The sequence below is a fragment of the Artibeus jamaicensis genome, unplaced genomic scaffold (genome assembly GCF_021234435.1).
Source record: "Artibeus jamaicensis isolate MK-2021 breed Jamaican fruit bat unplaced genomic scaffold, CSHL_Jam_final scaffold_1964, whole genome shotgun sequence".
NCBI lineage: Eukaryota > Metazoa > Chordata > Mammalia > Chiroptera > Phyllostomidae > Artibeus > Artibeus jamaicensis.
The window spans coordinates 58746085-58818173 of NW_026522030.1; positions in this window are offsets into that span (position 1 = coordinate 58746085).

The following is a 72089-nucleotide window of genomic DNA, read 5'->3' on the forward strand; positions in this document are numbered from 1 at the left end:
CATATTTGCCAATTATACCTCAAACAAGGATATAATATCCAAAATGTATAAAAAAACTCACATGACACCACTCTAAGAAGACAAGCAACCTAACTGAAAAATGGGCAAAGGACTTGAACAGACAGTTCTCCAAGGAGGACATACAGAAGATCCAGAGACACATGAAAAGATGCTCAATATTGCTAGCTATCAGAGAGGTGCAGATTAAAACCACAATGAGATACCACTTTACATCAGTTAGAGTCGCCATCATAAACAAAGCAATAAACAATAAGTGTTGGAGAGGACCCTAAGTGGACCCTAAGAGGACAATAAGTGTGGAGAAAAGAGGACCCTAGTTCACTGTTGGTGGGATTTCAGACTGGTACAACCACTATGGAAAACAGTATGGAATTTCTTCAGAAAACTAAAAATGGATCTGCCTTTTGACCAAGAAATTCCACTACTAGGATTATATCCTAAGAACCTTGAAACATCAGTCCAAAATATCCTATGCACCCCAATGTTCATAGCAGCACAATTTGCAATAGGCAAGTGTTGGAAACAACCTAGGTGCCCATCAGTAAGTGGATGGATCAAAAAATTATGGTACATTTACACAATGGAATTCTATGCAGCAGAAATAAAGAAGGAGCTCCTAACCTTTGTAACAGCATAGATGGAACTGGAAAGCAGTATGCTGAGTGAAATAAGCCAGGCAGTGAAAGACAAATGCCATATGATCTCACCTTCAACAGGAACCTAAATAACAAAACAAATAAGCAAGCAAAATATAACCAAAGACACTGAAGTAGAGAATAGGCTGATAGTGACCAGAGAGGAGAGGGGAGGGAATTTCAGGGAGAAGGGGGAAGAGTTTGCATAAACAAGTATAAAGGACATATGGACAAAAACTAAGGCGGGTAAAAATGGAGGGAGGTGGGGAACACTGGAGAGATGGGCTGGGATGGGAGTAAAAGACAGAAAACTGTACTTGAACAACAATTAAAATAAATTTTAAAAAAGATATTGCCAGTTACCTATTTTAAAATAAAAAAATAAATAATAAAACAGAAAGGAAATAACTTGACTCTGATGTTTAAATGCTTTGTGCTCATAATAATCAATGACCACTTACTACAATTAATTTCTTTCTAATTATTTCTTTTAACATACTAATTTGGCATTGCCGTGGTGTTTTGCATACAGAGTGGAAATGAGCAGCCATCACAATGACAATAAGCCTCAATTTTAGGATTCTATGTGGAACAATAAAGTTCTATTATGTTGTAGAATGAGTCGCCAATCAACAGGAGATAGTGGGTATTTCCTTGTGACTCCAGCTTGGATTTCATTTCATACAAAATAATACTGAACACACATACATGATGATGACACAGCTCTATTTTTCCAGGTTAACAACTTAATTGAGGGACTGAAAAAATTGTTCCGAGTTGAACCATTACCTGACATTCTAGTTTTAAGTGCCAACAGATAAATTGATTTCTCAACCAAAGAAAAGTGTATAGGAGCTTAAGGACCTCAAAGCTTCAGTTGTTTTGGTTATAACCCCAGCTTTTCTATAAATCACTTCATTGTGTAGCTTAGTGTTAGTTGACTAAGTGATATCATCTACCCTGGCCTTGATTTTAACATGTTTCAAATGACTTTACATTAGATAATTTCTTTGTTTAATTACACCTCTAGTATTCTATAATTCTGTAAAATATGCATTAAAATGTTTGAGGGAACTTTTATGAAATCTCTTTTTTGGGGGAAAGGTATAAGTTTCAGTTTTTATTTTATACTCTAATTCAGTGTTCATACTGATGAAGTAAATTTATTCCCAAGAAAATAGTCCACTAGCCAAGAGCTCCGGTGCGAGAATCCTGGGCATAAGCCTGATGAGGTCATGGCAGCGCATTATTACTTTATAAAATTAATGGATGTACAGACAAATTAGAAAGCCATCTCAGTATTTCAGGTAAAAGTAATAGGAAGCATGAAGTATGTTGGCAGTAGCTATTAGAGCAAGTAGGAAGGGATGAATGTGAAAAAAAGAAAAGAGACTCAATTGAGTTTCTTGTTATATCTTCTCAAGCCACAAGTGTATATTTTGTTTTATATTTTAAAGATTTTATTTATTTATTTTTAGAGAGAAGGGAGGGAGGGAAGGATAAAGAGAGGGAGAGAAACATCCATGTGAGAGAAAAACATTGACTGGTTTCCTCTCACATACCCCCAACTGGGGACCTGGCCTGCAACCCAGGCACGTGCCCTGACCAGGAATCGAACCAGCAACCTTTTCTTTGGCAGGCCTATCCTCAATCCACAGAGCCACACCAACCAGGGCCACAAGTGTATATTGTAATAAAAATTGATATTTAAAGAGAAATAAATTTCTGATTTAATCATTAACATATTTTACGATATGTTGAATAAAACATATATACTATTTAGACCCTGTAGAAAAGTAGCCTAAAGTCAAACATATGTATACTTCATAGTTTAATAGAATACATATACTCTGGGAAGTACATTATACAGCAATATTTTCAAAATACACTTCCCAGCACATCATATACAGCATTTAGTTACTTTCCTTTCATTTAGCCTTTATAATAACTATGTGGTTTTCCCCTATATATAAGGAAACTTCAACTAAGTTTAAGAGGTTCACAAAGTGGGTAAGAGGTTAGAGCTGACTCAAACTGGTAGAGTCTGATTCTGACCACATGCTTCTACCAACACTCCATGTTCTCAATAAATCTGTAGAACACACAACAATTTTATTCATAATGTCTATGAATATGAAGTATGAAAACATATCCTGTCACACAGCTTCCACTAGAATCCTGGAGCAACTTAAAACATATATAACTACGCAAAGGATTTAACCAGCTCTGAGATATAAATGTGCAGAATCAAGGAAGCACTGGAGACACCACAACTGTGGATATGAAGAAATGAAGGATAGATGCATCTTTTTGGTTGAGAGAGATGCCATTTGTTTTGTTTTTATTTTTATTTTTTATTTCCTGCAACATTGAAGAGAGTACTTCTATCTCGATTATTTGACTTGCAGTTTAATATTAAAGTAGCCACAAAGATGTCATCCACATCTTAATCACAGAACTTGTGATATTGTTACTCTACATCACCAGAGCCGCTGTGCAGATGTAAGTAAGGTTTGGGACCCTGACACAGGGACACCAGCCTGCATTTCTGGGTAGGCTCAACCTAACCCCATGAGCTCTGGAAAACAGAGAATCTCTCCTGGCTATAGTAAGAGAGAGATTTCCCTACTGAATGGTCAGAGAGATGCAGTGTAAAAAATGCTTTGAACAAAGCCACTCCTGGCTTTGAAGAGAGGAAGAGGGTCATGGACAAAGGAATTTGTGCATCCTCTAATTTGGAAAAACGCAAGAAAAGGGAGTATATATAAAGTTCTCTGGAAAGAAATACAGCCTACTGACACTTTGATCCTAGTTCAGTGACATTGTGTTGGACTTCTGAGCAATAGAACTGTGAGATAATACATTTATATTACTTAAATTGATAAACTTGTGGTAATTTTATACAGCAGCAATTAAATACTAATATATGCTATGTGTATTTAGGCTTTTAAAATTATTTGTATCAAACGAAGAGGGAAGAAGCATGTTAGAACGGAAATATTTTTGGCTCTTCTAGTTTAGTAAACATGGGGCCCAGAAAACTGATGCATTTTTGACAGCTCTACTTGGAAACAGTAATATAATAATATCATAATTTAATTTCACTGAGGATGATTCTCTTGGCCTCCATAATGAAATGATCATACATAATATACCATGAAGGGTAGTCCTTTTAGTCCTTCTCTGCCTACTTTTCATAGGTGTGTATCTTTGGTTCCATTCACAAAGTTAACTTACCAGCACCCTCCATATCTTATTATACACGTTATTTTTGCATTAGATTATGTCCAATAGACCCTTCTTTTTAGCTAATCATGAAGAAATGCTGACAGCTCCTGAACCAGAGGCAGAAGGAGTAATCCAGGCAAGCTGTCCTACTATATTTCCTAATATAAATTATACTGATCAAGTAGCTCAAATGAAAGAATTCTCCAACACAGGAGCTATCAACCACTTAGATATTTAACATGACTACATTTTAAGTGGATAAATTGATGGAATAAAGCAAATTAAAGGGAAGAGAATTCATATTCATCAGAATGATTTATAATAAGTTTTAGTTGATTAGTAAAACCATTCAGTAAGCCTCAGAGAAAACATGATATTTGGGAAGAAAGTAATTATAAGCAGTAATTTATTCTAAAAATGGGGACATTTTGAAGATTAAAATGGGTACTATTCACAATATTTTTGCTAGCATATAAAACAGATTAGGATATATAGTTGTACTAGTAATGTGAAATTCCCAATTTATAAACAAGAGTTATATAATATAATAATCTATTCACTCATAAAGATGGGAAATATGTTAGACTTTAATAGTTTAAAATTTTAAAACAAAACATCCCATGTACTTGTGACACCCCCCCAAACTGGTTTCAACAAATCCTTGTTGAGGATGAGGACTGAGGTTTGAGTCAGGAGGCTTCAGTTTCACTAACATGCTATGTCTTCTGTCTGCAAAGACCAGGTTAAAATTTCTTCATATGACAAAAGAGATATTTACTGAAATTCAAGTTTACTTTGAGTTTCAATATAAATTTATGTAGAAATCAATATCAGGATAGCTCTCGTAGTTCTTATAATGACCACTTATACTGTGGTTTTGTATGTTCCCTTGTCTTGGACCATTCTGAAACTTTGTTGGCATGACATTCATAGTTCTAACAGCTAGAGGTGGCACTACTGGACTTTCATGGGTGGCACTAGGGATGCTGGATAACGTCAATGCTCGAGAGAACTAAATGATAAATTGTATTCCTTCTCTCACATCTTTGGAATATTTCTATGAAATTAATGTACATGAAACACCTGTTTTTTGAGCTGAGAAACAAACTTCATTCTATATATAAGTGCAAACCATTTTGCAGAGTTTAATCATTAGTAATTTTTCAGGAATGCTACTTTGGTTAAAATTGGGAAATTTATATTTTATTTTACTCTTTCTTAAAGTTATTTATCATTTTAGAAAAGTATGTCACTTTCTACAGAGCTGCTCATGATACTACAACCTACCTAAGTTAGTCTGCACCTGTAGCTGTCCCATTCCCAGGGATTCTATACATACATGTAAACATCCTGATAATCTAGTTATGCCTAAGCACTTATATTGAAATATACAATATTTTAAAATGTATTTCTTTAGATCACAATTGCATTGCTTTTTAAAAAAAGCTATGTGTGTAGATAGATTGGGTTATTTATGAATTTCATTTAGGGGGAGTAACAGTGAGTTAAAATATTTTTATATAAGTGAGAATTAAATGTGATAGGGTAGAGAAGCATGGCCATAAAGAATAGAAAAAGGTCATAGTATTTTAGTGGTGAGGAAAAAATTGGAATTCAGGCTATGTAGTGGATAGAGCACTAGACAAAGATTTGAAGACTTGAGCTCTAATATCACTTCTGACATAAGTCAGATTACTTCTGCAAACTGTAGTTTTCTCATGTACAAGTGTTGAAAGCTGGGATAATTTGTAATGCAGGAATAGACTTTTTTCTACATTGCTCTTGATCTAAGATAAGGAGATAGAAACTACAGGGAAATGGAACATTAATTAGGATATGAAAGAGTGTCAAATAATTTGGACTATGAAAAAATGGGATTGATACATATTTAGGGTAAAGCAAGCTATGCTTAGTTATTTATTTGCTATGGCTGGTATGATTGGAGGATTACAGTTTCGGTAAAAGTTACTCAACCAGAGATGCACATCAAAATCACCAATGGAACTTTTACTGATGAGGGACCACTGGTGTAGTGGCATATAGATATTTTTAGAATTCTGTGTACAATTAAAACAAAGGAGTGAAATTATCTTAAGTATTGTTTTTTAGTTATAAAATTCTTTACTACCACTGTATAGAGTATTATCTGTAAACTTGGAAACCTTGTTTTAGAGAAAGACTGGAAATAAATAATTAAGTAGTATTTAACTCATGTATCTTATGCAACTGCCAGACCTAGTTTTTTATTCCCTTGGGATTCTCTAATCATCTCACAAGATGTCCTGATATTTAAATTCCCCTTAAAAATTATATGTCATATACTGCTTTTAAAAAAGGCCTATATACTGAATCTTAGAAGATTTAGAATGTTTTTTCTAGTCTGGGTTAAAAGAAATCGCTAATGTTTCCAAGAATCCAAAAGAATTACTGAATATTATAAAGTTTCATTATTCAACCTTGCTCTTCAGTTCTACCATTTATTTCATAAACTGTTTTTCTGATAACTGTAGTCATTCTTGACCTGTGTGGCTTGTAATGAAGCCACTTACTATAATTTCATGACACTGAGTCTCTGAGGCTATTCTTAGTCTTTATTAGGCATATCCCTCCCTTGTTTTAGATATTTACAATAGTAAACTGAAGCTACCCAAGGATTACTAGTTGTGGGTCAAGCAGCACCAGATTAACAATATTAGTAACTGTTTGTGTAATTAGTCACTGTTTGTGAACACTGTTTCTGTTTATTCCCCATTTCAGAGTTTCATGTTCTCTCAAATAATTTGTGGGATTGCTAAGGCCTGATCCAGATTCAACAAAGTTGTCTGAGCCACTGCCTACCCAAAGCTGCTTCTCCCTCAGCCTTTAATTCCTGTTGCTCAGTTTGGCTCATAGTACCTCGTGCCTTCTTCACACAGGAAATGGATTTGGAGTTGTCAGGAGGAGGCATTCTTTAGTCTCCTATGGCAATTTGGCTTCTTTGAACTATATTCTTTCTATCAGACATTGCTGTGATATCAGAGTCCAGCTGTGGATGTGACTGCATCAAAGTGTGTAGGGGGTTCAGCAGTACTACCTAACATCACTCAGCAGACCTGCCTGACCCAGGACCACCATATCCCAGCCACATGACTCATCATGGTGAAGTGGGGAAAAATGAGTTAAGGGTTAGAACAACTGAATTTTAGACCAGACTTTGTGGCTGTGTAACCTAAATAAATTTTTGTATTTACGTGAACTTACTTTCTTCGCCTACAAAATTTGGGCTTTTCCAGGTCTGTTAAGTGCTTTTCCAGGTCTAAGAGTACATACACCATTTCTGATATAAACTCATTGACAGCAGGAAATTTACAGTTCCTTTTCATTGTCCTCATCCCAAGCTAGCACAATGTTTTGTTTATCTTAGGGCCTTGCACAAAAGAATGATCAAAGTTCTGAACTGTGAGTATAGAGACTTCAGTCTGAGTTCCAGTCCTGTTTTTAATGAGTTTTATAACTACAGACAAATTATGTGCTTAATTGGTTTACCTGTAAGACAATGCTCTTAAAGGTACTTTTGGGGGAAAGGGTTAAGTTACTGGCAATATTATTTATATGACAATAGGAGAATACATCTCTTGGACTTTTTTCATTATTTAGCCTGTTAATTTGTCAAAGGATATCTCCAGAGGAGGTTTGCTCAGGTATCAGATCTTCACTATTTATCATCAGTGTGAAATCTTCTTCCCCTGAGTACAGGAAGGGCAATTTTAAATTCTGTGTGTGAATTATGTTTACTTAGCAAGGCTTTACTTTTGCTTTTTGTTTTTTGTGGTTGTTTTCCCCATGTCTGTCTATGATCCACTCAGGGGTCTCACATTAAGCTTATGATGCCTGGCATGATTGATTACGCTTCCAGTGGCTGGACACTTTGCTGGGAGCCGTGGTTATGTCTTGGAAAATCACACTAATCGAATCTGAAGACACTAATATGCATTCTCAAGTAAGAGCCTGGCTCTTGGGGGTTCCATCTAGGTCAGGCCTTATAAATTAAGTGATGATATTTTTCCTTAAGTTGGTAAATAAAATTAATCAGTGGCCTTACATTGCCTTCACAGGCAATGTTGCTCAATCAACCTGAGTCAAGTAGCATTTTTATCCACTTTAAATCTAATGTTTTGTGGTAGTTGTCAATTCATTTATTGAAGGCAAAAGACAAGAACACAGAGGAATTTAAGAGCAATTTCTGAGATCACTAAAAAGTAGAGAAAAATTATATTTAAATGTATGTCTCAGAAACTGTTGGAGAACATATATTTACTATAATTTCTTTTGTACAGAAAGTAAAATTTTCCAAGAGCATCAGCTAAAATGCAGTTTTAAAATGGCAAGATTATATTGTATTTTCATTTTTTTGTTTATTCATCCACTTATGCAAAAATATTTATCACTTACTCTGTGCTAGGCACAGGTACTACATGGTACAGTAGGAAGTTCAAGGGCATTGGATGCAGGACAACCCGTATCTGCATATCTGAATTCTGTTTTATCACTTATTAGGTAGGTGATAACACATAAGAAAAGCAGCCTCTGAAAACCTCAGGCTATTTGTTTTTAGCAATAGGGTTTGTAAAAAACAAAGCAACTATTGAGGATCAGTCCACAGGAAGGTTCACAATATTAGGGTAAGAAGAACTGGCCAGGTAGCTTAGTTGGTTAGAGCATCATACCAATATGCCAAAGGTTGTGGGTTCGATCCTGGGTCAAGGCACATACAAGAATCAACCAAAGAATGCATAAATAAGTGGAACAACAAATTGATGTTTCTTTTTTCTCCCTACCTCTCTCTTTCTAAATAATTCAATAAAAACTTAAAAAAATGTTAGGATAAAGAATTGATGTCCTCATGTAGGCCTCCTTCATGGTACTATTAGGATGATTTGAGAACTGTGAAAATGAAACATATGACATCTGTACTATATGGACACTCTGAACTATGTTAGTCTCCTTTCGCTAATGAGAGATGAGACTGAAAAATGTAGATTGTTCTCAGACCACAGAGGACTTTGAAAGCTATGGGATTATGTCTATGTTATTAATTTCTGTATAATAGCCTAGAGCCTTGCTAAGCACTTATGGGTATTTAATAATTTGCAATGAGTGATGATGAATAAACAGGCAATAGAAAAGCATTGAAGTTCTAGAAAATTTGTTGAAGTTACTATAGACAAAAAGATCTTACCTTAGATGAGATGTTGGTCTAAGTGATCTTTATTGGAAAAAAAGACGTTGCAGAGAGTAGGAGCAGGCACCACTAAAATGTGAAATATGGTTTATCGAGAATGAAGACATAAGCAAAGAGTCAGCAGGACTCCCAAGCTTTGATGCTATGGAGAGGAGCACTTGACTAGAGTGCATGTGGTGGTAAATGCTTCAGCAGAGATCCTATTCCCATCCTGATGAACACTTCTGTAGAGAAGCTGGGGCAGGGAGCAGAGAGCACCTGATCCACCTTGCAGTAAAAAGAGCTTTCTGGTCAGGAAAAGTTGAGCTGTGAGCTTCAGGAATTCACACAACACATTTCTAGGTTAATTTGCATGCTATCACTAGTATTCATGGGAGATCCTTCAGAGTTAGAGTGCTTCTAGGCTATGAGAAGAAGAGAGGAAGCCACAGGGATTGTACAATAAATAAGAGCGATTATCTCTCCTCCATGTCATCATTTGTACTTTGGAACTGTTACAACATTCTGGGTGCTACTGCAACCCAGGACTGTTGGTATTAGAGGGAGCCTTAGGTTTCTTTCTCTTTAGTCATTTCATTAATGATTAAGTGAAAGACAACTACTGTGAAGAACTGCTATTTCTGCAGAATTTCTTGATATAATCTAAGTTTTGATTCAGTTTAGGAAGAAGTTTTTAGGAGGTCACAAAGTTAGTATGTATGAAGCAAAGTGGATGTTGGAAAGAAATCCTCAATAAGAATGGTAATAATATATATATATTTGATGTCTATGTTAAGATAGTAGTAAAGAACAAACTGATATTGGCTACCTTGAGGATCAATTTGCCTAGGTCTGGGGTACTTACAACTATTAGAAGTATATAGTAGTGACTTGGGAGAAAGAGGGTTAATATTATTCACAAGCTTTCTGGTTTTGTCTCTTAGGTTTAGCTTTCTTGAATTAGGCTATTCTCTCATTAGCAACTGCACTGAATTAGGCCAAAGAAAACATAAAACATGGATTAGATGCTAATGGGGTCCCCCTGCAAGTTGGATTTTCCCTTAGTTTGAGAGCTACTCCGCCAGTGGAAGCCCAAGTAAATTAATGATATTTCTGCATTTCTACATAATAGATTCAGGATAATCTTGGACATAATGAGTTTCTCTTGGCTAACTAAAGCTAAGCAAAACCAAAATTTCTACTGTCAGACATGTTTCCTCTTCATTATAAATACTTCTATGGAAAGTTAATTTGTGTGGGTTTAATTTATTTACATATATTTACATTTGCCTTGTTTAAATGTTCCTTTCAAGTGTTGTTTGCAACTGTTTGAACATTTTAAGTCTTTTGGAAAATGAAAATATTTTTTTGCCAAATAAGAATAAATTTAGAAACCCTGAAGTTTGGGTTGTATTTGACTAGCCTCTAAACATGGGAAAATATTTTATGTCATCACCAGTCTGTAGCCAACAAATAAAAACAGAGCCACAAAGTGAGCGATCAGTCCCTTCTCTCATATCTGCACCTGCCATTCTCTCCCCATAACAAGCCTCTATGAAATCGGTAGACTCAGGGTAAACACACCACTACCACCACACAAAAATTTGCAAGAAAAATGCAAAATGGGCATAGATTTCAATTTCACATTTGTGAAAATCCAGTCATTGTCAAACACTTATTAAATACCTACTTTGTACAAGTAATGATATTTGGTTTGAAGCACCCCAAATTTGTATGAATCATGGTCATTGTCCTAAAAAACTTATCAACTAAAACTTCAAAGAATTACTTATTATGATTTTGGTAGAAATCCATCACCCTTAAATCTTCCTGTGTTATTTTTTATCCTATCATAAACTGGTTGTCATTTACTGAACCCTAAGTTATCACTTGGCTACTTGCATATGCATCATTTCATTCGAAGTCATATGGTCACCATTTATGTAGATATTATTATACCCATTTAACAGACAGAAGAAAGAGCCTTTACAAATTAACTTTCTAGGGCTTGTGTGACTTGACAACTTATCTTATTATCATGGTCTTCTTTCAAGTAATTGAATTAATTAACATACCATTAGGAGTGAGGCCCAGATGAGGATTGTAAAGGATAATTTTTCATATTTTATATAGAAAATAGAGATCATTCATAAAAAAATGATAGAACAGTCCCAGTGAAACATACAAAAGATGATTCCTCAGTTATAGAACAGAAGCAGTGGCTCCAGGAAACAAAACAAGGAAACAGACAAAAGACAGACAAAGTTTAACTGATTTGTCGGCAATATCTCGATAAACAGTCTAATGCCACTGAATGATTTCAGATTACATCCAAAGAGATGTTAGCTGACTGAATTAATCTTTTTTATTTTTACTACTTGATAATGGCCAGTTAAGAAATTCAGGTTATTTAAATAACTTTGCTTTTACCCAATCCTTCATATAAACCACATATCTCATTGGCTCACTGAAGAGTGAACATAATATGGAAAAAATCAATCCTGTTAAATTCATTATCTACCTATTCTCCAGAAACTGGATTTAGTAGAAAAGCTGATTGTTTTCACCCACATTGTTGAATTCTGAATGGAAGATAATTTAGGCTTAAGGAGTTAGAACTCCAAACACAGCATTTGAAATAGGCCCTAGGGAATAAAAAGAAGCTGTCACTTCACACTCGGGTGGACGGCACAGTGTTATATGACATGGCTCTTAAGAGACTCAGATAATTTTGGCTGCTCCAATGGGTTTCAGTCTTTATGGTTTCATCTATTTCCTTCTCAGTAATGATTTTTATTGATGTGAATGCGTGATCTTAAGTCCAAGAAATATCTGTAGTCTGCGGTTATATTAACTTTTTTATATTTCACTGAAGTTTCCCATTATGAGATTACATATCAGCCTAAGCCTATGACTATTCCAAAAAGAATTATTCTAATGTTGTTGAGTTACATACTTGAAAGAGTTTCTATTATAATAAAACAAACACACACCTGTCTGCTTAACACGTATCAGTGGTGCTGGTCATTTTGTCACTTAATTATTTTATTTTATTTTTTAAGAAGGGAATGTTCACAAAAAAATTAGGAAATAAAACTTCAGTAAAAATAAAAAAGTGGACTCTCTTAAGAAATTAACTCCCACCACAAGTGCAGTTCCCTACCTCCCGCAGGGGAAGAAAGGCAACCATACATTGATGTTTCTCTCCCTCTCTCCTTCCCTTCCCCTCTAAAGATAAATAAATAAAATCTTTAAAAATAAAAAAAATTAAAAAAAAAAGAAATTAACTCCTTTCATTAACTTGATCTAACTACTAATGCTATCTATCTATCAGCAGTAATAAAAATATATAATTTTGCCATAATAACAACAAAGCAAATGATTTATGGCAACAAACACTAACATGGAAATGTTCTGTATCAGTCAGAGTAGGTATATTAATACAATGGTAATAATCAATGCCCATACATTAGTGGCTTAAATAACAAAGGTTAATCTTTTGCTCACACTACTTTCCACTACAGGTAAGTAGGAGATTTTGTCATTATAATTATTCAGGAGTCCAGTTTCATAGAGTAGCCACCTCCTTGAAAATTACTGATCTCTATGCCACAGGGGGAAGAAAAGGAGCTCTAGAAGGTCTTACTCAGAGATCAAATTCTTATCAGCAAAATAGTGAAAACTCATCATTCCTCTCACCCTCCCCTTACAAGGGGAAATTAGGAAATTAGGAGTCAAATTATACAAATGATGTGGAAGTGGGGAGAAATTTTGTGAATGTAGAAAATTGTGGATATAGAACTGAAGACCAACATAAATATTTCCTTACTACTCAATATTTAATTCACTTTCCTCCTTGCCCGAGAAATCTACTACTTGCTCTCTAAAAAAGATGACTCAAAAACTCTTGCTCACTTCTTTAAGCTCAAAGTCATTATATCACACATGGTAGTTTCTAAAATAAGTTCTAAGGTGGCTCCTCTAGATCCAAGACCCTATAAAGTAGCAAGAGAAGTTTTATACCATCAAAAAGCTAGTACAAAATTGAGGAATCACAGTAAATTCTTTTACTCATAAAGAAAATAATTGGGACACACACAGCAATTTTACTCCTTTGCTGAATGTATAAAATCTTACTGATTAAAAAATTTAAGAATGCTTTTCCTGGGGATGAAGAACATTGCTGAACTAAGCCCTTAAACTGCTTCCTGGAGCTCTCAAGTTCAGTATTCTCTATGATTCCTGGCTCTGTACTCTGGAGATTCCTTTTTCTAAAAATTATCTTCCTTGGCCATATTTGAAAGATCAGTGGAGAATATGCTCTAGTTGGTGACTGAGCCAGGTTTCTTAGCCTGCTTCCTACCTATAGAACTTGAAGGATTCATGGGTCATTTGAGATTTTAAGCAGTTGATTCTTTGGGTCCAAACTATGGTACTTTTTATTTTTTAAATTTTAAAATAAAAACCCCACTTTTTTCATTTAAAAAAGAATTTATAATGCATAAAACAGGGTGACATTTATTCTTTTTTCTCATTTTCTGGTATGGGGTCTGTCAGGGGCTCTTCCACTGTTGCACTGTTGCTCTCTGAGCCAGTGTTACTATCACCGGTACCTTCCTCTGCCGCCCTCCCACCTCCTCCTGTCCACTCTCCTTGTCTTAGGAGTAGATGCGCCTTCTTCACCATTCTGTTGACTTTCTGCCATTTCTGCAAAGTGCATCTCCTCTGTTTCCACTGGAAAGTTCTCATCTTCTTTCTTTTCTTTTGTCTTACTAGCCACTCATTCTTCCTCAGGAACAATATTGCTCTGACTGTGCTCAGCTTGCTCTGCTGCCTCCTTCTCCCCTTCCTCCTGCCTTTTGGGAGCCTGTTCCTCTGCCTGTGCAACTTCAGCTGCAATTTTTTTCATATCCACTTTCATTTTCAAACCACACAACCACACAGACTATGGTATTTTTTATACCAGAACATCTTACTCATGAATGTATTTACCTTTTGACCTATGCAATATTGGTAAGAAATATGTCAATAATCATGCACATGGTTTTGTTTTCTAAAAATTTTTAATTGTATTTTTTATTACATTTATTTTCCCTTATACTTTCTTACCCCCAATCTCTACATGTAGTAGACCGCTCTGCCTAGTTTTAGGAATTGTATCTCTACTCCTTGTGGCTAAGGGCGAGAGACGACCTTTGGAATGCCAGCCACAGGAGACAAAGCCTGTCTCTGGTAGCAAACACTGCCTCAGTTCCTCTCCCTGCCCCCAAAGCTTGGTCGGAAGCCAATGACGAGTAAGACCCCTCACAGCAGGGGACAACCTAAAACAGACTCAATCACCTGGGAGGCCTTCATAGAAGGACTGGGGGGGGCTGCAACAAAGAGCAATGGACTCTCGCCCCCCAGCTTTGACATAGCCCAAGTCCCCATGTTCTCCGAGAGAAGCTCTTCCTGGCTCTAATTGCCTTAAGCCTGAATACCTGTTGGGGAGAGGTGCAGCTCCTTGCCTTGCTAGAGCGTGTCCTGGGGAAGAATCTGGCACCACAAAAACTTCCTGATAAACCTGTGAAATCTGCTCTGCTAAGAGTGCTTTCATTCACACGATAAAGGTCCGAGAGGAAATGAGTATGTCTCCCAAAGTTTCTGCAACTCTCTTCCTGACAGACACTCACTCAGACTGAAGCCCTCAGATCTCTTTGAAATGTTATCTACTGTTTGATCCTTGCCACCCTGTATTCCTGTGTATTACAACCCAATAAAAGGCTATGGAGAAAGGCACTCGTGGCCTTTTTCTCCTCAGAGAAACTGGCTGCTGCTGGCCTTTGTCTCCCCTGAGAACCTGGCCACAGCCCACCTTCTCCATCCCTAAACAGATCTCATCTTGTCTCGGCCATATTTACTCATTCACACGTGTCTGTGGCACCAGGGGGACTTGTGAGAGGAAGTCGCCTGCACATCTACACTGTTGTTCATGTCCATGAGTCTTTTTTCCTTTTTGCTCAATCCCTCCACCCCTAATCACACACCCACCCTCTTAGCTGTCACCCTGCTCTATCTTTGAGTCTTTTAGTGTGTTCACTTTGTTCATTAGAATCCACATGTGAGTTAAACCATATGATATTTGTCTTTTCCTGACTGGCTTATTTCACATAGCATAATGTTCTCCAGGTCCATCCATAATGTCACAAAAGGTAAAATATTCTTTTTTTAAAATAGCTGAGTAGTATTCCATTGTGTAATTGTCCCATAGTTCATTTATCCACTCATCTACTGATGGACACTTGGGCTGCTTCCATATTTTGGCAACTGTAAATAACACTGTGATGAACATAGGCTGATTATGTTCTTCTGAATTAATGTTATGGGTTCCTTTGGATATATTCCCAGAAGTAAGATTGCTAGGTTAATAGGAAGATCCATTTTTAATTTTTTGAGGTATATCCATACTACTTTCCCCAGTGACTGCACCAGTCTGCATTCCCACGAACACTGCAAAAGATTCCACGTCCTCTCCAGCACTTGTTATTTGTTGATTAGTCGATGATAGCCATTCTGACAAGTGTGAAATCATATCTCATTGTGTTTTCTTTGTGATATTTACTTACTTTTCTTTCTCAACTAAATTGCAGGTATTTTGAATCTATGAAAATTTTGTGGGACAACCACATTTTTAACCTTTTTAACTGAAGGGGCATTTTGTATAATGTTGAGATTGCCTTAGTACCTCCTTAATTCATTCACCATGTTAGTTCATTTGGACATTTATAAAAGATATGTAATGGCCAGGATTTTGGTTGGATCCTTTGCACAGGCTGAGATTTAATTGGCCTTTATCATTCAATATGTTTTGTAAGTTTTCTTTACTGTTTTCTTCAATAGTTGCTTTTCCCAATATTAAAACCCCCCACATTTTAGACCTCTTGTGATTTTTTAAATCCCTCCTCGCAAAATGGTCATTTTTTCTAATGTTTTTGTTAAACATTGCCAATAGCTGCTACCATGTACTACTGATGTTTTATTTTTCATGTAAGGCAACAAATTTATTGAGTATATTACCTACATTTCAAGTCACCAAAGATGACATTTTTATCAAATGCTGTAGTTTTGTATAACACAAAATGCCATCTTTTTACCCTTCAGTATAATGCTGTCCTTTTTATACACTACCCAGTTATAAGTAGTGCCATGAATTTAAAGTTTTATTACAGCAATGCTGTACTTTAGGGGGCAGTTATTTTTATCAATAATGATTAAGGTATTCCATATCAGACTGAATCTCCAATTCTGAATGCTTCAAACAGCAGAGTTCTCTCTCTTTCCCTCTTTCCTTTTCTTGCTCAGACTCCATGTTCATTATGAGCCATCGATTGCACATTCTCATTTAGTGAAGGTGTCACCACCTGGAACACTGTTGGTCTCTAACTGAAAAGGAAAATAAAAGCTGCTCTTGTACTTTCAATTAAGTGCTCAGCCCAGGAAGGGCTTCCACTCATTGGTCAGAAAAAAGAAAAAAACATTTAATTACAGAAACAATTTTACTGTGTACTCTGAAGAATGGAGAAAAGAAATATTTGGAGAACATTTTAATAACATTCTCACTCTCTTCTCTACATCTAATATCCAATTTCTCAGGAAATGTTGTTGGATTCTGATTTTTAAAATGTTCAGAATTTAACTATTTTCACCAACCTCTATCACTTCCATCCTGGTCCTATACTCTTTCAATAGCCTCCTGACCTACTATTTGCAGCATTGTTGTATAATTTCTCTGGACAAGGAAAATCCCTTCAATTTAATTGGATAAACTTTGAGTGTATCTGTTAGCTACTGGGAGAAAGATTGAAGTTAGTAAAAGGGAAGAAGAAAGCAAGGTGCAAAGATGAAGAAAAAAGTTCCTTAACTTCTAAGACTTTATGCTAATAAGTAGAAATTGTATGGCTTGGAAGAAGAAACAGGAACATAAAATGTAAAGAAACATTTGGAGTTGCTTATTCTATGAGCAATGCAAAGTTGATCATGAATTTCAAATTTTAAAGAAATATTTTTATTATTTTGCCCACTTTTCTTATTAAATAGCTGAAAAAGTCAAGGCTCAAAGTGCAGAATTGTCATACAGAAGGTAGGTTTGGCTGTGGAGTGTGCTGATATGATGGTAGCACACTAGCAGGAAAGGGAAAAAGTAAGATCAAGGAGCAAAGAAATGACACAGCTCTTAGCTTTGGTATAGCAAATATCTCAGAGAGGTAGGGAATGAGGGGAAGCTTATTTCAGGCTAAAGACAAGACACAAGGAACTCAAATGTAGTGGGAAAGATATGCCATCAACAGATGCAGTTATCCATTAATCCTTACCGGTAAGTGGGTGCTATTATGTCATAGTTGGTCACTCCATAGGAGTGCTGACTTAAAAAACTAGGGGTGTAGGCATGTAATTTGGTCTGTCTTGTGGTACATATAAGTCATTGCAGGAGCTAGGCAGAAATTTAAAGCTTGTGCTAAATTCAGTATGATTCCACTATCAGCAAGGCCTTTGAGCCTAGTAGTCTCAGTCACACTAGAAACCAAGCTTAGGGTAGAAAGGCAACAAATCTTCTCTGTTTCTGAGAAGAAAGTAATTCAATTAAAGTATACACAGGACCAAGACTGAAGATGAAGCAAAAAATCGAAGTTTGAGAAGGCAGAGTTGACTCAACAATTTGTCCCATATTATACAGAGTTTGTAGAATCCGTTGATTTTTCTGACTGTAATTTATCTTGGGAGTTTTCTATCATGTCACAATTTTTGAAGACATTTCAAAGACACAACCAAAGTAAAGGAGAAGGCAAACCCAAAATGATTAATTTACTTAATTCTTTCATGAAATTTGCTGATATCCCTTAACCTTGAGGGCATCAAGATCCTGTAGGTTTCAGTGTTTTGCTCCAGGCGGACCACATCACACAGATGATGATTTACTGAGGTGAGGCTGGGGCCCAACTCTCTTGTCTGCCCAGCCAGCATGTCCACCTACTGTGCTGTCTCTCCCAGTTTTAATTAAATGTACATATGTTCTTGTTTTGCTCTTGTCCTTTTCCTGTCTGAACTCATCATGCTCATATTTGGTCCTCATTTATTACTCCAAAATGTCCTTAGAATAGGATAGCTTTAAAGGATTTTGTTATGGGTTTTAGACTCAAATACATATGTTTGATTTCAAAACCAGTTGTGCATCTTTCTCTGATAGTGATAATAATACTGGTAAATACTGAAAAGCGCCATAGAAAGGAGGGGACTCCACTACTTAAGGGGCAATGGTTCCAGGGCAACACTTCAGTTTTCTTTTGCTGGATCTTCATTCATGGAGAAGAAAGAGTGGGTGGATTTTTCTCACTTCTAATTGGGAGGAAAAAAAACCACTTAATCTGCCAAATCAACTCCTTCTGCCTTTTTCAAGGTTTGATTTGGCCTCTTCTTTGCATGCAGATTTTTCATCTGTTTATCAGCTCAAAAGAAACTCCATAGTCTGTACTCCTGCAGTGAAGAGGTAGGGGTGAGGGTGTCAAGGAGGAAACTGCAGTTGATCAGTTACTGTGACCTGATGGGTAACATGAATCCAGAGGGAAGGAACAGAAAGACCATATTGCCCTTGGATCCAAGCTGAACTACCTTGACCACCTCCTCCCCCTCACCACAAATCTGCTATATGAATGTATATTTAATGCCTATATATCAAAGAATCTAAAGGACAAAGGCTATCAAAACTCAACAAACACCAATGCAAGCATTTGCTTTTAAGAAAAGAAAAAGTTTATGCAAAGTATATGACATAAAACTTGGTAAAAGATAGTTTCAGTAAATAAAGTAAAGTTAATATAATACAATTAATATAATAATATAGTAAATAATATATTAACAAAAATATAATATAATATATAATTAATATATACTTTCCCATCATTGTCTGTATATAATTTCCCCATTAACATTAGTGTTGTTTGGTACTTGTTAGAAATTGTTAGGAGAAGGCAGAAAGAGTTACATTCAAACCTTAGTTAAAATACCATTTTCGGTGTCAATTCTTATCTAAACATTATCTCTAAAACATTCGCTTTTTCTGCAGTCAGATAAGTAGATCTGGTCATTATTGCCTCAGAGTTAGTGTAAACCAACTGGTAAGCTAAAACTAGCTGGTGAGCAGGGGCAATACTGGCTCAGATATTCTAAGTAAATCCAACTATAATTTTTAAATCTGAAATTTTATTAATTAAAGATGTGCATTAAAAATCAAAGAAACCAACATAGGCTAACTTACAAATGTATAATTTGCCCTGGCTGGTGTGGCTCAGTGGTTGAGCACCAGAGTGCGAAGCAAAGGGTCACTGGTTTAATTCCCAGTCAGGACACATGCCTGGGTTGCAGGCCAGGTCTCCAGTAGAGGCATGCAAGAGGCAACCACACATTGATGTTTCTCTCCCGCTCTTTCTCCTTCCCCCACCTCCCTAAAATTAAATAAATAAAATCTTTAAAAAAAGGTATATTTTTTTCAAGTATTCTTTTAATATCGATCTCATGGAATTCAAAGAAAAGTAGGAGAACCGGGTCTTGGGAAGGGAGGAGCCCTGAGAACAACAGCAGAAGGAATAGATCAACTTTGGTTCCAAGCTCTGCCATGTGAAACACGTCTTCTTTCCCAGTCAGCTTAACAGTGCAAATTCTCTTTTTGAGTCTTATTGTCATAATTCAAATTTATCTGGTATGAATCAGTAGAGTTGTTGTCATTAGCAGCTTAACCCTGTGGCTTAGTATGTTAGGCAGATATCTTAAAAGTTGTTTCCCATAAATCATTGAAAAGAAAGGGATTATTTGAAAATAAGCTTATGTTGCTCAATTTCTCTCGTAGGAAGATCCCAGTGGCAAATTCCTCTTAATGCTTACATTGAAGATAAACCATATTTCTTGCCATTGAGACATTTCTTTTTTGGTAGACAATCGGATCTATACATCATAGCTCTTTTTTGTCATTGTTTCTACAAATCTCAAAAAGAAATTTAATTATTTGAGTTTTTGTAAAGTTAAAAAAAAAGGAAGAAATGGGTTCCCCACACGAGCACCCCGGCCCGCCGAACGCAACCTGGTTTGAAAGCGCACCCACCCCAAACCCACCACTCAGATAAAAGTTTTGACACTTTCCAAGCACTATTGCTTTCTAATCTTTTTTCTTAATTTCTAGTGATAAATGAATTTTTCTATTATCATCATTGTTTAAAGTTTTTCAAATGTGATTTGGCACAGATGTCATTTAAACAAACATAAATGATTAAACATTTTCAGGAATTAATATACCACAGATGTATGGGTATGCTAAATTTATCAGTTATATTTACCTACCATGATCTCTTTTAACATATACAAATTCAGCTAAACAGGAACACCAATACTACCTCAGTAGCAAATTGGTAATAAGAAGCTCATGTACTTATAGGCCCAAATAGCTAGTGCATTTTTTAATGCTTAAGTCTTTACTATAGTTTCTTTCATTTATTTATTTATTTTTGATTCTCTTATTGAGTTGGCTCTTGAATACTGGGTGTTATCCTCCATTCAGTTCTGGCATTGAAATTCAGTGTGTCGGTCAAGACAATGAACAATGTAGTTAAGGCTGGTAAAATTCAACTCTGGTTTTGATATTTGTTAACAATGTTACTTTGGTCAGGTTATCTAAATTTCAGTTTCTATACCTATAAATAGGAAGTGTTAATACCCACCCAATCGGGTTTTCATATAGACTCCAGTGACACTTCATATAGAGCACTTAGCATGGTATGGATCAGGAGATAAGAAAGTGGTAGCCACTGTTATTACTACAGTGGTAGTGTTTCTCACACCTCTACCACAGATTGTTCAAGTTTCAGTTACTGGTATTTGGGTGATTTCTAAGGCTGGTCTTGCCAACATTTTTATTGGTTCATTTAATTTCTCCACCTGTTACTGTGCTGTTCTGTACTGACTTCATTTTGATTTGTTTTGAATTCTTTGCTGTGAGTTCCATGGCACTCTATTTTTTATCTGGTTATATTTTAGAAATATTTATTCTATGTGTTTATATTTATCATGTGTTTATCGTCTCAGATAAATGTAATCTCCAAGACGGGAAGCATCGTGAAGGCTGTGATCTTCTCTGTATCATCTACTGCGTATAGCACAATGCCTGGTGCACAGTGTGGAATCAACAAATATTTATTTCAATTACATTTTTCTGCTATTTTCTCTATTTTGCATGTTGCACAGCCCTGGTCTTACCTTATGTTGCACAGTTTTTAATTTTTTTCCTTGCGTAGCTTTTATAGCTATTCTTCTCTTCCAGCTACTGCTTTCTCTATTCTCTTTGTATACTGTAATTGGATTCCTTTGTTCTGAAATGTTTGGTTAGTATTATGAACAGGGCCACAAGAAATCCTGTCATTTGAGTGAGAAAGGGCTGATTTTCTGCAGTGCCAGGAGGAAGGGAGTCATCCCAAAGAAACAAACAAGCCAAACCACAAAACATTTTTGTTTAGTGCCCACTATTCTGTCACTTTAAAATTTTTTTCCAAGCAGAGGTCCAAGAGGAAGAACATTCAAGTCTACGGTTTTTAGTCAGAACTGGTGTCTCAGCACTTTTGTTTATAACCCTTTATTGCCCAGTGTATGCCTTACAGTGACACATTATCATCTTAACTGCCTTTTAATGGTAATGATGCTATCCTGCAAATGAGAAAAAAAGAATTTGGCCATTAATTCCTAGGAGATTATAGGCCCAATAACTGCCATTATTAGTTCCAGGATGATAACCAGTGGCATCGCTTGGGCTCTCTTATATGTAATCTTTGGAGTTCTATGAATTATCTAAATCCCTAAACCATTATGTGTAAGTTAGACCAAGGCAACTGTGATGTTAAACACAACTGGGTTCAGTCAACAAGTATCTAAATCTAAATTGGGAAATAATTGCTTTTTAGTGACATACTCTTTTTAAAAATAAGTCAGAAAGGGTTTCTAATGTTTAAGAAATGGTGGAAAAATTAATACTACTCTTCTTCCCCTACTAGTTCTTAGCTATTTATACATAAGTAAGATTCTGAAGAAGATTCCACATGCTATCTAATTAGTGACCTTAACATTAAACTTTAGAGACCACACAGTCACTCTCACATACAGTGTGTAGAAATTCTGTCTCTTCTGGTATCAAGCTTAATTTATATGAGGCATCAGTGTGAACTCCAGTGTTCATGATATCAATGAGCCTCTTTGATTATTCTAATTTGATACTTTTTCATTCAACATGGGCTAGACGACATTAGGTCATACATGTATGTGATGAAGCCATTAACTAACTGTTCAGAAGGGAAACCATCTGAAAATCAAAATTCGGATTTTCCGTAGTCACTTCTAGGGTTTCTTGGTCTATGAAACTGCTAGTATGATATACTGGAAACTAGATGGTTTTGAAATTAGATACATCTACTTAGCAATTTGCTAGATCTAAGGTACTAGGCAAGTTAACCTCTTTGAGACCAATGTGTATCTTACTATATTATTGATAGAACTATATAAGATAACATGGAAAAAAACTCAGAGTTTGGAAATTCAGAACAAGAAGGAAAGGTGAAGACAAAAAAGAACAGGTGTGTGAGTTGAGGTTGGGGGTAAGTTCTGCAGAGACATTGGGAGTCGTGATGTATAGAAGAAACAGTAGTATAAAGAAAGTAATTGGAGACAAGAAAAGACATTTTGGCCTTGTTCAGGTGGCTCAGTTGGTTGGAGTGTCATCCTGTACACCAAAAGGTTGTGGGTTAGATCCCAGGTCAGGGCATAAATTTAGGTTGCGAGTTCAGTCCCTAGTCAGGGCATGTTTGGCGTTTCTCTTTTACTTGATCTCTCTCTCATCAATAAATACATCCTTGGGTGAGGGTTAAAAAAATAGAAATTTCAAAGAAGCATTGCTGTGACATTTAATTAGTACTTCATTGTACTAGTAAAATGGAAGTAAATATTTTAAATTGTTTGGAATCTTGTTTTTGCTTTTTTTCCCCCTAAACTTCATTCCTGTAACTAACACATGTCCTCAAGGATGAAATGTTGAGATTAGTATAAACCCATATGACCACAAATACTGGTCTTTCTTCATTTCCTCAAATAGTTATTAGTTTCACAGGATTCCAAAGTAGAAGAAATTTATGTTGTATAGTTTTAATCTCAAGATCACTAAGTAGAGAGCATGCTGAAGCTCCTTTAGAATCTTACTTACATATAAGTGCCTAAGAACTAGCAGTGGGGAAAACATTTGATTTAATAAAAGCCCAGGTTCAAGTTTTACTCTTTCACTTTCTTACTTAAAACCCTAAAAATGAAGACTATTTTCAGGGATCATTTCTGTTGTCCATTACCTAAAAATTGTTATTTAACCTCTTGATTTTTATTGTCTATTCCATAAATTATGGAAAATAATACTCCACTCAGTTGTACAATGACTAAGTGGATTTATACATAAAATGTATTTTATATTACTTGCTAATATAGATGTTGTCAAATTTAATCAGTAAAAAAAAACACCGGAGAAAAAGATTAAGAGCAGCCCTTTCTACTCTTTGTTGTTGTGTGTGGGAGCTGTTACCCTCGAGAGGAAGAATTTGTCAGGGACTCCATCACTTTCTTCCTTGAATTTTTACTCTTTGTTTTATATAACTTTTTTCTTTAGTTTTTGTTCCTAGCACCCTTTTTCCTTTCAGTCACAAGTTGCAAAAGAATGTACCAGAAATAAAAGTAAGAACAAGCTATACTTTGACAATTTTGTTCATATCTAGAGAACAATATGTTTTTTCTTCATTTATCCCAAAGGGCTTTACTTCATCTACTTCATATGTACCTATAATTGTGTTGTACACTCTGTAAAATTAGATGCACAAAGATAGAATATGAGATATTTTTGTAATTCCTTCAGTTTGTAATAGCACAAGCCTTTATGAGAACATAAAGACATTTATTAAAAATAAGTCAAGGAACATGAATAGAGGACTCATGGCCACAGACAATTGGGGGAGATTGACTGTGGGAATAGTGGGGACAGGGCAGGCAGGGGAGAGCAATGAGGAAAATGGCAGGACAACTGTAACTGAACAACAATCTTATAAAAGGATCAGTAATTTTAAGAGAATTTGTCATATTAATTTAAAATAAAACATGACTTTTTGTTCAATTTCCCCACCCCCAAACCTAACCCTTCAACTTCACCACCCTGGCAGGTGTCATCCTGCTCTCTGAGTCTGTCTCTGTTTTGCTTGCTAGTTCATTTTGTTCATTAGATTCTACATATGAGTGAAATCATATGGTACTTGTGTACAGATGATGCGTTGTGAAATTGTGCACCTGAAACCTGTATAGTTTTGTTAATAAGTATCATCCCAATACACTCAATAAAAAGAATATAAAATATACCATACCCCCAAACAAATAAATGAATAAATGAATGAATGAATGAATGAATAAATAAATAAATAAATAAAATATGTCTGAAGATTGCTAAAGATAGGTCTTTTCCAGAGGAAAAGTTCAGTTTTAAGAATCTGCATATATAATTTAATATCCCATTACAATAAAAAAAAAGAATCTGCCAACCCTGTAACTTACTTTGAACTGAGCAGTATAAATCCCAGCTCTATCACTGTCCATCATTTGGCCCATCTTTGGATACATTTCTTATACTTCTTGAGCCTGAAAATCCTGTCAACTGAATTGTATCATAATGCACTCTAGATGTCAATAATTAAGAGAAAGCCCATAATTGCTATGTTTGGACATAGTAGAAAGAGCAAAAAGCAGAAGAGAACCAGAGATGCTAATCTGAAACAGAAGAAGCAGCTAACCAACTAAGATTAATTGTAGGCACGGGCCCAGAGATGAATTTACATATGGCAATCATATGGTATAATCTTTAGAAAAATTCAGATGGGTAGGTAAGGTCTTGAGAACAGTTGGAAGTATCTGAACACTCAATTAAATCATTGCTGCCTCTTTGACAACAAATATGATCCTGAATTTCAAGCCAGCATGATAAATTGGTTTTATAACTTCCTCCAACTTTTCAAGTACTATGATTCTGAAAAAAAAATAGAACAAAACAAAGCATAAAGTATTGATCTGGAGGTCATTTGATCATAAGATAAAATGGATATGGGCAAAATATATCAGTGAGAGTTAAATGGTTGCCAAAAAGTAAAATTAATGGAGATTAGAGTTGCTGAACTGCACTTGCTTATGGAGGAAAAGCTGAAACAGAGATAAATCCCTAGAGTGAATGCTTCCCAATCTGGGGTCCACTTATTTAAATGTAACTTTCATCCCAAAACACCATCACAGAAGCGTCCAGAATAGGTTTAGCCAAGCTGACACATAAAATAACCATCGCAGGCTGGATGGGTGGTATGTCAAAGAATCTCATATGTTTATCGTATATTATATATGCAATACCCACTTCAATATAATTTGTAATACAAAATATAACATATACAATGCACTGATTTTATTTTTGTTTCTATTTACCTACATCCATTTATCTCCATTTATTTTTATCTATCTGTCCATTTATCTATCATCAGCCAACCAATCTGAAATGAAAACAACCCATGTCATATAATTAGCTTGTAAATGTATGTATACATATATGTGTACATAAATACACCACAAAATATATGTGAGATATATGTCTCGTATGTGTGCATATATAATTAAATATTTGATGCATATAATTGTGTCTAAGAAATTATATATAGTATAATTTTTGTATTCATTTTTTTATTTCTTTCACTAATAATTAGTAAAATCTCTAGCCAGGTATTCTAATCGATTTGGATTCTCTTTCTGTGTTGTCTTGGAACTGTGCCATCTCCTAAACCTTTTATTTAAATATATCCCTGCTGTATATTTAAATGATTTTTTCTATGTATCAAGCTTTAAATACCAGTATTATACCATAGTTGGCACTGGACTTGGTCTGTTTTCAGATCTCATCCTTAACCAGTGCTGTCTGAATGCCAGCTTGCATTGTCTGCAAGAGGTGCTTGTGTGCATCTCTCTTCCTAACTCTGGGCTGAGGGACTGTGTTCATTAGTAGCTTGGTATCGGCCTTGGTGGGAGTACTTACACACAGAAACTGGAAAATGCTACAAATCAGAATTCCCCCTCTCCTCCATAGGGATTCAGTTGTTAAACATTTACTAGTACACCACTGATATTAACATGTAAAAGTCTGTAATCTTGGGCAAATAACCATCTATGACCCAGTGTTTTTATGTTGGAAATAAAGTATAATTCTTTCTTTGCTGTGTTTCTTTTTCAGAGAATATATAATAAATATATGATGGTACTTTGTACTAAAGGTGCTCAGTAAATGCTTTCTTTTGTTAATTGCAGAGAATTTTAATTTCTATATTTAGTTATTTAATATTAGCTCTTTAAATACAAAAATGCCATCACTATTTTTGTGCATTTCGTCTCTGTTGCCTTTCTTTGATTTCCTCCTTCCTAGACCTGGGCAATGCTGGAGCTTAGAGATCTCCATGCACATGGGCAACAATGTGGGACTGGACTGTGGGAGTCAGGGGTGGGATGGATGGAGGAGGGCAAAAGGGGGAAAATTGGGGCAACTATAATAGAATAACAATTCAAAAAAGATATCTATGTTTTCCAATAACTTCTTTTCTATATAACCAAAATACAATGATCAAAATTAGGAAGTTAGCATTTATTTACAACTGCAATCTAATCTTCCATTCAAGTTTTACTGTTGTTCTTTATAACAATACAAAAATAAATAAAGAAAACCATTTGTGTTTAGTTGTCTTGATACCTAGTTTCTTTAGATTTGGACACATCTTCAGACTTCCCTTAATTCTTATGATTTTATTAATTTTGAAGATTACAGGGCATTTGCATTGTAGAATATGGCAGAATTTGGATTTATGATGTGTCCTCATGAATTAGACTCAGCACATGTCTTTGGTAAGAACATAGAAATAATGCTATATTATTCTCATCCCATTTTGTGGAACACTTTGTTTTGTGATGTGATGTTTATTTGATAACTAGATTAAGGAGAAGTCTGAAAGGCTTTCCTGCTGTGGATTTACTCTTTTGCCCTTTGTAATTACTAAGTACTTTGAGGTTACATAGATTTGTGGTCCTCATCAAAATTTCAATGTACCTGTTTATGTTTTTTATCACTATAAATTTATGGAATACTATTTCATCCAATGGCTTAAATTTTCTAATTTTTACTTCTACTGATGCTCAAATAGGTCAGCAGGAGGCTCTTCAGTCTAGGTTCTGTATCATTTGGATTTGTTCTGAACATTCTTTGAATACTTCCTTGTTTCTGGCATGAAAAATGCCCTCTCTTAGTCGCTTTATATTTACTTGCTCTCATCCTGGAATCAGTTATTTTTCCAGGTATCCATGGCTTCTCACTGTGTAAAATGGCCCCTAAAAACTAAGATCTGGGAAATAGGTCTGTTTCTTTGGTGGGGGCGGTGGTATTGCTGTTTAGCTTCCAATAGAAGAACTAATTCTAGAGACAGGACTAGAGTCTGGATTTTATAGATGTAGGTATAAATATATTTATTTATCTATACATGTGTCTAAATATCTTTTATCCCTGTATATTTTAAACCATGCGTTAACTCCAATATCTGCAATTTAAATCCAATACCTAGGGTTTATTCTAGTTTTCTCTCTTCTCTGACTGGGAAAATTGTTTCCCATTATCCTCACCATAGTACTTGATACATTCTCATTTCGGCTACATAGTCAAGTCTTCATCCAAACCACCACTGCCACTGCTTTGTCTACTTCACATTGCATCTGGATGCCCTCCTTACCCAGCTTAGACTCTGATATCCTACACCAGATCCCTACTGCACTTCTCCAACTGAACCAGAACTTAGAGTGCAAGCCCTGACAGTTTTTTCTCTTTGGTAATGCAAGCACCCGATTTAAGCTTTGATCGCAGTAGGAATCCATTTCAAGAGAGCTGTCCTGAATAAACACATTGCCAGCTACACTGACTAGGTAATTAGACCTCCTCTCCCATCTGACACTCTTATTTTACAGACCTTGGTTGGCTTTAGTGGCTGACATTTTGGGTTGCCGGGTTTTTTCCTTTTCCTGGGCTTTAAACTCCTACTCTTATGTTTAAATTCACCAACTAAAGAGTGAGCCCTTGAAACTTAGGCTTCCACTTTGAACCCAGATTGAAGAGCAGAACCTTGGGCTTGGGCCTTTTCTCTCCCTCTCTCCCCACAACCTCCCTGTGTGGTCCTGGGTATGCTGTGTGATTTTCAGGTCCCATGAGTAATAATCCTTTATTTTTCAATGCTTTCTGATGGTTTTTACAAAAAGGTATCTTGCAGTCCTAATAAGAATCACAAGGGCTGTCCAGTCACAACATTGGTTATTGGTAGACTGAGAACTTTGTGAAACAACTCTCTTCACCTCATTCAGGCTCTGAATTTTCACCACTGTCCTTTGAGTGGGATACTATCTCGCTCTGCTTGGTCTCTGACACCATCCCAACCCCTTGTATATCCTCCTGCATGGATACCCTCTTTTCTCTTCCTGGTTCTAGGCCACTTTCTTGCACAGAAGCCAGAGCCATCCTTCGTGGGTTCTAGCACGTCATGCCAGTGTGCTGTTACTCCCCTCCTACCATGGGGTTGCCTGCCTCGTTGCTTCCACCAAATGGCTTTTGGAATAAATTGTTTAGGAAGGAGAGGGAAGGAAGAGAAGAGAATCAAAGGGAAGGAGAACAAAGAAGAGGAAGAGATATCATTATTCTTAATAAAGTTTGTAAAAGAATTAATAATGTAAAAATTGATGACAGTTTTTGATTTCTGATATTTGGAGTTTTGTTTTTAGTTGTGTTGTTTTTCATGAAGTTAATTGAGGGAATTGCCACCATGGGTAAAGTTAAGTCAGGCAACAGAAATTAAGGGCTGTTATCCAAATGTTTATTTATATAGGGAGAACTCTAACCCTATGAGCAAAGAGGTTAAACTTAAGAACTTATGAGATAGGTTACTTTCAGAAAACAGTTTTCTCTAGTCACTATCAGTAGTAGTACTCTAATCAGTCAATATTCTGGGAACAAAGCTAGATTTAATACCTTGATCTGTGCAGAGATGGAGCTAGATAAGGTTCTGGTCCCCTTGAAGCTGAGTTTCTGAAGGTCCTGGCTCAGGTAGAATCTTACCTACAGCCTATAGTTGAAACAAGGTCAATTTTTTACCCAGCTGAGATTTTCCTGATAACCATTTCCTGATAAATGGTTTAGAGTCTGGCTGACCACAGCTAATCTAGCAGGAGATTACCTTTGTTTTTTTGCAAGCTGCCAGTTAGAGATTTTTTTCCCCAGAAATTTGGACCTGAGGCACAGATACTCTGCTCATTCTTTTAAAGACACTTGATTGAGCTGGGATTGACATAGTCAATGTTGGCTTATAAAGAAGTAGACCAGAAAAAGCTTATCGGTAGAGAAAAAGAACAGAGCAGAGACATTAAGAGAAAAGTAGGGAAAAATAAATGAGCATGCAGCTCCAGAGTTGCTACTTTTATTTCAGACAATTTTTAGTTTCCAGTTCTCTCCTTCTTCCTGGGCTTCATTGAGATTGTCTTGTAATGTTGTTGGGATAAAAACACCTTTGCTTTTTCCCCTTTGATGTAGCTGGTGTGATGGTATTTCTCTTCTATGCAACCAGGTGACCCTGATTGAGAAAATTCTGTTAGGCAAGGGCAAAAGCTGACCATGCTTAAAGGAAGACCAGATTCACAGTGCTCACACAGCAACATTATCTGCAGCAAGCCCATTTGGCTCTTTTATGCATAGACAATTATTCCAACAGAACTGGAAGAGGGCAAGAGGGCTGTTGCTGGTGTGGGAAGGAGTGATCATTCACCTTTCTTTTATTGTGCTTGAAGCTCTAGCTAATACTTTATTCTTCTAGGGATAATTGTTCTAGTAATAAAGTCTGTCTTTTAAAGTTTATTATTTGGGTAGTTTCACAAATATTCTTTACTTTTTCTTTTATTTACTTACTTTTTCCTCAATTCAAAAGCTTTAATGAAAAAGTCCTATGTAGTTCTTATGAAGCAATGATTTAATAAGATTAACAGCTTCTAGAATTCTTTTGGCTGTACATAACTGTGCATAGAAAAATATAAGACAAAAAAGCAAGGATAAAATAATACATTTTCACATCTGGGTGTATTTTCTATGCTTAACATCCAGAATTGCTACAACATCTTAAGTTGGATCTATTATTACTTATTGAGCATTTTCTCTATTTTATGAACATATTTTTCAGAAACAAATGAAACAGTAATTCCTTGTCAGATTTACCATTTTACTAGCTTCATAGATATTTATAAATTAACTATATGAATTTCAATAATACTGAGAGTGTGATCTTTGTATGGTTACATACATTATTCTGGCTATTTAGCCAATAATGGTAAAGTACCGGACTGTGAGTGAAATAAGATGAGAGAAATAGTAATAGTAGCACAAAAACTCATTATGCTGTGATGCATACAATATTTCATTTTCACTTTAATAAATCATCATTTTGGTGACATAGTGAATTTCCTTTTCAGAAAAATATTAAGCCAGTTTAAAGAATCATTGTCCAATATCATTTAATAGGCAGAGGGGAATGATTTGTTTTGTAATAGTATATATATAAATTGGACACACTGGTTGAAGGGAGACATTTTTCCATAAAACAATTTTTGAAATTATAACCTAGAAAAAAGGCAAAAAATTTAATGTGATTACATTTTAGAAAAATGTTAGACATTTATTCATCCTCATTAACACATATTTACTAAGTGCATGCTGGTTACAGAGCAGTGTTCTACTCTCCAGGGTCATAAAAATGAAAGATATAGTTTCATTGGTTGTTAAATTGTCTGGTTTCTGGAGGATACACAACAATGAATAAGACAATGGGCTGAAGAAACTTATGCTATAGTAGTAGGAGGAAAAGCTCATGTTTATAGCTGGAGTGACAGTTACAACACACATATTCCTACAACCAGAGTAATAGCACATGATTCTCTATGTTAAGTGGCTAGCCAGCACACGGGATGATGAATGCTCTTAGACTTCAAACAGGGGAATGCTCACTTCACTGCTGTGTGGTCATGAAACACATTATCAAGGAAGAGGATTTCTAGCTAGTCCTTAAAGGGATTGTATGCTTAGAGTGGAAAGAAGTAGTGTGCACGTTCCTAAGAGTATTAGTCCCAAAAGAATCCACATTCTTTCTTCTCCAGTATAAAAGCATTAGTTGGATATATTGATATGATTGCATAGACTGGCTACATGAAGCAATCTCTAAAAAAAGGAATAACAGTTTCATGAGGAGCAATGTCTTGGAGTAAATGTGTAAATAACAAATACCACATATGGGAGATGGCATGTTGCCTGGACTGGCTGTGCACATCTTCTCAACATAGGCATTATCACCTTTAAACACGTCCATAATCCTAACATCTGATTTAGAGTTTTCTGTTTTTAGACTCTCTCTTCATACTTCTGATAATTGTATACTGCTGGGTCCAGTAAAACATCTACTTTTGAGCATGTGCTCACTGTGATGTATATACTACGTGTGTTGGGACTATGAAGATGTGTATGGCATACCAGCCTTCACTAACATTTATTTTTTAATTTAATTTAATTTAATTATTGTTCAAGTACAGTTTTCTGTCTTTTATTCCCATCCCAGCCCACCCCCCTGTTCTCCCCACCTCCCTCCCATTTCCACCCCCCCTTAGTTGTTGCCCATGTGTCCTTTATACTAGTTCCTGTAAATCCTTCCCCTTTTTCTCCTGAAATTTCCTCCCCTCTCCCCTCTGGTCACTGTCCCCCTGTTCTCTATTTCAGTGTCTTTGTATTTATTTTGCTTGCTTGTTCATTTTGTTGTTTAACTTCCTGTTAAAGGTGAGATCACATGGTATTTGTCTTTCACTGCCTGGCTTACTTCACTCAGCATAATGCTTTCCAGTTCCATCCAAGCTGTTGCAAAGGGTAGAAGCTCCTTCTTTCTTTCTGCTGCATAGAATTCCATTGTGTATATGTACCATAGTTTTTTGATCCATCTATTTACTGATGGGCACCTAGATTGCTTCCAGCTCTTGGCTATTGTAATTTGTGCTGCTATGAACATTGGGGTGCATAGGTTCTTTGGGATTGGTGTTTTAGGGTTCTTAGGATATAATTCTAGCAGTGGAATTGCTGGGTCAAAAGGCAGATCCATTTTTAGTTTTCTGAGAAAATTCCATACTGTTTTTCATAATGGTTGTACCAGTCTGCAACCCTACCAACAGTGAACTAGGGTCCCCTTTTCCCCACAACCTCTCCAACATTTGTTGTTTGTTGCTTTATGATATGGCCATTCTGACTGGTGTAAAGTGGTGTCTCATTGTGGTTTTAATTTGCATCTCTCTGATAGCTAGCGATATTGAGCATCTTTTCATGTGTCTTTAGATCCTCTCCTTCACTAACATTTAAACTTACTAGATTGTAAGCTCCTTGGGAAAAGAAAGCAAAGATAATTTTACCTGGTATCTCAGCATTTAATGCAGTGCTTGACACATACCAGGGCCTTAAATTTTTTTAATGAATAATGCATTAATAAATCAAGTCTGTGGAAAATCTATGGGTGCCAGAGCAAGAGAATTAGAATTAAATTGCAATACTTAGAAAGTATACAGCTTGGCAAGTAAGTTGAACTCTTTTTTTTAGTTCAGCTTTAATAAAGTATAATTAAAATGTAACATTGGGTATATTTAAGGTGTATAGTATGATTTGATAAATGTAAATATTATGAAATTATTACCGCAGTTAGGCTAGTTAATGCATCTATCACCTTACTTAATTACAATTTAGGTAAACTTTTTGAACATTGTAAAACTTTTATGGGATTGACATAGTAAGTTATATGTGAAAATATACTATCTAATTCAATATTATAGATTAACATATTAATATAATTACTGCAGTGATTTATATATAATTCTTAGAACAGAACATGGAAGTAAACATTCATCATATATATTAAATAAAACACAATTGTATTTTCTTAGCACCATGATGTTTTGAATTTCCTCAGTGCCTTAGCTGAATATCTTAATATGATTACCATAAGACTTTTAAAAAATCTCAGTTCCTGACACAATAATTGGCATCTATTACATGCTCTACTTAATTTTTTAAAATCATAAAGACAACTGATTGGGGGGGCGAGGTGGATAGTTGGAGGTGGAAGAGAGTATGGGAGTATAAATGGAGATTGAAAAAAGAGAAAATTAAAAAATTTAAAAATAAGAAAGACAATTGAAATGATGTAATAAGTCTTTATGAGATATACCATGTGAAGCACTCGAAAATAATATTTTATTTTTTTCAACTTTTCTCAGTAGAGGTGAAGTCAAGTGTATTGCCTGTCTATGAGTTTCCATCTCTGAAAAAGACTTCATTCTCTAGAATAAATTCATATAGTGAAATCAAAGAACTAAAAAGGGTTGCATTAACATAAGAATATGGCAAGTGGGGAAGTCTGATGTTCAGTCAGGTCTACCCTCATGCTATGTTGGCACAGTAACGTGTAATAAGGCTGATGATTTTTGCTGGCTAAAGACACATCTCAAGGAACCAATAGCTGCCATTACAGGCACATGCATTCAAATGCATCCTTGTTTTCTAGAAAGATTCGAAAGTTTTTATATGCCCAGATTTTTAGTAAAAGACTCAAACTTTACGATGTAGAAGTCTTAACTCTCACTCTTTCTACTTTATATCTAGTTTTTTTCAACATAGGTCCTTTAATAGCAACGCATGTTATAGCCTAAATAAACTCATATAATGATACTAAACACTGATTTCATCCAGGTTTGGGATTATATACACTTCTCTCTTTTGGTGAGCTTTTAAACCTTTCCTTTATTTAGTATTTGAAAAATTATCAGAAAAATAAGATAATCACATCTCACTGAAGCCTTCATCAGGTAAGAGTTGGCTAAAAGAAGGTTATGGTTTTGTAATTTAAGAAATTTTAGGAGTTGTGGTAGAATTTGTAACCCTAGAAATTCCCAGGTGCTTCCTTGACTTAGCTCCTCCTTTCTAGGTTCCGCAATATTTATACCTGGAACATAGAAAAGAGAAGTATCGTTTTATTACTACCAGCACAACATGAGCATATAAATAATCCATAGAATTTAAAAATTTTTTTTGTGTGTGTTTTCAACTATTTAAAGGATTGCTGCTAAGACGGCTTTATATTTTATAATATAGAGACTTTGTGCTTTATATTATAGAAGGTAGAAAATTGATTATTTACCTTTGAGAACAGCTTCAGAGATACTATGTGTATTATCAGGGTTAATATATCCATCACTGACATATATATGATATAGAGAGTGTTGATAATTAGGTGTTGGGGGTTTGGAGACAGAAATGTTAGAGAGCCTGGCATAGACTTTGCAGAGTAGTGGCAGTCCTGTGGAACTACTGCGTTGTCCCTATATATTTTCTAATAAAGAGACAGAACTAAGAGGAAAAGAGATCTCATTTAGAAAAGGAAGGGTTGGGACAGGAGAATATCGAAGAACAATAATGCTTTATCCCTTTTATTGCTCCCACCTTTCATGACAAATGATGGACCTGGGCTTATCTTTTATTGAAGTTTGCAGTCATACCTAAGACCAGGTGCCTGGTATGCAATTCCCTGTCTGGAGCTTTCTGACTATTTGGAGATATAAAACCATTTCCAAAAATCAAAGAGCGTAAGAGAAAAAAAATGTGAGAGGGATGGTATAGAGGCAAACATATGAGAAGAAGAAAGAAAACTCTCCTCATTTCTTTCTCCCCCAATCACTACAATGCCTCTGAGGCAAGGATCTCATCAGTTGTGTATAATGCCCATTGGGACCATAAATAACGGATGAGTTTTCTTTGGTGTCCATTTCAGTGAGGACAAAATAGGCATTCTCAGTAGAGGAATGTGGATATGTGGCTACCAATTTGAGTTGGGAACAAAGGACAGTAGCACTGGGTCTCTCGCATGGGTCCCTGAAATTTTGGGAGCTTCATAAGTCTGGGTCTGAAGTATCTGGACATATTGGTTTTCTACCTGCCTCTTCTAATTCTTTAGACAAGAATGCAAGTGGGACTAGATCACAAGCCAGCAGAGAAGGACTCATGTAGTGAATATCACACTTTGCTCTCCTTTTCCTTATCAACAAAAGCAAGTGCAAACGAACAGAAAAGGAAGTAAGGAGAAGGAACAGGGCTTTTCACTTCAACCGATTATCATCTCTGAGGTGATTCAGTGCAGATGTTTCCAAATTTTTCCTGATGGGAGCTCAAAAATGAGTATAAAAATATCAAAATATTGGGATGAACATTACTAATTGCTAATTACAAGATGAGTGTGTTGTGGGGGTATGTATGATCTTTGAAAACAATATTTTGTATTAGAAAAAATTAAACGTGTATATGTTAACACATTGCTGAGTCGATTCTTTGAATTTTAACTGTGATGTTATGTGCGGGTCTAAAACTCCAAGATAAAGTGCTCCTTGTTAACCCAGGCCAACACCAAGTACTTGCGCTGCAAGACTAAAAGGCTTTCACTCTCTGTCTCAGCCCAAATCTAGATTTTACTATTGTCTGATCTCCAGGGAAGACAGCAAAAGAGGAGAATGCCCTTGTGAAGAAGAAAAATCGATTCTGCTGTTATTTGCTGGTGTTTCATTCACTAGAAAACAGATCTGTTTCTTAGGATCTGATTCCTTCTTCTTCTTAAAGAGGAGTTAAAATGGGGATTTGGAGAAGGATATGGATCTCTTCTTTAAAGGCCTAAAAAGATATATTGTTATGTAAAAGTTAACTGTGGTTATGTCTGAATTACCAGGTTACAGATAAGTGGTTTTCTTTTAAATGGCCAAAGTATGTATTTTAGGCTTTGCTCTCCATCCTGTTTCTATCACAACTGAGCGAACCTCTCATCATAGCATAAAAACAGACATAGACAATGGTAAAGGAATAGGCATGGTTACATTCTAATAAAACTTATAAAAAGTCAGCAGGACAAATGTCCCACAGGCTATAATTTCACAATCCTTATTTTAAATAATTTTCCACATTTTCCCAAGTTTCTACAATAAGCATGTATTAATTCTATGAATGCACACACAATAAATTATACAATAAAGAAATTCTAAATTGAGTTCCTTTGATTTGTATTTATTTTCTCATTTCAGTACCACAAAGTGTTCCTTTCTACCCTTTCCACAGGAAACCATCAATGATTTGAATCATCCTTAAGCAACAGTCTCGGTAAATTGTTTGCCGTGGTCATTTGTTGTGGTTCTTTGGATAAGGAAGAGACACCTTTCTTTTCAGGATTTCTTCTGATAGGTTTTATTTTCTCTCAGCATTACTCAAAAGGAACATGTGAGCAGCAGTTGAAAGAATATCCCAATTATATTGTGCTTACAGCATCTGCAGAGTTGGTCCTAGAGGCTTGGGCAGGAGAAACCACAGCTGTGAAGCTTTGCTCCTGCTCCTGGCACAGATGCCAAAGCAGATGGAAGGGCAGGGATCATCTGCAGAAATACTCCAGATCGCCAGCGCGAGCGGAGAGTGAAAGGCATAGCGGACATTGCTGAAATGGCTAGACTGATGGGCTCTACACTCCTAGGAGCAACAAAAGGCGACAAATTCTCCCCACTCTGTGCTTCAGACAGAAGCATGATGGATGTTGTGCATGTCACTGTCTTCAATCCCTTTACAGTTCGTGATCTCCTATTCTGACAGGCACTCATTCGGTGCCCTGCCTGGAAATTGTTCTGATGTTGTTTGTGTTTCAAAGGCTCAGGCAAACATTTCTATTAAGATCACATGCCAAAATAGCAAGCTATATGAAAAAGCAAGAAGGAAGGAGTAAATTTAGTGTTGCTAATCTGCCAAGGAAAATATTAAATACACTCTCTCTGCAGAATAACACTTTGAATGTTGCTGTGCTAAATTTACTGCAGGACTGTAAGTGTTAAAACATCAGCTGTGTAAATGGGCTGTGGGGTGGTAAGATGTTGACAGGATGATTATGCTTGAGGGGCCACTATTATCTGCGTCCTTTGGACAGTAGTTTGGATGAGCTTCAGAGACACTAATTAATTCTGCCCTACAGTGAGGGGTTGGTAACCAGCAGCCTGGTGAGAGGCTGACCTAAAGTGCTTTTTCTCAGGTCAGAGGACCAGGAAAACACTTCAGAGTATGTCTAAGTTGATCCTCTAGAGAAAAGCTCTTTAATCTAACTTAAGGTTACAAAGTCTTTGGCCTTATGCAAAATATTTCATCATGTGCAATTTTCAGAGGTTCTTATCATTGGAATGAAATAATAAGATGAATCAAACAGCTCAAAAGACTGGTTGAATCTTATCCTTTTAAAAATGCTGATTATAGTTGAGGAATATAAATTCTCAGGTTCTTCTAATCATCAAATCTCTTTCTTGTAGACAATTTAGATTCACCTATTGTATTTATTAAAGCTTCAATCATAAGACTCAGATTTTCCCCTCTGAATTTCCTGAACAGGTATAGCCTGATTCCTGAGGCAAACAGTGAAAAAAATAAGTTTCTGTGAGGAATAGTGTCTTTCACAAGCCAAACTGACCACACAACACTTAAGAAAAGGAAGCAGTATAGTTTTTCACTGGGTGAGTATTTTTGATGGAAATTTTTATTTTAGATTTCCTTTTTTTGTTTCAGGTATAATTTAATTAACATGTAAGTACTTTTCTTATAATACTATTAAAGACTGGTAATATTTTGAGGGCATTTACAAAGTGCTGTTCAGGAATTTTGCAAAGTACTCTGTGTAAACTATTTGATTTATTGTTTCCCTTGACTCCCAGGATAAATATGAGAATAAGGTGATGAGACTAATATAAATTTTTTATATAATTGAGATAAAGTATTATAGTATGTTTTGCAGTGTTCTGGCAAAAAATCTAAGTTGGACACAGTTGTAATACAATTATAGCAATACTCTTCTTTGTTATAATGGTAGGGTTTTATGAATGATTGGTGATCCCATCTTTTCATCTTACCTGTTTATGTCTTTGAGGCAGTGAAATAACAGGTGGAGAGAGGGGAAGGAAGAGGAAATGGGGGGAGAGAGTAAAGAAGAGGACAAGTAGGAAAGAATGACTGAGTTTCAATCTAGTGACCTAGAAAGACTTTCAGAGAAATGAGTAATGCATATATGATAAAACATCATAATTTATAGATAATGATTGACAAAAATAGGACAAAAGGTTTTATATCTTTAAATTGTGCTATAAATAAACCAGTATGAATGAATTGCCATTATAAAGTCTGTCTGGAAGGTATCCAGTCACATAACATGAAAAGTAGACACATTTATTGAAGAAGATACAAGATACAAGAAACATTGTACATACACAATGATGACTCAGTCCTCTTCAAAATAGACACCTGGACTTCACACAGTTCTTCCAGTGTCTCTTCCACTGTTTGAAACACTCTGCAGTCCTTTGTTGAAGTTGCCATCAGCGCCCCCAGGTATTTTCTTGAATCTCATTGACAGTCTGAAATCTCTCCCTTTCAAAAGTGATTTTAGTTTTGGGAAAATCCAGAAGTCAAAGGGAGCCAAATCTGGACTGTAGGAGGTGCTGAGTCACCTGGGAGATTTTATGTTTCTCCAAAAAATTCTGCACAAAATGTGATGCATTAGCAGGTGCATTGTTGTGATGAAGCTGCCAATCACCATTTGCCCATAATTGTGACCTTCTGTATCATCTGAATAGTTTTCATGGAAGGAACGTTCAAGCTTAATGCAAAATTTGATGTGGATTTGTTACTCTACTCATTCAGTCATTTTGAATGTGATGGCCAAACAGTACACATGCTCACTCAATGGCATCTACTGCCTACTGACAGGTACAGTGAGGTCCTTGGCTGCCAATTTACATCAATGTTATGTAAACCATTCTTGTTATATTAACAATGGCAGAACTTTTTCCAGACAGATTTCATATGCTGTTGACTAAATTAATAATATCTTGTCCTCAATCATTTGAAAAAGTTGAAACTATTTTATTTCAAGCTTAGTTAAACCCACTGAAATTATGATTTTTACCTATATTTTCTTTTAAAAATATATTTTATTGATTATGCTATTACAGTTATCCCTTTTTTCTCCCCTTTCTACCTTCTGCCCTGCACCCCCACCCTTCACCATCATTCCCCCACCTTAGTTCATGTCCATGGTTCATACACATAAGTTCTTTGGTTTCTCCATTTCCACACTATTCTTAACACCCTCCTGTCTAATTTGTACCTAATGTTTATACTTCTTATTTCCCTATACTTTTTCCCCTACTCTCCCTCTCTTCCTTCCTCACTGATACCCCTCCATGTGAATTCCATTTCTCTGATTCCATTCCTGTTCTAGTTGTTTGCTCAGTTTGTTTTTGTTTTTGTTTTTTTAGGTTTGATTGTTGATTGTTGTGGGTTTGTTGTCATTTTACTCTTCATATTTTTGATCTGCTTCTTTTTATTAGGTAAGTCTCTTTAACATTTCATGTAATTAGGGCTTGGTGATGATGAACTTCTTTAACTTGACCTTATGTGGGAAGCACTTTATCTATCTTCCATTCTAAATGATAGCTTTGCTGGATAGAATAATATTGGATGTAGATTCTTACCTTTCATGATTTGAGTATCTGTTTCCAACCCCTTCTTGCCTGCAAGGTTTCTTTTGAGAAACCAGCTGATAGTCTTATAGGAACTCTTTTGTAGGTAACTGTCTCCTTTTCTCTTGCTGCTTTTAAGATTCTCTCCTTATCCTTAAACTTGGGTGATGTAATTATGATGTGCCTTGGTGTATGCTTCCACGGGTCCAACTTCTTTGGGACTTCAAGCTTCTTGGAATTTCTGGAAGTCTATTTCCTTTGCCAGATTAGGGAAGTTCTGCTTCATCAATTTTTCAAATAAGTTTTCAGTTTCTTGCTCTTTTTTTCTCCTTCTGGCACCCCTATGATTTGGATGTTGAAACATTTATATTGTCCTGGAGTTTCCTAAGCCTCTTGTTATTTTTTTTTTAATTCTTATTTCTTCATTCTGTTCCGATTGAATGTTTATTTCTTCTTTTGGTCCAAATCATTGATTTCAGTCTTGGTTTCCTTCCCATCATTGTTGGTTCCCTGTACATATTCTTTTATTTCACTGTGCATTGTCTTTATTTCTTCTTCTATTTTGTGACCATACTTCACCATTTCTGTGAGCATCCTGATTACCAGTGTTTTGAACTCTGCATCTGATAGGTTGGCTATTACTTCATCAGTTAGTTCTATTTTTGGAGCTTAGATCTCTTCTTTCATTTAGGCCATACTTTTTTGTCTCGGCACTCCTGTTGCCAAGGAGTAAGGGGCAAAGCCTTACATATTCACCAGGGTGGGGCAATCCATATTGCTGTGCTGTGGCATTGCTTGCACAATCAAAAGAAGGACAACAATAAATCTGAAAAGAAAAAAAAAACAGTACCGCCAGAAAATTGAATTGTACGGAAGTCAGACAACCTCATCGACCACCAAGGAATTAAAAAAGAAACCAAGAAGTTTTTCTCCTTGGTTTAACTCTGACAACCAAGGAGTTAAAAAAGAAACATTCATCCAGACTGGCAGGAAGAGCGGAGATGAGTAGTTGGGCATAGAGGACATGTGGCAAGGCATCACCTAGAGGACCAGGGCAGGTGAAGCATCAGCTTGTGGAGTGGGTGGCCCTACATTTGTGTGCAGAGAAACAGGGAGGAACAACTTGGAAGAGAGACAGACTGTGCAGCCCAGGGTTTCAGCATGGGAAAAAGAAGCCCAGAACCTTTGACTGTAAAAACCCATGGGAGTTGCAGCAGGGGGAGAAATTCCTAGACTCACAAAGGAGAGTTTGGTGGAGAGACCCACAGGGTTCTAGAACATATACAAACTCACCTACCTGGGAATCAGCACCAGAGAGGCCCAATTTGCTTGTGGATAGCAGGGGGAAGTGAGTGAAAGCCAGCTGAGAACTAAGCAAGCACCATTGTTCCCTCTCAGGCCCATTCCCCACATACAGCACCACAACAGAGTGATGTGGGCTTTATCCATATTTTCCATAACATAGATAAATATTTTAAAGTAGGTATAGTTTGGTGAGTGAAATTTTAGTGTGATAATTGTCATTGTACTGACTTGATCTCTCTATGAATTTAGCCTGGCCATTTAAGCACATTATAACATAATTATTTTATCTGTAAATTGGGGGAGGAGCTAATATTAACTTCCTTTAATCTCTTTTATAGTGATGTGGTTGAAATAAAATAAAAAACACAAAGCTTCAAAAAATAATTTCAAAATATTATAGAAATTTATGAAGTATAATTTATTGTAAAGTAAAATTTATTGTAAAATTTTGTACCAAAATTTTAAAGACTGGGCAAGTGTTATAATATAAAGTTAAACAAATCAAATCAGATTAAAATTTTAATAATCATGATGCCTGCCTCTTAAGCATTCAGCTGATGTTCTCTTTTCCAGAGAATTCAGCCTCCTTTGGGAATCTAACTCGGTTAGTGATAGAACATATCAACTAGATTAAACCAGTCATTGGGCTTCGCGTCAAGACTTTCCATGGACATTCTGTTATACAGATAAAGTTTCTCCTTCTGGTATGTTGTGGTGTACAGGTACAAAGCTTAGAAATGCTGCTGTATTGTTGCCACCATAGAGGAAATCAACTAGGCAATGAGGCCAACACGCATAGAAAAATGAAACTGAAAGAGCATTACACAGAACTCTGATCAAACACGATCCAAGCTTATCATTCCTCTAGATCTTTAGAATTACATGAAATAATCTGTCTTTGAAATAAGATCTAGCTGAAAGTGAAAATAGAAGACAATGCAGCATTTCTAAGAGCAGACTTTTCAATCTGCAGCCTGAAATCCACATTGATTGAGAGGCTATGAATTTAGTGTTTGGAAACTTGGAAAAGCCAAGTTCTCTCAGTGAAGTTAACACCAACACTAGCAGTTGAAAGGAGATTGGTGATAAAGTAGAATGTAACATTAGGGATCTTAAAAAGTCCTTTTTGAGGTAATTTCTTTTAAATCTTCTTTGGTTGAGATGGTTAATAATCACTCTCATTGTGGAGATTAAGCTGCAATTCATCTGGGGTGAGAGGAACACAAACCTCCTATCTTGTGATTTAAAATGCTTTTAGGTGGACTTCTGCACTGACCATGCTGAAATAATGGGTAGTAGTCTTCTTTATGTAAACAACTGTATAAAACAGAACAAACTGTAAGACACTTGAGTTTAAGGTATTTTACAACAGTCAGTGGAGGGCTATGATTCCTAAGAAAAGGGTAATCCTCATGACTGCCCAAGATTTCACCCTGAGCACAGGGCAGGGGCGTAGAAACTAAGTACTGGTACATTTTGGTGGTTTCACTGAACTGCGAAGTTAGAGATCTGAGTTGGGGCTCTGAAGAAGCTCAATTTGGCGAGGGAAAAGTCCCAGAGAGGTAAAAGATACACAGACAAAGAGCTCCAAAAATATTTATAGCAGTAGTATTAATCCTTTGGAGGAACACTAAGATCACATATACTAGTAAAAGTTTTGCAAAGCATGGTATAGAATTACTAGTGGAAATATTAGCTGAACAGAAATCCCAGGGGTCCCATAATACTGAGAAATGAAAAGAGTTTGACCAGTTAGCAGGAAGAGAGGTTAACATTCAGCTGAGACCCCTGAAATGGCATGTATTATGAATGGGACCACTCTGGCCTTAAAATGTGAGCCACATTAAACCTCCTCAATGAAGTTAAAAACAAACAAACAAACACGTTGATCTTCTGGTAAATTAATTTTTTCTCAAGAGCAAAATTTAGTACTTTTAAAAAGAAAAAATAGCTATGCTCTCTGTATATTAATCACAATGTCCAAAATACAATAAAAATTACTGGATATATGTTAAATGTGACCTAATATTATTCAAACCAATAAACATAAATAAATGAAATAGCATTACAGAAATCTTACTGTTAGCCAAAATGGATTTAAAACAATTATTTCAAATATTTTAAGGATATAAAGGAAATATAGATATTATAAATAAACAGATGGGTAATCTCAGAGAGAAATAAAAGTTATAAACACAGAAGTAAATTAAAATTCTAGAAATGAATGAGAGAAGTTAAAGGGACTAGCCAAAGAACATACATGTGTAACTCATAGACATAGGAAACACTGTGGTGATGGCCAGAGGAAAGAGGGCATAGGGGATGGATGGAGATTGGCAGAGGAGGGGAGAAATGGGGACATCTATGGTAGAGTCATAAAATAAATAAACAAACAAATAAATCTAGAACTGAAAAGTATAATATTTAAATTGAAGCATTAATGGATGAGTTTAATAGCAAATTGAATTCTGCAGAAAGACCAATAAACATGAAGAGAAAGAAATAGAAACTGATTCAAAACAAAGAAACTTATAAAAGCAACACCATAATTTGCAAAATATATATATACACACACACATACATACTTACATTAATCTAACATGTATGCAATTGAAATCTGAGAAATAGAGGAGAAATTGAGGAAGAAAAATTTTGAGAAAATAATGAACAATTTTTTCAACTTTTATAATTAATATTAATTCTTTAAGCAGAAAAGTCAAGGGATACTAAGTAAAAGAAAGAAAGAATCACATAACTAGACACATTGTAGTCAAATTATTGAAAACAAAATATTAAAATAAAATAATGAAAACAACCTTAGAAAAAAGATACATTGTATTCAGGGGAATACTGATAAGTAATTATGCAAGGTACAAGACAATGGGAAGGCTGTCTTCAAAGCACCAACATAAAACAAAGTTTTCACCCCAGACAATGCTTTCCAAAGGGGATGCAAAATGTCAGAAATGGTAACACTGCAAGTCAATATTCCTTATTATTTCTTATTTTAAAAGATAATTGGTTGTCATAAATAAAAAGTATTATGAAATTTATAACATGTAGAAATACATAGTAATATTACATAAGTGGAAATATAAGAGAAAAATATAATTAAAAAAAACGATTCTTCTGCCTTGAGCTCTTTGGGTCTGTGTCTTTTTAATTTTCATTAAAATGAGTAAATTTTGAACATTATTTCTTCAAATACTTTGTTCTCTAATCTCATTTACTATCCTTTTGTTCCTTCAATTATGCAACTATTAGATAGCTTGATAAAATACTTCCCTATGTTCCTGATTGTTTTTTAGTATTTTAATTTTTTCCATGCATTTAATTTAGATAATTTTTCTTTTTTATATTTAAATGTTTTTTCATTCTTTTTTATTGTTGTTCAAGTACAGTTGTCTGCATTTTCCTTTTACCACTTCCCCTGCCCTACCCACCCCCATCTCCCGTCTTCGATCCTACCCTTTGGCTTTGTCCATGGTTCCTTTATACATGTTCTTTGATGATTCTTCTCCTTCTTTCCCTCATTACTTCTTCCCCTTTTCCCCTCTGGTTACTGCCAGTTGTTTTTTTTATTACAGTGTCTCTGGTTATATTTTGCTTGTTTGTTTATTTTGTTGATTAGGTTCCACTTATAGGTGAGATCATATAATATTTGTCTTTCACTGCTTGGCTTATTTCATTTAGCACAAGGCTTTACATCTGATTTCTCTCTTTTCAAGTTGCTGACTTTTAAATCACACCCAGCGTATTTTCTCTTTAGTTATAGTCCTCATCTGTTGGGCCTCTTAGATCTTCAATTTCTTTTTTCATAATGTTCATATTTTTCTTTATTTTCTTGAATATATTAACTTTATTTATAATAGGTGTTTAAATAACTGTGTCTATCAATTTTTTTATTTTTATTTTTATGTAGTTATTTTTCAAGTACATTTTTTGTCTATTTCTCCCATCCCAGGCCCCCCCCCGCCCTGTCTCCCCACCTCCCTCCCATTCCCCCCCCCCCAGTCCTCATCCCTGTGTCTTTCATACTTGTTCCTCAAAATCCCTCCCCATTTTTCCCCTTAAATTATCAATTTTGTCACATATGATATTTCTAAGACTCTATAAATTTATTTTTTCCTGTGATTTTGAGTCATATTACACTTCTTCACATGCTTAGTGATTTTTATTGCATACTAGATAATATAAACTATGCATTATTGGATGTTGGATGTTGAGATATTTCTTTAAATGTTCAGTTTGCTGTGTGTTGTACTTAATTACCATATTTTGTCATATATAATGTGCACCCATGTTTTGGCCCAAACTTTTGGGAAAAAATCTTTGGTTGTAATTTTTTAATTCATTTATTTATTTATATATAGAAACAAAATTGATTATCATATTCCAGGTTATTATTTTCCATATTGATACTATTATTTATTTTTAGAGTTATACTTTTTAACACATAAGCAATAAATTTAAAAGATGTATATAGATACAGAATTAGTATTACCCATGTATAATGTGCATCCTTATTTTTCCCTCAACAATGTGGGCAAAAACTGTGTGTTATATGTGGCAAAATATTATCCATAAAATTAGTTTGATCCTTTTGAATCTCAATTTTAAGAATGTTGGGACAAGTCTGTAGGATCCTTTATTCTAAGGTTAATTTGGGCTCACTTTAATGCCATTTTACTCTGAGGACTCTACCCAAAGTCCCTTCCATTAGCAAGTCTTCCTACTTTAGATGATGTGAACAAAAGGTATTACCAGGCCTTTGTGAGCTTGAAGGATCATCCTGTCTGTTCCTCCTTGTTGGTTCGTTCTCTGGTCCCATGGAGTTTCCTGTCGTGCTGGCACAGATCAGTGCCCAGCCAGTGACTTGGGCTCCTCTCTGTCTCAATCTCAACTTTTCCCTTTGCTCCTACATCTCTTTCAGGATAATAATGGAAAACACAGTAATAAAAGGCACAGTTTGGAAATGAAGAAATAAAAGTATCCTCATTATAAATAAAATGACTTTCCATGTAGAAAATCTTATGGATTCGACAAAATACCCTACTAAAACCAATAGATAAGTTTGACATGTGTATACAGTACAAGTTTCATAAACAAAAACTAATTGTGTTTATATCAGCTGTAAGTAATTAAAATTAAAATTAAATTATACCATTTATAATAACATCAAGAATGTAAAACAGAGATTAATTTAATGAAATACATTTAAATGTATTTCAATATTGCTGAGAGAACTTTAAAAGGACCTAAAGAATTGGGAAGTATGCTACGTTCATAATTCTGAAGAGCCAATGTTGTTATTATAGCAATTTGACTTGTACATTTAATGTAATATCAATCAAAAAGCAGAATCTTTTGTGGAAATTAAAAAAACTTCTAAAATGTGTATGGAGATGCAAAGAAACTTAAATCATTAAAATAATTTCAAAAAAGAACAACTATGAAATACACTTACTGGTTTTAAGGGTTCAAAGCTTCATTAATTGTTTTATTTTCATAAAGAGTCGCATTGATCAATGAGACAAACTAGTGCAGTTTTCTAGATTTTCCTAAATTGATATAAATAGAGGTGACTTTTCTTTTCTTTTTTTTTTAAAATATTTTATTATTTATTTATCTTTAGAGGGGAAGGGGGGGAAGGAGAGAGGGAGAGAAACATCAATGTATGGTTGCCTTTTGTGCGTCCCCTGCTGGGAACTGGCCTGCAGGGAACCGGCCTGCAACCCAGGCATGTGCCCTGACTGGGAATCGAACCGCGATCGTGTGGTTCGCAGGCCCGCGCTCAATCCACTGAGCTACACCAGCCAGGGCTAGAGGTGACTTTTCTTTAAAGTTTTGTCAGTACATTTACTACTTTTGAATTCAATATTTGATGATGTGATGAGTAAACCACCTGAGTAAGTTTGGTATTTAAGTGCTACTTTATTTTGCTGCTAACTGCAATCAAGCAACTTTATATTCAGACAGGTTATGTATCACATCATAAAATTGCTATATTGTGATTTTTCTTGACTTGAAACAAAAATGTACTCTTAATATTACTTTTTGTACATCAATGTACCCTCGCCGAGATAAATGTCCTTTCTACTACTATGAGTTGAAAATCTTTATCCTGTTATTTGTAATAAGATGATAAAGGAGGTGATATTTATTATAAAGATCTTTCTTGTTGAAATCAAAATTTTGGAAATTTTATGTAAGCACACAATTTCTTTTACTCTGAAGTTAAAAAAACATATTTCTTTACACATTTGAAATCTTTGAAATCATACATCTAATCTAGTGAAACTGTAGGTCTGTTTAATATAATATGGCCAGTTGGAGTATCAACTCTTGGTGGACCAGTCTTAGTCTAATGCCACAGGACTTATAGCTGACAATCAATAATTTGTGTATCCCATCATATGAATGTCTTTACATATTAACTCACTTTATTTTAAGAGCTTTTATGAGACTTCATGGAGAGACTATGGTGCAACTTTGGAAGTATAAGGTGTGAGAAACTCTAGTTTACATAACTTTGGGATCATAAAGTGTATACTATATATAATTATTACAAATGTTAACCACTAATTTATATTCTTTTTAAATGTGCCACATAGCAAGTATATATGATATTACAATTTAAAATAAGTGGGGACTTGAGTGTCCATAACCTTTATCATCCAGGATAACTTTGTGTGTTCCTGCATGATATTTGAAATTATTTTAGTGGCATAAACTTATATAGTGTTGAATAAACTAAACTCTATGGTCACTCCGATTATAAATATTATCATATAATATCTTTGAATATCTATTCTAAGAATTTATATATACTTACATATTTTAAGATGACCATATGTGTATGTATGTGTGCGTGTGTAGATATATATGTATATATATATACTTTGTGTATGCAAATACATGTCTGTATAAATATGAGTATATTCTATACAGAATATGCATATATACATGCATACATTAACAGTGGGTTCTTATTATTAGTGTGTGTGTTTGTATGTGTAGTCATCTTAGAAATGTGGGCTTTTGTTTCTCTCTTATACTGAAATAGTGTGGCTTTTGGAATACACTGTGAGCATTTGAGTAAGAGCCATTTTTCCTATATTCCTTCCTCTCACACAGTTCTCTAATATTAGACTTTTAATCTCCTTCTTAAAATTACAGCAGATTTCATGACATTGTCTAGAGTGGTCAGAGATTTGGGTATAGCTGAATCTTTCTTCATAGAATTATTACTTTTCTTATATCACCATTTGACCTAAAGCTCGAGGGCTGTGAATAATTTGGCATTCTGTACCCCATATCTTAGCAATAGTAGAAAATATTTGAACTGGCTCAAAACAAAAAAAAAAAAGAAAAAAAAAGAAAAAGGATCCTGGGAATATTGTAGAATCTGAGGAGGACCTATACATTGGGAACCTAGGAGACTCTGCTCTGTTTCTGTTCCCCGTCTCTTATTTTCACCGCATAACAGCTTTATCCTCCATAAAATTGATTTCTCCATTTTTTATGTATACAGCCAACCTACCATTGTCAAGTTTCTCCTTCACTTATAAATCTATCCAATACTGGCATCTTTTTTTTCTTATACATGTGTAAGAAAATTAGAGTTACACATGTATAAGAAAAAGGATAGGTTTGCCTAAATTCAGGTCCATTCTCTTCTACTGGCTCAATAAATAATGAGCACAATTACATAACAAGGACAAAACTCTCAGAAAAAGGTGTCACTGTGAGCTGGGCGGGAACCCCCAAAGGGATTTTCAGCTTCAGTCCAAACTGAGAAACACTAAACTAATATTTGCATAACTTAAATACAAGCTTTCAAAATATAGCAAGGAATGTCTATACTATAAGTGACAATTTAAAATTATTATAGTGTTCAATATATGTCACTATAATTTTTGTACTATTAAAACTTTTTTCAAATAAACAGTAAAATATAGTCATACATATTAGATTTAGAGACAAAAGGAGCACCAAAGTCAAACAGTCTCTTATTTGAAGGATCCTTTGGCACTAAAAATAGCCATCACTTTTTTCAAGCATGAAAAAGAAATTCAGGACCTTGAAATTTAAATTTCTGTAGCCAAAAAAAAAAAAAAGGAAATAAGTAAATCCACTAGACAGAAGAATGTGTAAGAATACAAAGACCTGAGAAATGCATCATTCCCAACATCAGTTAACTGCATTTTTTTAAGTTTATGTCCTTAATGCCCAACTGACAGAGATTCCATGATTACATTTGATACAGACAACATGGATATTTTCTGGTTACTAAAAAAATTTCTTTGGGGATTGAAAGTATATAAATGTTTTGGGGATGGTAAGATTTTCAAATAAATTAGGACAGGATTTTTATTTTAAAATAGAACACTAATAATGACCTGTGGGATGTGAATGTTTTTACAGTTATGTGGACCCAGTCTGCAAGTGACCCCTGGGAGCACAGCCCGTGTGCCTTAGACACCACAGTTAGTTCCCACTGTGAGCACACAAATTCACTCCTGAGCACTGGCACTGTGTTGTCCCATAGGAAAGTAGAGCATTAAGAAATGTTATCAGTAACCCTGTGAATTTGGGATTTACAGGTACAAATTGAAAACAAAAACCCTAGAGGCTTCTCCTGGGAGCTTTTTACCAGGGAAGCACTGAGTTTCTTCTATTCCACGAGGCACTAATATATTTCAAATTTTTCTATAGAAACCTACCTCTAAGATCAGGTAATAATGTACCTTAAATTAAAGAAACACATAAATAAGAAGGTTAAAGGGCAAAAGATCAAAGTCTCAAAAATGGCCTATGAAGTGGGGGTCACGTACCAACAAGCAGGTCCATCCAGTTGGGTACATCATCACACTATTCATTATAAGTTAATTTACATGGTTACATTTGCATTCTAAAACCATGTAATATTTATCAGAATATAAAGTTTCTTGAATTATTATTTAAGACAAATTAGAGAATGATAAATTATTTTTAAGGTGTAGAACATAATGGCATGTATAGATTGTTTTAAAAAAACTTAAGCTGAGCCCTGGCTGGTGTAGCTCAGTGGATTGAACGCTGGTGGGGGAACCCAAGGATTGCGGTTCTATTCCCAGTCAGGGCACGTGCCTGTGTTGCAGGCCAGTTCCCAGCAGGGGATGCACAAGAGGCAACCATACATTGAGGCAACCATACATTTCTCTCCCTCTCTCCTTCTCTTCTCTAAATAAATAAAATCTTTTAAAAAATTAAAAAAACTTAAACCGAGATGTGTATTTTTATTTTTTATTTTATTTATTTATTTTTTAAATTTTATTTAGTTATTTTTCAAGTACAGTTTTTTGTCTATTTCTCCCATCCCAGCCCCCCCTGCCCCGTCTCCCCACCTCCCTCCCATTCTCCCCCCCCAAACCTCGTCCCTGTGTCTTTCATACTTGTTCCTCAAAATCCCTACCCGTTTTTCCCCTTAACTTCCCTTCCCTTTGCCCTCTGGTCACTGTCCCCTGTCCTCTATTTCAGTGTCTTTGTTTTTATTCTGTTTGCTTGTTTGTTTTATTGTTTAGCTTCCTGTTAAAGGTGAGATCATATGGTATTTGTCTTTCAATGCCTGGCCTATTTCACTCAGCATAATGCTTTCCAGTTCCATCCATGTTGTTGCAAAGGGTAGTAGCTCCTTCTTTCTCTCTGCTGCATAGAATTCCATTGTGTATATGTACCACAATTTTTTGATCCATTCATTTACTGATGGGCACCTAGGTTGCTTCCAACTCTTGGCTATTGTAAATTGTGCTGCTATGAACATTGTGGTGCATAGGTTCTTTGAAATTGATGTTTTAGGATTCTTGGGATATAATCCTAACAGTGGAATTGCTGGGTCATAAGGCAGGTCCATTTTTAGTTTTCTGAGAAAATTCCATACTGTTTTCCATAATGGTTGTACCAGTCTGCAATCCCACCAACAGTGAACTAAGGACCCCTTTTCCCCACAACCTCTCCAACATTTGTTGTTTGTTGTTTTGTTTATGATAGCCATACTGACTGGTGTAAAGTGGCATCTCATTGTGGTTTTAATTTGCATCTCTCTGACAGCTAACCATATTGAGCATCTCTTCATGTGTCTCTGGATATTCTGTATGTCGTCTTTGGAGAAGTGTCTGTTCAAGTCCTTTTCCCATTTTTTAATTGGGTTAGATGTCTTCCTAGAGTGGAGTCATGTAAGTTCTTTGTATATTTTGGAGATTAAACCTTTGTCTGAGGTATCATTGGCAAATATGTTTTCCCATACAGTTGCTTGTCTTTTTAATTTAATACTGTTTTCTTTAGAGACGTGTATTTTTAAAAAACACTTTTTAATTTTGCAAATATCACATGCTTAAGGAAAAATTGTAACTACAGTGCAAATTGCTTTTTCTCCCTGAACCATTTGAGAGTACATTGCCAACTAGATGTTTTTCAGCACTCCTGACTGTTCTATAAACAAGGAATTCCCTACATAAGCCCAACACAGAAGTAAAACTGTGATGATCAGAACTGATGTATTACCACCAACTAAACACCAGGCCACATTCGAATCTTGCCAATTGTCCAAATTGTGGGGTTTTTTTTTACAGCAAAATATCTCAGTCTAAAATCTTGTACTACATGAATTTGTCATGTCATTTTAGTGCCCTTCATTCTAGAAGAGTTCCCCAGTCTTCTTGATTTTACAACCTTGACACTTTTGGACTTGACTGGTATTTCCTCATGATTAGATGCAGAATATGCAACTTTTGTAGGAATATTAAAGAAGAGATGCTGCATTCTCATGCATCTACCAGGTAGTACAAAGCATTAATAAATATCTGGTGGGAAACAATTATGACACTATAAAGATATACTCCTTTTCTTCAGACTTTCAATTAAGTGATTTATTTATTATATTTATTTACTTTATGATGTTCTATTTTAGTAAATAGGTTACAATCTGTTGCTATTGTTATCTACAATTGATTCTCATATTTCATGTTAGTTCTGTATTTTATCAAGTCATCATGATTACTGAATTGCAAATATGCGAGCATTATTACTCCTAGAGGAAATACACAGTTAAGTTCCCGTGAGAATCTGGTTACATTACTTTTTTATTTTTAATTAAAGGAAATCAGTAGCCAAAATGCTGCCTCCCCCGAACTGCCTTCAAAGATTTTTTATTAAATTTGTGGGGGTGATATTGGTTGATAAGATCATAAAGGTTTTCAGCGTAGATTTCTATGATATATCGTCTGCATGTTGCATTGTGTGCCAGCCGTGCAAAGTCAAACCACCTTCTGTCACCATGTACTTGAATTTGGCCCCTTTACCTTTTGCAACTTCCCCACACCCTTCCCTCTGGTAACCACCATACTGGTTACCTCTGCTTACCTGTGTCTATGAGTTTCAATTGTATGCTCCACATATGAGTGAAATCATATGATTCTTAGCTTTCTCTGACTGACTTATTTCACTTAGCATAATAGTGTCAAGGTCTGTCCATGTTGTTGCAAGTTGTTGTATTTCATCTTTTCTTTTTTTTTTTTAGATTTTAGTTTTTATTTTCACAGAGAGGAAAAGAGAAGGAGAAACAGAGGGAGGGAAACATCAATGTGTGGTTGCCTCTTGTGTGCCCTCAACCAGGAACCTGGCCCGCAACCCAGGCTGTGCCCTGACTGGAAATCGAACCAGCGACCCTTTGGTTCACAGGCCCGCACTCAATCCACTGAGCTACATCATCCAGGGTTCATTCTTTCTTATAACTAATATTCTATAGTATAGATGTATCACATCTCCTTTATTCAATCCTTTTTCAAAGAACACTTTGGTTGTCTCCATGTATGAGCCACTGTGAATAATGCTGCAGTGAACATAAGGGTGCATATAATCTTTGCAAATAAATGTTTTTGACTTTTTTGGTAGACACCTAAAAGAGGGATTGATGGGTCACATAGTAACTCTATTCTTGTATTTTGGTGAACTGCTACACTGTTTTACATACAGACTGTACCAGTTTACATCTGGTTACAACATTTTAATCAACTGATCAATAAAATAATTGTGCTCTTTGTTTAAAAAGGCCTTATTTAATATAGCTTGCTGATTCATTAACATTGAAATAATGTCCAGCAATACTATAATTCTTGCTTGATCTAAACTTATCAAATTCACTATTTTCTTTTTTTTTTTTCTTTTTTTTTTTCACTATTTTCTTCTTAAGACATTTTGCAGCCTTCTTGTGCGTAGGAACACTAGGCAGTGCTGTGGGCTTGAGGACCATTTTAAACAATTATTCATCGAGAAAAAAGGCAGAAAATGTGAAAATATATGGCACTAAATAGACTGAAAATTACACTTTTTTTACAACAAGGCCGCGTTATCATGTTTGACCTCAGCTGGAAACCTGTGTTGGAGAACTCAAATTTTGTGCTATTCTTTGTATACCTGTGACTGACTGTGAAAGGATGATTTGGGATGATAAACGTTGATTTGGGGTTACAGATATATTTTAGTGAGTAGGCAGATTCCTGAGTACAAAGTCTATAATAAAGAAGACTGAATATATGAGATCTGTCCAGAAAAACTCCAGCCACTGTTAATATAATGAGAACAATTTGCAAGACATTGATGCAACCTGGCAGCCAAGGAGAGTCACTGGAATGTACATGACTGAACAATGGCGGCTTCATTGTGCTAGTCAGTGGGGGCACTAGATGCCATCAAGTGAGCATGTGAACTGTGTGGCCATTGTATTCAAAATGACTAAGTGAGCAGAGCAACATATCTGCATAAAAATTTGCATTAAGCTTGAACATTCCTCCGGGGGAACTATTTGGATGATTAAGAAGGGTTTTGAGGATGATGTAATGAGTGCAGCACATTAAAAGTATGGCACAAATGCTTCAAAGATGGTCAATAATTTGTTGAAAGTGATCCATGTCTGGAAGCCCTGCAACAAGCAGAACACCTGAGAATGTTGAACATTTACAGGATGCAATCAATTAAGATCTGCAACTCACAGTGCAAGAACTAGAAGCTGATCTAGGGATTCCAAAAACGAATGTGTCTGAGATTTTGACATAGGATCTTGGTATAAAACATGTGGAAAAATTTGTTCTGCACCTTCTGCTACCTGAGCAGAAGGAACATAGTGCTGCAGTTGCTAATGACTTGTGAAACTGCTGTCAATGAACCAGGTTTCCTTAAAAAGGTCATAACTGGAGATCAGTGGTGGGTCTATGGCTATGATCTTGAAATGAAGGCCCAGTCATCCCAATGGAAGTTGCCTGGTTCTCCATGCTTGGAGAAAGTATGGCAAAGTTGCAGCCAAATCAAGACCATGCTAACTGATTTTTTTTTTATTGGGAAGATGTTGTATGCCCCTCCAGGTTAAATAATTAATGAGGAGTATTACCTCAATTTTCTTCATCAGTTGAGAGATGCAATTCAACAAAAACAGCCACAGCTATGGGCATCTAGTGACTGGAGCTTCATCAAGACAATGCACCTGCTTATGTATCACATCCTGTGCAGAGATTTTTGGTGAAACACCAAATGACCCAGGTGACTTGGCCCCACTATAGCCCAGATTTGGCACCCTGTGACTTCTGGCTTTTCCTAAAATTAAAATCACTTTTGAAAGGGAAGAGATTTCAGATAATCAATGAGATTCAGGAAACTACAATGGAGAGGGTGATGATGATTTCAACAAAGTATTTTGCAGGGTTTTGAACAGTGGAAGAGATGCTGGGAGAACTGTGTGAGGTCCCAAGGTGACAACTTTGAAGGGGACTGAGGCATCATTGTCTTATGTACAATGTTTTTGTATCTCGAACCTTTTTCAAGAAGTGCCTCTATTTTCCACAGTACATGAATGAATACTTTCTATACAGACTTTGTAGTATTTTGGTACCTAAAAAAAATTAGTAGTAGCAACCCACTGAAGCTAGCTTCAAAGTCCTTTTGACATGCCCTTATCATTCTCTGAGCATTTTGACTTCTGGCAGAAGAAGATATTATATATATGTATACATACAGCCCTAAAATTTGTATTTATTCAAGGGCAATGATTTCTTTTAGTGGAAAATGGTGTTAGAAAACCAAGCCCTGGGAGCTAATTGTGCTCATTGTCAATGCTTATTGTTATTCCCAGGCCTTCTCATAAATTCTAGGGAGGGTTTAGATAGATACTGTTTAAGTATCATGTAGGTAATATTGTTGTGCTCAAGGAGATGAAGTGTAAGAATATTGAAGTTATATAGGGTGATGGTGGGAGTTAGAACAGAAAGTATGAGGGCCAGATGCCATGTCCTTAATAAATATGAGCAAGTATGAAGAAAATTGACAGATGGCTAGCATTTAAGAGCAGTAAGTTAATAACTGTGATTTTATGAACACCTTTAGAAATAGGGTAGATTGGTTAGAATTTGACTTGATATGAAACTCAGAAGGCTGAAATTACAAGGTTTTGATGATTGTTATTAGAAAAGTGAATAAAATTAAGTTATTTCAGCTTCGGGTAAAATTTTAGAGGTAAGTATTCTAGGGTAAGTAGGGTTATCCATGTATCAGACTTCAAAGATCTTATTGCTCCTCCACTCCCAAGTTCACTTCATGTCCAAAGATTCTGATCCATCCCCACTTCCTAGTTATCAAGAAGGAAGAAGGCAAAGGAGCATACTCCTTCCGTTAAAAAATTTTGTGTCAAATAGACTTTTGTTTACATTCCATAAGCCAGAATTGCTTCACATTGAAATTTAGTCTCTTTTGCGGGTAAGCACATGCCAAAATAAAACATCCAGATATCTATTTCTGTAGAAGGAAAAATGGATAGTGAGAGATCAGCAGCATCTATCACGGATGCAAGATGGAGGAAGAGAAATAGCTTAAAAGATAATGGGGACTTAGAAGTATATGGAACAACTTCTGGCTCCACATAAGGCAAAATAAATATTACTCTCCCATTAGTAATTATCTTTTCCTTCATTTCTTTTGTGTTATGCTTTGGTAGTTCTGTTTTACAGTTTTTTAAAAAGATTTTATTTATTTATCTTTAGAGGGAAAGGGAAGGAGAGAGGGAGAGAAACATCAATGTATGGTTGCCTTTCGTGTGTCCCCTGCTGGGAATTGGCCTGCAGGGAACTGGCCTGCAACCCAGGAATGTGCCCTGACCAGGAATCAAACCGCGATTGTCTGGTTCACAGGCCCGTGCTCAATCCACTGAGCTACACCAGCCAGGGCTTGTTTTACAGTTTTGTTTGCATCTGTTATTTGTGTTCTTTATTAATGTTTCATCTGTATCTATCTATCTCTTTTATTGAAAATGAACTTTTAGGCAGAGAACACAACTTCGGTGGTTGCTATTTTTAGGAAATCAGTATCAGAGAGTAGCAGTTAAGTCAGATCCTGAAGAGACAACGTTCTATGTTCAAATCCTGGTTCTGCCACTTGGAATCTATATTACTTGGGCAAGTTAGTTCATATCTTTAAAGTTCATATCTTTCTTATCTGTGATAATGCATGTAAGGTTCTTAATATGTTGCCTGGAATATAATTTAATAAATTTATATTAGCTATTGTTTCTGGTATCCACTACTAAAATACACACAGTAAATACCTTTTTAATATTTATTTCATTGGATGGAAAACTTTACTGTTGTTTTCAGAGGAAAACAGAACCTGCAAAAGCAAAAATTCTGCTGTCATTTGACTAGAAATTCTAATTAATAATTAACTTCACATCTCAGGAACCCAGAATGTTTATCAACAGATTTCACATCATCTTTACTTCTAAGCTGCTTACTTTTAGGTGTTTGATTATTTACTAGATTCTTTTACTTTTCAGTTATTTCACACTGTGATGAAGCAGTGGGCAGAAATGTAATGCATAATTTCAAGGAATTTAAGATGAGAAAAGGGAACCCCATGTTCACATCATGGACCAGTGGTCAGATAGTTATGTACATGCATGTTCCAATACACGTGGTCATCTCCAAATCTGGTAGATATTCCACTCCAAGTTATCTAGTAGATGTAATCAGTGTCTACTAGATGGAATTCCCAGAGATAACTGCATTCATTTGCAGCTAGTGTTAAGAGAAACATGGAAACAATTTTTTAAAAAATATTCTTTGGGAAATTTGAATTGCACAGAGCAACCTCAAGTGAAGAAAAATGACTTAGGCATCCCATTCATAGCAGGATGGGTCAGATCCAAAAATGGTTGTTTTTACTTATTTCCTTTCCTCACTCATATATCCTACATTAGGAACTTTTTGTTGCTGACTGCCTGCCTATTGACTGGACAGAAAACCAGACAGATCTGAGGGGATTTATAAAGAAATCTGTGTCAAGTGCAAAAACAAGAGTAAACAGTACTAAGAAGTCTGAAAGCATGTAAAATTGATAAACTGAGATAAGAATGCTAGATCCTCAAAATATTAAGTGTAAATAAATTTTAATCTTGGTATGTCAGGAAAGGACTTGAAGTCCTTGCTCATAATGGTAGTTGATTAATTAAATTAATAGAATCCAGGGGGACAGTGACCAGAGGGAAGAGGGGAGGGAATTTCAGGGGAGAAAGGGGAGAGATTTAGAGGAACTAGTGTAAAGGACACATGGACAACACCTAAGGGGGGGTGGGAATGGGAGGGAGGTGGGGAGCACTGGGGGGGTGGGCTGGGATGGGAGTAAAAGACAGAAAACTGTACTTGAAAAATAATTTTTAAAAAACAAGAAAAAATTCATAGAATCCATATTACATATTATTTGAACCTATTTTTATTTTTTTGTAAAAATAAACTACCTGACTTTGTATGTTTTTAGTTTTTTTAAAGATTTTATTTATCTTTTATTTATCTTTTTTTATCTTTTTTTTAAAGATAAATCTTTAAAGGGGAAGGGAAGGAGAGAAATATCAATGTATGGTTGCCTCTCGTGAGTCCCCTGCTGGGAACTGGCCTGCAACCAGGCATGTGCCCTGACTGGGAATCGAACTGAGATCATGTGGTTTGCAGGCCCAAGCTCAATCCACCGAGCTATACCAGCCAGGGCTGTTTTTAGCTTTATTACAATATTTTAAGAACATATTATAGCATGCCAAATTGAAATTTTATTACCGAAATTACTCAGTTATTGTTTCTCACTTAAGTTTCATCCTATAGTTGTTGAGAAAATTAGATGGGATGATTTATGTCAGGCACAATGCAAATCACCTGGCGCATAGTAGAGCTACAGAAAAGTGTTTGATAATTAGTTCCTCTAGGATTTATCCCTGCAACTATTATTACAATTACTACATGTATGTGCTTCATTCAGTTAAGGTGGAGAGAGATTATTTTAAGTACACCTGAAACCTATATAATTTTATTAACAAATGTTCCCTAATAATTCAATTAAAAAGTGATGAAGCTTAACATCACCTGGGATACATATTAATATTAACTCTTTAGTATGATGCACTAAAAAGAACATATCAGCTCTGGTCTGTGTTATCCTTCCCAATAATATATAACCTCAATCTAGTAATGAGAAAACATCAGGAAAAAACTCCTACAAATTAATGGAAGAGTGGTTTTCAAAAGTGTCAAGGTGGTGAAAGACAAGGAAAAGCTTGGACTATCACCGACTGGAAAAGATTAAGAGGACATAGTAACTGAATGCAGTGTGGTATCTGAGGCCATAGAAAAGACACCAGTGGGGAAAATGGCAACATTTGACTATGGTCCATGCAGTAGTTAATAGTGTTGTCTTGCTGTTACCTTCTTGGTTTCAGTAATTTGGCTATGGAAGATGGTAATACTACAAGGAGCTATCTGAAGGGCAAAGGATAATTCTTTATATTATTTTTGCAACTTTTCTGTTAGTCTAAAATTATTTCAAAATAAAAAGATTAAAAAGAAAACATTCTGGCGGTGAAGGCAATGAGGCAAGGATGTTCTAGAAGAGGATCCAGCGACAGATGGGGCTAGGAAGCGTGTCAAAGGAAGCCTGTAGTTATTGCATGGTTGTGTCGGTTTCTTCCTGATTCTCAAGGACTGGTGAAAGGTTAGATGACAGACGATCACAGAACATCCCAAGTCTGAGATGGAAGAGGGCAACAGAGAATTAAAAAAATAAATAAATAAGAACAGAATAGGGAGTGTGGAGCCAAACCTGGGTGGCCTGTCAATTATACTTGACAGTAGACCATTTCTCGCTTCCTGCTCATACATCAACAAACTCTGGAAATATTTTTGTCATATCATGCTATCCTTGAACAATTTTCCATGGAGGCACCATAAGTGAGCCTGTGAGAGGGGCAACCTTTTCTTTTCTTTTCTATTTTTTTGGCTTGACATACAGAGCTTTCCCTTAGTGGGTTTTTCTTAATATGGCTGATTTTCTCAAGAAAAGAATTTTGCTTCCTAATAAGTTATGGAACATCGAGCTTTTTAAAGGTTTTATCAGCATATAGTTGGCCACTAATTTTCTTCTAAAAGCACTAAATAATGAAAGCCCATAAAATGTATATTTCCAGAAATTTATCAAAACTTTTTAAAATTACTAAATTACTTTACTCCTGAGCAGCAGTATTTTGTTTCAGGATACTCATTGCATTTTCCTATTTTGCTTTCTTCCCCATCCAGCATGTCACTAACTTAAATCAAAACTAAGATTGGATTTTTATATTGACATGTAGTAGTATTGACATACTGAAAATGTCAATGGTATTGACATTCTGGTCACTTATAGATTTAGTGACCAGAAGAACATTAATTTCTAATCAAAACATCAAACTGGGAAGATGTTTTTTGTGAATATGGCTTAGCATTGTAAAGCTAATGTTCAAAAGGCTGTCATTACAAAAAATCATATGGCTGATTATAGTCTAAATTTTACAATAAAAAGTGCTAATATCATTCAGTATTTTCAACTTTTTTTCCTAAAAGTTTTATATTTGACTGCTGGCTCTAAATGCATGTGTTGACCTAATAACTTAAACCTAGTGGAAAGAATTATCATATAAAATCCCTAATTTCTACTAATCATAAGTTAATAGAGAATAAGAAGAGCAAAGAGAGGCACCGGTGGTTCATAGGACCTTCAGGTAAAACAAATGAGATTTTATAAGGGTTACAGATACAATCTGTGTGTGAGTATTAAGGGATGAGAGAAGTGTTGATTCAAGTGGCTTATTAGATAGGCATGTTTAGCTCGGCAACATTTCTCATCACTCGGCTTTTTAATCTGCCAAGAAATGGGTACCATTTGCACTTGTGAACTATGTGTAATTATAGTAATTCAAGCTTCGGCTTGTAATGAATCTTCCATCACAGCCTGCTCACTTGGTCTTTTATTTTATGTTCCTCTAAGTGAAGAGAAATTGAACAGAATTCTACTTTGACCCTGGCTTAAGAGTAGAACATATATGTGTATAAAATATTTAGTATGTGCATTTATAAATATTCTTACTTTCATTTCCCCTAGGTTTTATGTTTTTGGTGCTTGAGAGAGTAAGCTGTGCATGTCATCCCAAATAAATGGACAGAGATAGTTTACTTCTTCCAAATTGTTTTCATAATGATTGGTGAAAATGCAAAATGGAAACAGAGCTGTGTTTAACTTTAAACAGCTGGGACTCATCAAGGTAATGGAAAACAGGTTACATATGTCTGCTTATGCTGGACATTCCTTTAGTTTTTTTCCTCTAATCTTACCCACGGCAACTTTGACTTTAGTTTCATCTTTGTATTTGACTTTCAGTTACCCCAATATTGCTAGTTAATACTGGATGAAACTCTAGATCTCAATGTATTCAAACCTCCAATTTTTACAGCTGGTATCAGCAAGTTTCTGATATGTTAAGGAAACTAACCTATCCAGTTATTACAACGATTTATCTCATCTTGACTAGTAATCTGTTCTCCTTTTACTGTCTTCAGTTTAATCCTTCTCTTTCTTAAGGCTGCAGTAATATCTTAATATAGAAAAGATTTTAGGAGTTAATGATATTTTGCCTAGTAGAATAATTTAAATTAAAAAAGAAACTCTACTTAAGGCATCTTAATTCAAAGGAATGAATCTCTACTAGATTTTCAAAAACCAGGATAGACAAATTGGTAAAACTTTTGTGTATAGGAATTTTGTGGGAGCTGGGGGTTCCTCAGAGTCACCCAAATCCTGATATTTCTTCCTAAGAGATGTAGCTTTCCCAGTGTTATACTCCTTGACTCTGTCCTGCTTCTTTTTCATTATCCACCTGGGGAGGCGATGCGACTTACTTTGATAGATAATTTGGAGAGAATGCATTTGATTTTCTCAGATTTTCCCCATCACTTTTGTCTTGGGAAACAGCTGCCTGAAGGGAGGAAGATTTCAGTTGACAAATATATATTCATATCTTGGTCCAGGATTGTAGGGGACCGGTTTGTTTTGGTCTGGCGAGTGTGACTCAGCTGTATGGAAAACCTACAGAAGCAAAGTGGTGGGCAGGAGCCAGACCTTCAAACCGAGTTTTCCTGTGGGAATCAGGCCTAGAAAATGCATACAGACTGTTATGGCTTGCTCTTCCTAAAACTCCATCACCCTGGTCTAAAACAAGAAATGTGTATTGTGTATATTCAAGGTAATTTCCAAAGCCTGTGTGAATTTTCCCAAGGACAGAGCTAATCAGCTCATCGCCATTACCCTCTGTATGTTATTTCCATTTCCTTGATTGTACCTAGAATGTAGACAATAATATTCTATGTAATAGATAATAAATCTTTCTCTGATATAAGACCCGAGGAAAACAATAAACGCCTGTGTAAGCAAGGGTTGAGGTGCTCTCCCCTTGAGAGAGTAGCCATGCAGTTCCCTTTTTCTCCACAGGATTGTTGTCGCCTGTGCATTTATTCTCGTCATCAGCACAACAGGCGGACTCTGCTGGCCGCAGCCTGCCACACAGGATGATGCGGTTCTCACACAAAACTTTCCCCACCAAATTAAATTTGTTTATAATAACACTGATGCCTTCCATTTCAACTACCACTATTTATCAATTTGATAGATGAAGAACAATACCTCATTATGGTTTCTAGTTTCCTTTCTGTTACTCAAAAATATAAATATTTATTAAAATATGTTGCCTGCTTGTTTTCTTATGTGAATTGCTTTGTTATTCACTTTTCCAATTTTACTCTCCAGTCTCTTTTAAAAGTACTTTGAAAAGTGTTTGACGATGATAGGAACGTTTTCTAATTACACAAGGAGAAAGTAACCATTCTGCTTTACGTTAGTGTGTATTTGTGGAACATGTTCTCTCACTGTGAAATATTAAACATGATCGTGTGGGGAAGGGAAGAAAAATAAACGGACACAGAGAAAGGGATAGTTACTTAGCAATGCCTGAGTGAAATGGACAGACACACAGAATTTGACATGAGGTGGCTAGAATACTGGAGATTTATGTGAAGAGAGTAATCCAGCAGTATTGTAGAGCAAAAGTTTTTAACATTGATTCAGTATACTCACCCTCGCCCTTCCACCTAGTGGAAACCCTTATAAAAAGAATCATATGGAAACCCAGTTTATTTTATATATATATGTGTGTGTGTGTGTGTACGTGTGTGTGTGTGTGTATGTATATATATAGTTTTATATATGTACTTTATTATGTATATATTTATATATATAACGAGCACTCATGCTTTTGGAGTATAAGGTGACTCTTGTTCCCATAGCTTCCTCATTTCTCCCCCTTTTGCCTCCTTCACCTAGCAGGTAATGCAGCCAAGAACTTTAGGAGTACAGAGAACTCAGAAACAGCCCAGTGCAGTAGAAGGACATGTTGCTGCATACAAATGAGTTCCTGCAAAGTTAGTTTTATAATCGCTTTGCCCCAAACAATAGCTCTTGTGGACCTTCTGTCCTTGGGCCTGATCATTATTCATATAATATTAGATACACCTATTTTGGAATACCAAAGAAGAGTGATTAGTAATAGTCATTTCATTATATTTTGATAATTGTCAATATAGAAACCTTTCTCATAGATATCATTATATTCTTAGGAAGAAAGAGCTGGTCTTTATAATAATATTATTGGTATTTTATAAAATATTTATTCAAAGTTTAGAAGAGTAACTTTCTAGCTAAAATTCATTCAGCTAACAGTGAATCAAGTTCACTGTTAGTCTTTTTCCTCTTAGTTATAATTATTCTATCCCACCCACCGAAGCCTAAAGAAAAAAATTTGAAGGGGCTATAATTTTATTGAAATATGAAACATTTATATGGACTTCTAGCCTTTCTTAAAGAAACTGAAAAAAAGTCATGAGATCTAATTACTGGCTTCAGAAACTTTGACATTTTATAATAAAAATTTCTGCTTATAAAGATTCCGGCAATTTGGAGAGGTAGATTTTAAAGAAAATGCTACTTTTTACATACTATAACTATTTTTAGCCAGTAGAAAAAAATGTTTAACTGAAAGCACTTAGTGACAATGTTTTGATAGGAGCCGAAACATTTCTAGCTGGCATCATGTATAGAAAAAGAAGTTTGTTGCAAAACACTTGGAGCTGTTTCCAGATGGATGGCTAGTGGATACTTTTGTTCTCTCTCTGTTGGACTAATGAATTAAGGCATTCTAAGTCACTGTAGCTGAGTGGGGTTCGTGCCATAATGGAATGCCAGAGCTATATCTTGAGGAACGGCAGATTCTTATGGACACCATTACAGCATATTTTATAGGAAAACTACCTTTCTTCTGGCATATATACTGTATGCCCTATTCTCTGCATTTTGGCTCACTACAACAACTTCTTTTAGAAACTTCTCAGTTTCAGTAAAGCTGTGTTAGGAACCACCCTGCCTGGTTTCAGAAGCTGCAACCCCCTCATGGCTAAGGCTGAGTGAGTGACCTTGGGAACATAAGCCCCTAAGGGGACAAAGGTTATCTCCCTGGCAGGGGCGCCACCTCCGCTCATTTTACTTCACCCTACCTGGCCCCCAATGCTTGATCAGTTAGCCAATAATGGGTAAGATTCCTCAAGGGAGGGATGACCTAAGACAGGCATGATAATGGGGAGCCCCCAGGGACGGACTTGGGAGGCTATAGCAAAAGGCAGTGAAGGACCCTCGCCCCTGGGCTTTGACACAGCCTGAGCCCTCATTCTGTCTGTGAGAAGTCTCCTAACCTCTTGGCTGCCTTACTTCCCCTGCCTGACTTAGGCCTGAAACAATGACAGAGGGTGGCGCACCCCTGTGCTGGAAAGGGTGGGTGATCAGGCCTAAAAAAGAATATGTGAAAGCTGCTTTGTTTAGAATGCTCTCAATTAAATGATAAGGGTCTGAACAGAAAATGAGTTTGTTTCCCAAAGTTTTGTAGCCCTTTAGCTAACATACCCTGACTCAGATAAGCCCTAGTACTTCTTCACATGTTATCTGTTGTTTGATCTGTACTGCCTGACAATGATTAGTGACCTTTACCTGTATTCCTGTGCATAATGAACCCAATAAAAGCCCATTGAGGAAAAGTGGCCCTTCTCCTTTAAGAGATCAGCTACCTTTCCTCCCCAAGCAGATAGACTTATTCCCAGCTGTGGAGGCCAGGGGAGCCCTGGGGGAGGACCCTCCACAAGGCTGATCATGGAAAATTTTTGGGGCATCATTCTGTCTTTTTTATTGTATTTGTTGGTTTGTTTAAACGCAGTTGGTATGGAATTTTATATTTGTTATATTAGTTTCTATTAGTTTCAGGTATACAACATAGTGATCCAACATCCTTATAATATTATCCCACTAATTCCAGCAGTCATTCATCACCATGTAAGCTTATCACAATATTATTGACTATATTCTCCTTCCCTTTTTCATCCACTCCCCAGCCCCTCTCTTCTGGTAACCATTCTTATGGCTGTCTCTGTTTCTATGACTCTGTTTTTGTTTTGTTCATGTGTCTTGTCTTATTTGTAGGTTCTATGTAAGTAAAATCATACATTTGTCATTCTCTATCTAACTTATTTCACTTAGCATAATATGCTTGAGATTCATCCATGTTGTTACAAATGGCAAAAATTTCAATTTTTGTTGCTGAATAATATTCCACTGACTATCAGAGTGGGGCAAAAGTGGGTGTACAGTTGTTTGTATGGCAAATAATGTAATGATTAATAAATAATAATATAAGAATAAACTGTGTTGTGTACTTACAACTGTAAACCTACTTTTGCTCAACCCTATATATATTTCATATCTTCTTTATCATTCACTTTTCACTGGACACTTAGGTTCCATATTTTGGCTATCATAAATAATCCTGTAATGAGATAGGGGTGCATAGGTCTTTTCAAATTAGTGTTCTCATTTTATTTGGATGGATAAGGGGTCTTTCTTACATCTATTCCTCTTTGTCTTTCCTTCTCTTTCTATCTCCCTTCTTCATTCTTTCAGGCTGCAGAAAGTACATGCTATAGAGCCAGTCAGCCAGATCTGATGTCAAATTTTATTTTGTTCACATATTAAAAAATGTAGCCAGAAAAATTATTTATCTCCAAAACCTCTCTGTGTTTGTGTCCTCATATGGTAAATGGAGGTAGTATACACACCACATGGTTGGAATTGATTTATGTAGAACACATAACACATGGACTAATATGTAGAAGAATCTGACAAACTTTCTTCACTTTTTTTCTGTCAATCATCTCAGTTCCCTATAGTATCTGAGAGAGCTATCAACAGGGAAAAGTTAGGAGTTTCCAGCTTAGTGATTTAATATTTACTAAAACTATATATTTCATAACATTACAGCATTTGAGCAGCATATAGAGCAAGAATTATGGATATGCTGTAATTGATTTACTACTTATTTGCAATCACCAACAGTAATGTTTTTATTGATATAAGTGCCGCACTAAACATCTAAGTATGCACTCAAACTTTGAACCTATCATGAAACCTAAGAACTGTAATAAACACAGACCCTGAATAACAACTGTCACAAACATCTGTGGTCTTTCCTAAGTCAACTGGACAACTACTCAACCATCTGCCTGCTGAGCATCCTGGCACCAAGGAGTAGATAAGACTCGCATACAGTAAGTATGCTATTCGCTCAGTTTTATTGAATGCAGATTCACCCAAAGTAGAACATCAACATACATTAATATCCTACTTACACTCTAACAATGTAAAAGGAATATAATACACACAGCAATCAATGGGAGATAATGAATCCGAGTCCCAGAGTCTCAGCCTGCAGGTCTGGGAGACAGCATGGTGAGCAAAGGAGTTGTCAGTGTCCCACAAGAAAGGATTTCAGGAGCCAGGTGGGCAGCAGGGCAGGTGAAGTCCTCAGTCAAGCCGGGCAGAGCCTCTGGCAGCTGATGCCAAGGGAGAACAGCGTGGCATGGAGCAGCACACTGGTGTTTGGAGCTTGGCTGTCTGGCAGTGGTCTGCCTCAGTTATACCCCTGAAAGTGTTGTACTGCACCCTTCTGGGTCTTTTCGATGAATGTCTTGGCACACCAATGCCAAGTGGGAAATTTGCCCAGGGACCTATGGTAGTACATGGCTGTTCTGCTTGACACCCTGCTGACAAATATGGAATTTTCTGAGGAGTCTATCTATGTGTGGTCCTGCTCTGCAGACGTGGCTACTCTGATCATGTGTGCAGACATCTTCAGTGTGTCTCCTTGCCAGATGTGTTTACTCTGACTTAGGTCATTTTTGTCTTGAACCAAAGTGTCATGGCTGACTGAGCCATTTTATTTGACATAAGTGACTCCACTTTGTTTTATATACTTCATACTATCTTAATTGGGCCAATGACATTTTATTGGTCCTACTCTCCACAATAATGCACTTTGAAATGGAGCAGTGTCTCATTTTAGGAAATATTCTGAAGGAATAAGATTATCCCTCCAAAATTCAGATTTAGAGAGAAGATACTGGGTGTGTCTGTAATATAGATGAATGGGCTTAGAAATCTGCCCACACTGGTTTTTTTTTTGGATTAAAAAGTTCAGAATTAAAAAAATCAGAATACTAACTGCATAATCCAGGTTCATCCTTTTCAAATAGCAGACCCTTAGAAATTAAAGGAGCATGGGAACAAATCATCATTTCACATTGATCAACCCAGAAAAAAAAGCCAGGGTTTTCCTGTTTCTGTCATTTCCGTTGTTAGTAATTCTCTACTTTATCCATTAATGAAAAGCATTCAGAGCTTTTTAAATGCAGATACCTGAGTCCCACCCTTAGAATCTGTAGCTCTGGAATATAGCTCAGCACTGCATTTGTACACTGCACTTTATACAATCCTAATATAAGTAGTTTTCGGGCTTTACTGAAAATTTTTGCCCTACACCCTGCCTTATAAATAAGTTATATGACTGCTATTTGGGGGCTGCTAAGCACTAGAGTCTAGTGAGATAGTTGCAATTTCTTGTGTCAAGAGAAAGAAATCCAATTATGAAATGTAAATTCTTCTTTTTGAGAGAAAAAGAGGCAATGAAATATAAATTTCTCCATGTTGTATGAAAGCTTCTGGGAGCCCATAAAGGGTAAGCTGTGTGCTTGCCGAGCAGCTGGACCATCATCATCTTCTCTGGCTTTTATGGGAGAAGATGAGACACTTTGGGCACTTCCCTGAAAACAGTATCTTGGAGAGTTTCTGCACAGGATGGAAAGTTTTTACTTTTCATGCTTGAAAATCCATAATTAACTATTTAGAATGAGGAGGAGTGTTAAAATATGTAATAAGAGTGAGTGCAATCCTTTCTTGGGATGAGTATCTGATTTCTAATTGTACCTTCCTCCCGTATAGTACCTTTGTGCAGAAAGCAATTGGTTAGGGGTGAAGAAAAGGTTTCTCAATAATTAGAGGGAACTAGTTAGTGTTTGGAAAAAAGAGAGAAAGAGAACGGTTCTAACCAGTACTCAGACTCTAAAACAGTTGTATGACCATGAAGCAGGCCATAGTACGGGGCTGAAGCCCATGATATACTGCTGAAAGGGAAAAGAAAGATGAAGTTAAGTGGGACTTCAGTGTGAGAGCGTTCATTGCCTCGGTATGTGGAAACAGAGTTGAGTGAAGGGAGCTGTTTCCATTTGGAGGACACCTTTCATTTGGTTTTCTGAGAAGATTACGATCCTGGCAACAACTTCAACTACTCTATTCTTTCCCATTTTGCTCTTACATATGATGAACTCATTCGAATAAACTCTTCAAGTAGATTCCTGGTTATGTTTTCTTCCCCATGCCCCAGCTTTTGTAAATTTAATCTCTAACTCAAAAAATTGTAAATCCATATTAGTTGCACCCTATACAAGTAAATAGAAATTTTTCAAGATGGATATTGAACCAGGATCTTTTATACCGCTTTTCTCTGTTTTTCATTATCTTCCTGATTCTTGATTTAAACTGGCTATTTTGGGAAAATGAATGTGCTCTAGGATTAACAGTGATTCCTTTTGTAAACCAAGCCTGTTAAAAAATGCATTTCCAGGAGCCAAGTATAACCTGAACCAGCAAGTCTGAGCTTTCGCTTCCTGCATGGAGTGAATTCTAGACTCCTATATTCAAGGATTGCTTTATTAGCCACAGCAGAAAGGGCCAAAAGTAGAGATTCCTGAAACAATTGTAAATTAATCATTGAATATAGAATACCACTTTCAAATGATTTTCAATTATTAAACAGACTTGGTAAGTACAAAAACAACTCAATTCTAGTGTGTTCTTAGCCATGTAAAGATATTCATGGGTTTAAAATTTAATGTTTTCTTTTCATCAATAGTGAATTTGTTGTTGGCAGAAAATGCATGAGAGTCTAGAGGTAGAGAATTAAATCTTGTGTTCCCAACATAATGGATCTGGCAGAAGTAGTTAGCTATTTAGAGTTTACTAGTGCTTCTGTGCCAGTCTACATTAGACATGATTTGGGTGTGCTACCAGAAGTGAGTATGTATTAAACTTCACAAAATGTACTGAACCATATTGTGTCAGAATCTTGTTTAAGGAAGGAGAGCTAGAAATTTGGCTAAAATTCTTACAATAATGTAAGGATTTAATACCTCAGCACTTTTTCTCAACCATAGTATCTTACCTCTTTGTCCTTTAGGTTAAGGCTCATCTTCTTGCTTAGTGATTCTATTTACATCTTGTAAATGGGTCTAGTCTTTGACATATAGATGATTCCTTTAAGAAACCGTAGGCATGTTCTTCCTGCTGCACTCTTTCCTAAGGGAAGAATCTTCCAGTGTAAATATAGGCACATTCCACACTGAGACTCAAAATGGTGCTATTGTTTGCTTAACATGACATCCTTTGTTAAGAAGGATGTCATCCTTTATGAGAAGACAGAGACTTAAATTCAGATAGTAGGAAAAAGCAGTGAGGTAAAGTTCAGCCAAAGTATGTAACATGGGAGTTATGAGTTTGTAACATGGGAGTAACAAATTTGGCCAGTTGAATTCATATTAGATACTTGAACTTCCCATTGGTTTCGTCTGGAAAGGAAGCCAGAAATATTTGTGGATTATGAGTCAGGCAAACAGGTATAAATTCTGTCCCACCACTTATTAATTCTGATCCTCCTTAAATATCTGACTTGAGAGACACCACTAAACCTCACAAAGCCTTGTTATCATCATTTATAAAATGGGAATAATAATATTAAAGTTTATAAAGATTTGCCATGCATTTATAAAGAGGTTGGCCAAGTGCTTGCCCAATGTTTGTCTTAGTAAAGATTCATCTGTGAAACCTTTCTCCACTACATATTATTGATCTTTCCTATTGGCAATATCACTTTGCTTGTCATTGTATATTTTCCTGCCCACCCAAATGACATTCACAGGACAATTTCTATGATAAGACATCAAACTGAGGATTAATCCCAGCTGAGGATTACTTTTGCTAATACTGTTAGAAAGGGAGAGAGAAAAGGCATTATATATTTGTAAAGTAGAATTTAAAATGGCATAATTGAAAATCTACTTGTTTATCTTTATGAGACAATTGGTGATTCTTTTCTCTTCTTGAGTAATGAATTGCTTTATATTTAATTGCTATTTTGAGAAAGGTATTCCTCCAAATGGACATTAAGGAAAGAGGACAGATTTTAATTAAACCATTTAACACATACTAAATAACCCCACCAGGAAGCATGATGAAGATATGCTTAATTGGTTTAGAAAGATAGCTGTGAGAACCTCTAACTCAAAGTTATACACAGAGATAATTCTACATCTATCTCCTAATCAACAGTAAAGGGAATTAATAAAAATTTAAGAAGACAAGGCAAGTAAATTAAAAAAATAGGTTGACTTTCATCCAATTTGCCTCCCCACCCTCCATCAAACAAAGAAATTCTCCAGGATGTGCACATATGTTCTATTTTGTGGATACGTTTACATAAGAAAAGAGCTACTTTATTCCTAAAACTGACAGCATGTTTCTTCCTAAAACTTTACATCGTGTGTTTGATAGTGTTTATCATTCTCTCATTCTTCTATATAATCTTCTCATTAACCCCTTTCTAAATGTCAGGGGCAACATGTGGGCCCATAGAGATAGAGTGACAAGCCTAGTGTGTATACCCACTAAGCATCTAGTTGTCATCATCAGCCAATGTGAAGGACAGAAGATCAAGTGGACTAGTCAGAGAATGGGGCAGCCTTAAGAACAATGGCAGGATACACAATGAGAAACATAGGAAAATGAGTAGGTGAAATCAGCTAGGTCCTGAGCTCTGAAAACCAAAAAGCCTCAAAAGATCAAGTAAAAGAGCAATAGACTTGAGAGAGGTGGGCAAAAACTAATTCAGCTCCATTGAACTAGTATATAGAGAATGCCTATTACATGCCAGGATTTGTGATGGATTGTACCTTTGGGTAATCTCTGGAAGACAAAGGTAAAATATACCTGTAATTGTTCTTTTAAGAGATATTATAGACAACCAGAGGAGACATGTATAAGAAAAGATCATATCAAAATACAATGAAAAGTTCCTTGATGAAGTTGTAAGGGAGGCACATAAGATGACCACCTATTGTATTGTTCTTTGATTTTTACTTTTATGATTATCGTTATTTGGGGGATAACAAAAACTTCACCACATTATTCTTTCATTTTATTTGAGCTTTTCTGGCAAGTGTTCTCAGCGTGGGCCTTTCTGTGAACAATTTCTGAGGTTTGAATATTGTCATTTTGATTTCTATTTTCCTATTTTAACTTTGATTTTATAACTTGCCTCTTTTTTATTGTTTCAATTTACCTGGAATTTATTAGAATGCATATGATAATTCAACTAAATTCCAACAATCATATGAGCACAATCAGCATGCCATTCACTGTACAATGAACATCTTAACACACTTTTCTAGGTTACATAGACTGTAATGTTAATTGTGGAAAAACATTGTATTCCAGTGGCTTTACTTTCTGAACCCTAACTGAGACTTTTAGCATGAATATTACATGCTGGAGATGTTAACCAACAGGTTATCTTAATCAATTTCCCTGAAGTCCTTTAAACAAATGTCTGTGTGCTTTCCATCATAAATTGATTTGATACTTAGCAAAAGACAGACACAAATTAATGTACAGTGGGATCTTGCCTGCCCAGTGTGTGTATCTGGAAACATTAATACCTGTTATTATTAAAGGCAAAAATGCACTGGAATTTTAAATAGGTAATTCATGAATGTTATATCTTGCAGATATACAGCTTCAGAACGTTTGATTAAGGCACACACTGTTTTATTGAATTTACTGGGGTGAGATTGGTTAATAAAATTACATGACTATCAAGTGTACAGTTCTATAATACAGCATCTGTGTATTGCTTTTCATGTTCACCACTTGGAGTTAAGTCTCTTTCTGATACTATTTATCTCCTTTTTATCTTCTTCTACCTCCCTCCACCCTCTCTG